Source organism: Salvia hispanica, chromosome 5 (assembly GCF_029641045.1).
Source record: "Salvia hispanica isolate PSC_SH4W2 chromosome 5, Shi_PSC_v1, whole genome shotgun sequence".
Taxonomy (NCBI): Eukaryota; Viridiplantae; Streptophyta; class Magnoliopsida; order Lamiales; family Lamiaceae; genus Salvia; species Salvia hispanica.
Window position 1 is genome coordinate 22,343,083 of NC_142696.1, and position 54,358 is coordinate 22,397,440.

The 54,358-nt window shown below is 37.8% G+C and overlaps 4 protein-coding genes, 1 long non-coding RNA gene and 1 pseudogene across 10 annotated transcripts; 2 read left to right on the forward strand and 4 right to left on the reverse strand.

Annotated features, from left to right (window-relative positions):
- The first annotated feature begins 16,586 nt into the window (after positions 1–16,586).
- On the forward strand, positions 16,587–20,449 carry GAF1 (Polymerase/histidinol phosphatase-like protein). The gene is made up of 6 exons (XM_048087316.2): positions 16,587–17,102; positions 17,187–17,270; positions 17,876–17,956; positions 18,323–18,477; positions 18,582–19,825; positions 19,969–20,449. The coding sequence occupies exons 1-6, from the start codon at positions 16,671–16,673 to the stop codon at positions 20,067–20,069; spliced, it is 2,097 nt and encodes a 698-aa protein (XP_047943273.1). The 5' UTR covers positions 16,587–16,670; the 3' UTR covers positions 20,070–20,449.
- Positions 20,450–21,056: 607 nt separating this feature from the next.
- LOC148926456 (uncharacterized) lies at positions 21,057–21,823 on the forward strand. The gene is made up of 2 exons (XR_016130825.1): positions 21,057–21,329; positions 21,403–21,823. It is a non-coding gene; the product is annotated as an uncharacterized LOC148926456 (long non-coding RNA).
- Positions 21,824–22,794: 971 nt separating this feature from the next.
- Positions 22,795–23,976, reverse strand: LOC125190117 (CCT motif family protein). 2 transcript variants are annotated; one of them, XM_048087320.2, is made up of 3 exons: positions 23,584–23,976; positions 23,246–23,404; positions 22,795–23,163 (listed from the first exon to the last, which is right to left on the reverse strand). In XM_048087320.2, exons 1-3 carry the CDS (start codon positions 23,905–23,907, stop codon positions 22,984–22,986), a joined length of 663 nt encoding a protein of 220 aa, XP_047943277.1. In that variant the 5' UTR covers positions 23,908–23,976; the 3' UTR covers positions 22,795–22,983. The 2 variants fall into 2 exon arrangements, with proteins under 2 accessions (XP_047943277.1, XP_047943276.1); XM_048087319.2 differs by having other exon boundaries at positions 23,246–23,407.
- A 6,599-nt stretch (positions 23,977–30,575) lies between these two features.
- On the reverse strand, positions 30,576–35,828 carry LOC125187183 (nuclear factor kappa-B-binding-like protein). 5 transcript variants are annotated; one of them, XM_089058674.1, is made up of 4 exons: positions 35,603–35,828; positions 35,225–35,275; positions 31,085–35,143; positions 30,576–30,771 (listed from the first exon to the last, which is right to left on the reverse strand). In XM_089058674.1, the coding sequence occupies exon 3, from the start codon at positions 35,122–35,124 to the stop codon at positions 31,123–31,125; it is 4,002 nt and encodes a 1,333-aa protein (XP_088914800.1). In that variant the 5' UTR covers positions 35,125–35,143; positions 35,225–35,275; positions 35,603–35,828; the 3' UTR covers positions 30,576–30,771; positions 31,085–31,122. The 5 variants fall into 5 exon arrangements, 4 of the variants coding, with proteins under 4 accessions (XP_088914800.1, XP_047939677.1, XP_047939674.1 ...); XM_048083720.2 differs by having other exon boundaries at positions 31,085–33,206; positions 33,273–35,275; XR_007170577.2 differs by having other exon boundaries at positions 30,576–30,784; positions 30,865–35,275.
- Positions 35,829–38,493: 2,665 nt separating this feature from the next.
- LOC125189687 (agamous-like MADS-box protein AGL61 pseudogene) lies at positions 38,494–39,081 on the reverse strand (annotated as a pseudogene).
- Positions 39,082–42,295: 3,214 nt separating this feature from the next.
- Positions 42,296–43,886, reverse strand: LOC125186115 (WUSCHEL-related homeobox 5-like). Its single transcript, XM_048082434.2, has 2 exons — positions 43,647–43,886; positions 42,296–42,735 (listed from the first exon to the last, which is right to left on the reverse strand). The coding sequence occupies exons 1-2, from the start codon at positions 43,878–43,880 to the stop codon at positions 42,544–42,546; spliced, it is 426 nt and encodes a 141-aa protein (XP_047938391.1). The 5' UTR covers positions 43,881–43,886; the 3' UTR covers positions 42,296–42,543.
- Between the last annotated feature and the right edge of the window lie 10,472 nt (positions 43,887–54,358).

A 54,358-nucleotide genomic window follows, 5' to 3' on the forward strand; every position in this document is an offset into this window, starting at 1 on the left:
ACTCAAATAACACATATATACATTTCATACTGGCCATTTGCTCCCCCCTCTCACTTCACAAGTGTCTGCCCCAGATACGGGCTATGAAGTGAAAATTGGGAATGGCTAGTATGACAGACACACATTTACAACAAACATATATTATATCTAAAAACTTCTCACACTTAGACTATGCAATAGGCTAAGTGGGAGAGTTTCAGATATATACCTATATTTATAAAACAAAGCAGAATATTTTACAAACATGTTATATAAACATATAAACTCCTCACACTTAGACTACGCAGTAGGCTAAGTGTGAGTTAACATGCTTATGACACAACACAAAAACATAATAAAAAAAACACATGCACCGAAGTAGCAAACCCTTTACTTCTCACACTTAGACTATTAAATAGGCTAAGTGTTATGAATGGGGTTTGCTCACAATTAATACACATAATTCTACCTATTTAACAAAAGTAAGAAAACAGAACTAAAAGAAAAACTTAAAAAAATTAAAAAGAAAACTGACTGGTCAGTTTGGGAGGGTCGATCAGACGTTCCTCCTGCTCCTCCTTGGCGCAGGGGTCTGTGCAAGTGGGTCCTTTGGTTCTTCTTCAGTGGGTTCCGGTTGGTTGTGATCTTCCTCCTGTTGTCCATCACTTCTTCTTCCTCAGGTCCGGTGGGTTCTTCTTCCTGTCCTCCATGTCCGCTTGTTCCAGCTCCAGTGTTTGCCTTTCCTCTTGCCAATTCCTTTAGGATGCTCCCCATTAGGGTTGTCAGCTTCGCCATCTCTGCCCGTGATTGTCTATTCTCCTCTGCCAGCTCAGTTACTGCCCTCTCCATATTTTCTTGCCTCAGCCTTTGCGCTTGGTCGATCTGCCCAGCTTGCCCCTCCTGGCCTTGTTGTGCCCTTCCCCCAGGGGCTTCTCCCATTGGGTAGAACTGGGGTACTCCTTCTCTATAGTATACCAAGTTGGTGCGGACGAAGAAGGGTATATCGAACATGCCAGGAGCGTCGACCATGTATATCGGAGATAGGTCTTCTGCCTCTGTGATGATGATGTTGTTGCGCACGAAAGCTCCTAGTATGTGGCAGAGAGACAAGTTTCTGGCTGGGTAGGTGGCTATCAGGTGGCATTGGTAGGCTCTCCAAAATCCTAAATGCAGTTTTCTTCCACGATTAGTGCACCATACCAAGTACAATTCGGTCATGGACGTTCTGGCAGCTGAATTACTCTGCCCCAGCAGGTTATAGCCTAAGTAGAGTTGCACCAATCTCAGCATGGAATTGTTGAAGTGGGTGGATTTGGATTTAGTGGAGGCGAACTGGCCAGCATCGGGGTGGGTTAGCTCCTCCCAGGCTTCCTGGGGCTCAAATTCTATGTGTCTCCTCGGTACCCCCCTCTCACGGCTTCTCCAGTCTGGTCCTATTGCCTCCTCCAGGCTACACATACCCAGTCGCACAGTCCACTCTATCAGACTCATGGACAGTTCTCCTCCGAATATTCTAAAGGAAATTGACACCTCGTCTAGGTCCGTAGTGACTTGGAACCTAAACGTGGTGAAGAACTCCTTTGCTAATCTCACAGATATCTTTGGGTCCCTATTCTCTAACAGCCATTCAAAACCCAATGCTTCCATACTGGCCAGGAAGGAATCACGAACAGATAACTCATTCAAAGAGGGTATGTGGAGTACCTTTCCGCATTTGACCTGCTTGCTACTGTCTTCCTTGTCGTCCGTCTTGAAGCTTTTTGGTGTCAAAGTGCTTCATGTCCTCCATCAACTCATCAGTGAGCTCTACCCTCCACCGTCGGTACACGATCCTCTCTACCGGAGGGTGGACTAGTTCAAGGTGGTTGCCAGGGAGCTGCTTCTCATGGTATTCTTCTCCCTCTAGAGAGATATCACTCTCCGAGTCAGACTCCTCGCTGGAAGTGTAGTCGCTGTCGCTTACTCTCCCTCTCTCTTCCGGCTCTCTGATCACTATGCTGGCATTGGCAGTGCGCTGTTTCTTTACGGCTTGTTTCTTCTTGACAGGGGCTTTACCCTTTCTTTTTCTTTCCTGGATGTACTTAGCTTCTTCGATTTCCATTGCCTCTGCTTCTTCGTCGGCTTTTGTTGAAACGTCCTCCTGGGTGGTAGGTTCGGTCACCGCACGGGTACTAGTATCACTTCTCGTCGCCTCCTCCCGACCTACTGACTCTGATGCGAGGTCCAGACCCTCAGCCACCTTGTCAGTATTCTCCTTCTGGTCAGTTGGCGTTGATGATACTGCCCCTGTTGCCATTTGGGTGTCCTCCTGGCTAGCTTTCGAGAGCTCCTCCCCAGGTTTTGTAGGAGTAGTCTTCTCGTCTTCGCTCGAAACCTCCACTGCATCTGCTGCTGTGTTTGCTCCTGCCTTGTTGGACTTCCACTTTCCTAAGCATCTCTGTGACACTCTTTGGGGTTTCTGCCTCTCTGCCTTGTGGTCGTTTTTCAACACTAGCCTCCTCTTTACTGGCTTGGGTTTAGTTACCACTGAGGCTTCCTCTTGATGTGTGTCTGGATCTTGCCCCTCCTCCTCAGGTTGTTCTGCCTTTTCTGGTTGTTCGTCTGTCCTCTCCTCCACTGATTGGTGGACTACGCCTTCCGACTCTTCTGCTTCCGTGGTTGTTTCCCCCTTCCCTACTGCCTGGGATGCGAGGTCCAGTACCTCAGCCACCCCTTCATTGTTTACCACGATCCTATCTCCCTTGCCCAAAACCGCTTGGAATTCATCATCCGTCATCAACCCTTGCTTTCTGGTCATTTCGTTCAGGTCTATCTCCTCCCGCTCTGCTTCATCAGTTGTGGCTTCAGTGGCCGTTATCTCATCTGCTTCACCTTTCTCGCTCTCGCTTGCTCTCCCTCCACTCTCATTTTCCTCTATTTCTCCCCAGTTGGGATCTTGATAGGCGGAAAGAGGGCTAACGTCGAGCGATTCTGCTTGTGCAGTTACTGTTGGGGAGGTCTTTTCGGATGTCGGATGTGAGGTTTTTGGGGTGGTGGTGGGTGGGGTTACTGTGGTTGCTGTTGGGGTAGGGTTGGGTATCGTCGGCATTCCTCCGGTCAGGCTAAATCCAGCCAGGGTCGCTGTCCAATCTTTGTTGGGGTCTTGTTGCCTTAGATACGCTGCCAGTGCGTCTAAAGGAACCATTGCCGGGATTTGTGTCGTCGGCGTTGGTTGTGATCGTTGTGGACTTGGCGGCTGCGATTCATCTGCCGTTCGGACTTCTGACGGGACTTCGCCGGTGGTAGATGCTGGGTTGTTGGTTGCCTTTCTCTTTGCCATGGCTGGTTCTCTTTTTCCGGTAGTGGTTCACGGTGGCTTTCGTAGTGGGTGGTAGTTTTCGGAGTGGGATGGTGGTTGTGGGTGAGAGAATGCAGGTAAGGGTTTGTAAAGTGAAGGGGAGTAGGCGGTTGGGTGTTTTATAGAGGGGTGGGTAGCTGAGGGTTTTGACCGATGGTAGGCGGTTGCCAGGTTGCCACGCTTCGTGTGGAAGGCGGTTGGGAGTTCTCGCATCTGATTGGACGTCTCCTGTCACGTCCTTGCTCCACGCGCCCTCCCAGTCTCTGCACTCGCCTGCAAAGCTGCAACACGCACCAAAATTCAAATTTTACTCATCTCCCCCTTCTCAATTAGCTAGAAATAGAAATAAAGCAAATAAATGGCTCTTTAATATAATTCAGAGTTTCACCCAAGTGGTACCCTCGTGGTCAGTAGGAACTCCAAATTAATATTTAAGATCCGAAAAATCTTTTTGGGGTTTTTCTTTCTTAACTTAAGTTAAATTACTAGTTATTCACAATATTTACATCATTACTAAGGGTATTTAAAGTTTTACCTGGTCAATAAGCGCAAATCATATTACGTTGACCAGGTGGAACTCTAAACCCCTTTTCTACTGGTCATTTAGACGCTATTAAAGTGTAGTGGAATTTCTTCCACTACACACATCTCTTCATTTTCCCTATATATTTTTAATCTATGTCCATTAACGACAAAAGGTTCGGAGTTAGTGATACTCCCTGAAATCTCGACCGCTCTATTAGCACGTAGTGCAGTGATAATGTAAGGTCCTGCCCATTTGGACTTGAGCTTCCCAGGCATTAGCTTCAATCTTGACTGGAAGAGTAGTACTTTCTGACCAACTTACAGATCCTTGGTTCTCAGATTTTTGTCGTGCCACATCTTTGTTTTCTCCTTGTACCACATGGCTGAGTCGAACGACTCCAATCTGAGTTCTTCCAGCTCTTGTAGTTGTAGCTTCCTTTCCTCTTCACAGGCCTTAACATCCACGTTAACCTGATGAACTGCCCAGTATGCTCGGTGTTCAATTCCTACTGGCAAGTGACACATCTTCCCAAAGACGATGCGATAGGGGGACATCCCGATAGGAGTTTTGTAGGCTGTGCGATATGCCCACAGAGCATCCTCCAACCTTGTGCTCCAATCTTTTCTGGAGGGGTTGACTGTCTTCTCTAAAATGCTCTTTATTTCCCTATTTGAGATCTCTGCTTGGCCGTTGGCTTGAGGGTGGTAAGGACTGGATAGGCGGTGATGAACTCCGTACTTCTTCATCAATGCTTCGACCGTTCGGTTGCAGAAGTGAGTCCCTTGATCGGAGCTAATTGCCCTTGGTACCCCAAATCGGCTGAATATATGACTCTTGAGGAACTTGGTGACTTCTTTAGATTCACAAGTGCTTGTGACTTTGGCTTCTATCCACTTTGATACGTAGTCAACTGCCACCAGGATGTAGGAGTTTCCATAAGATGAGGGAAAAGGACTCATGAAGTCCATACCCCAGATGTCGAACACCTCACAAACAATTACTGGAACTTGCGGCATTTCGTCCCTAGCGGAGATCCCACCGGTCAGTTGGCAACGATCACAGCCCTTGCAGAACTCGTATGCATCTTTATTCAGGGTTGGCCAGTAAAATCCGCTATCTAGCACCTTCCTGGCAGTCTTCCTTGGCCCGAAATGTCCTCCACATGCCAAGGAGTGGCAGTGTGTTAGTACATCCCATTGCTCCCAATCAGGAACACATCTCCTAATGACCTGGTCGGTTCCTGCCTTCCATAAGTATGGGTCGTCCCAGAAATAATACTTTGCTTCGCTCTTGATCTTCATCCTCTGAGCCTTTGTTCACGTTTGGCACCATCGGTAGCTCTCCTGTTACTAGGTAGTTGGCCAAGTCCGCATATCAGGGTTCCTGTCCTACTTTATCCTTGCCTTTGGTTGTTACGTCCTGCCCAGTAAGTCTCATCACTTCTTCCCAATCGATCTTCCTTGCGGAGAAAATCACTTCACACAAATGTTCTTCCAGGAATCGATCACTCACATCCTCACTGTTCCCTTCTTGTATTATTCTGCTCAAGTGGTCCGCCACTTTGTTTTCAACCCCCTTTTTGTCTTCTACCTCCCAATCGAATTCTTGTAAAAGCAGCACCCATCTGATCAGTCGGGGTTTTGACTCCTTCTTCGCAATGAGATACTTAATCGCCGCATGATCATTATAGACGATGACTCTGGATCCCAGTAGGTACTGCCTGAACTTTTCAAATGAATAGACAACCGCCAACATCTCATTCTCGGTGGTTTCATAATTCCGTTGGGCTTGATTCAAGGTCTTAGATGCATAGAATATCACGTACCTTTTCCCATTGATCTTCTGACCCAGTACGACCCCCACTGTGTAGTCACTAGCATCGCACATCACCTCGAAGGGTTGATCCCAGTTAGGAGCCTAAATAATCGGTGCAGAAATCAATTTTTCCTTAAGGAGGTTGAAAGCAGCCTTGCAATGCTCGTCGAAAACGAACTCCACCTCGTTCTGGAGAAGTCTGGTAAGGGGTTGGGCAATCTTGGCGAAATCCTTGATAAATCTCCGATAAAATCCAGCATGGCCAAGAAAACCTCTTATTCCTTTCTGATCAGTAGGGAAGGGTAGTTTGGATATGACATCCACTTTAGCTTGATCCACCTGGATCCCATTTTCTGACACCACGTGTCCTAAGACAATTCCTTCTGTAACCATAAAGTGATATTTCTCAAAATTTAAAACCAGACTCTTTGTTTGGCCCTTTCTAGTACCACATCCAAATGTTGCAAGCACGAGTCGAAAGAGTCTCCATAGACAGTGAAATCATCCATAAAGATCTCTATACAATCTTCAATCAAATCTGAGAATATGCTCATCATGCACCGTTGGAAAGTACCGGGGGCATTGCATAGGCCAAATGGCATACGCCTATACGCATAGGTTCCAAACGGACAGGTGAACGTGGTCTTATCCTGGTCCTCCGGATTCACGTAAATTGAAAGTAGCCACTGTACCCATCCAAAAAGCAGAAGTACTTCATCCCAGCCAGTCGCTCCAGCATTTGATCGATGAATGGCAGGGGAAAATGGTCCTTCCTGGTTGCAGTGTTCAGCTTTTGGTAATCTATACACATTCGCCACTCAGTAACTAGTCTGGTGGGCACTAGCTCATTCCTCTCATTCTTAACCACCTGGATCCCTGATTTCTTGGGGACCATATGGATTGGGCTGACCCATTCACTATCTGGTACCGAGTATATAATGCCCAGTGAGAGTAACTTCAAGATCTCCTTCAGTATCTCTTCCCGCATGTTTGGGTTCACCTTTCTTTGAGAATCTCTATGCGCCTTGGCTCCATCCTCCAGCCTAATGTGGTGCATGCAGACGTCCGGGCTTATACCTACCAGGTCCGTAAGGCTCCATCCAATAGCCTTCTTGTTTTTGCTCAGCACAGTTAGTAGTCTTGCCTCTTGCTCTTCAGTCAGCCCGCTATTGATGATTACAGGGAACGAGTCTTCCTCCCCAAGGTAGGCATACTTAAGGTTCGCTGGCAACTTTCTCAACTCCACTTGCGGGGGTAGTGTATCTGTGGGTAGAGGGTTCTTCTTTGAATCCTCCTCTTGCTCTTGTTCAGCATCTGATTTTTCCTCCATACTGGCCGGTAGCACAGCCCCTACGGATCCTGCTAGTTCTGACTTCTGACAAAATTTCGTAATTGCTTCTTCGATCTCCTCGTCAGTCAACCCTCGGCTACTGATCAGATCACACCATGCAGCTGCTTCCACATCAGCCTGGGCATACACATCTATTGGTTTTTTCATGGCTTCATTGATGTCATAGACAAATTTCTCACCATTAAAGTCAATGCAGATTGTTCCCTCGGCCATATCCACAATTGTCTTAGCCGTTCTTAAAAATGGTCTTCCTAACAATATCCCGCTAGACTCCCTAGCTTCTGGTTCACTCATTTTTATGACATAAAAATCAGCGGGATAAGTAAAGTTTTGTATCCTGACCAACACATTTTCTAACACACCCTCAGGATTTATACATGACCTATCAGCCAGTTGGATCAACACCCTAGTATTTGACAATTTTGCCCCCCCTAACAGATTATAAATGGATAACGGCATAACATTGATAGATGCTCCTAAATCACACATTGCATGCTCGATTTTCACATCTCCAATTGTTATGGGTAAAGTAAACATACCTGGGTCGGCTCTCTTGGGTGGTAGTTTCTCTTGTACAATGGCTGACGCTATTCCTTCCACCATGATTTTTCCATCCTCCTGGGCCTTTCCGGCTATAAACTCCTTTATAAACTTCCCCAGAGGGGGCAGTCTCACAGCTTGGAGGAATGGTATGGTGACATCCAGCTTTCCAAAGATCGACATGAAATCCACAGGGTTTTCCTTCTTCCTCTTCGTCACAAACCGACATGGAAACGGTTTTTCTCCCTTAGCCTCTCCAGTTAGTCCTTGTGGATTTTCCCTTGGTGCCTCCTAGGTTTGAGGTTCCGATGTGGGCATTGCTCCTTCTGGTTGCTCATTTCCAGGTTGTGTTTCTCCCTCCTTTTCTTCCGCAGTAGGCTTCTCGTTTAGAAAGAACGGATCCTCCATCTGAGGCAGAGGCCTCTTGAGTTCTTCCGCTGAGATGGTGTCGCTCAGCACCCTTCCCTTACTAGATTCCCCAATAGGGTTCTTGAGTTGAGGTCCATTATAGGCTGTTCCGGACCGCAGTGTAATCTTACTCACATTTGCCTTTTCAGGTACATGGACTGTAGATGGGAGTTTCCCTGAGTTCCCTTTCATTTCGCCCACCGAGTTAGCGAGCTGGGCCAACTGCCTGTTCATCATATCCATATTTGCCCTATGCTCCTTCTGGGCACTTTGCATTCCTTGCATTGTTTCATTACTGGACTGCAAGTCGCTTTTAATGCTTTGCTGCGAGGCAAGCATCTCTCCCATCATGTCCTCCATAGACCTCCTCGACCTGTTTGGGTGATGGAATTGGTTTGAGCCCTGGTGCTGGTTATACTGGGGTGGTGGGTTTGACTGGTAGCCCGAGAAATTTTGTTGGTTTTGGTTCTGTGGGTACTGATTATACTGGGCAGGAGGGTTGTACTAGTCGTGGTTGTTCTGGTACTGATTTTGGTTTTGGTTGTGGCTATTATGTTGAGGCACTGGGTTAAATTAGTTCTGGTTTTGGTTCTGGTTGTTTCGCTGATGGGGTGGCACATAGCCAGGGTTCGGGTTCTGGTTTTGAGGGTTTTGGTTCTGAGGATGTTGATTTCTTCCTGCCCAGTTAGACTGGTAGTCAGGGTTTGTTGGGCCACGGTTGGAATTTTGGTTCGGGTGGGGGTTGGGTTGATTTGGAGCCTGATTTTGGTTCCGATTCTGATTTCCATCTCCCCATCGGAATCCAATTGCCGTTGGAATTGTAGTATCCTGCGGCATTTGCTTGCTCCACATCCGGCGAGTTGTCCGGCTGATCATATGGTAGTTCTGGGGCCTCTTTGCCTCCAGTCGGAGAAGGTGGTGGAGTGTTCTGCTTGATTGCAGTCAGCAATTCCTTCTTCAATTCCTCCATCTTCAAATCCATCCGCTCCTCCTGGTCAGTAGCCGAAGCACTTGCTACCCTTTCTCTGCTGTACCCATCCCTTGCGTTGTCGTACGTCTTCTTCGCATTTAACAGCTTGTGTAACACCTTTTTGGCTTCACTGACTCTCAACTGGGTGAAATCGCCTCCAGATGATGAATTCGCCAGATCCTTGGTTTCCTTGTTCATCCCTTCATAGAAAGTGTGGTGCACCTCTATCTCCTTCATGCGATGGTTGGGGCACGACTCCAGAAGACTCATGTACTTCTCCCAGTACTCGCTCAGGGTTTCATCATATTCTTGCCTTATGCACGATATTTTCCTCTTTAATGCACTTGTCTTTGAAGACGGGAAAAACTCGGCTAGGAAAACTGACTTGAAATCGGCCCATGTATTGATAGAGTCGGCCGGCAGGCGCATGAACCAAGTGTTGCCCTCTCCCTTTAGGATAAAAGGTAGGGACTTCAGTCTGTAGTCGTCCTCGCTTGCTCCTGCTGGCCGCCTCTGCGCCTTACAAATTTTGCAGAACTCATTTAAGAATTCGTATGGTCCATCGTAACTCTTCCAACAGTACGTCAGTAGGATTGCAATCACGTGGGGTTTCACATCACAGGCGGTCTGGCCTGGGGTGACCACTATGGCTCGTGGGGGATCTCCGTCGGCGTGTGCAGTAAGTGTTGCGAGCTCGGGATCGTCCTTACCTTGGTTAGCCATTCTCACTAGTGTTCTTACTGGTTGGGGTGGGAGTTCCAGGAGTTGGTACTCTATATCTTCTTTCTACTCGTCGCTGCTCGTGCCTAGGTCGGACAGTGCTGTCGACAGACCGGAACGAGTGGTAACGAGTATTGTTCCTCGGGGAAGTATCCTTGGTCTCCACTGGCCAGGAGCCGAGCCACTTCTCATAAACTGAAAGCAAAAAGAAAAGGAAAATTATAAACAGTATGTACACCAAAAAAGATCACACACAATAACAGGTATGAACGCCATCCATCTCCGGCAACGGCGCCATTTTGAAAGGGGTCTCTTGTTATGGTCTATGAGTCGGTTTTCATATGTAATTTGGAGTGTATCCAACTGATCAGGAAGATATTCCCGACCCAGCTGAGTCGTTGGTACGACAACCGAGACCTGGCTTCAAACAATTTTTCTCAACCCACTTCTACTGATTAGTATAGTGGAGGTAAGGGTCGAATCCCACAAGGATGGACACGTTTAGATAACTGCGGTGACTTTCCTGGGTGTTTTTGGTTAGCTACCATGCTTGGGTTGAGATTTTACCTAGGCAAGAAATAAAGGAGGCACTCTACTGACTAGTGGTTGTGAAAATAACAGGCATGTGGTGGTGTTCGTGGAAATAGGGGACAAGGTGTCTCAGAGTCACATGAAAAGTAGACAGTTACTAAAAGAGGAAATTTAGACTATAAGGCATATCTGGTGGCTGGGTGGCTCTCTGACAGGTCTGGACAGTACAACTGAAAATTGGGGAACAAAAGCAAAAGTAACTTAAAAGTAAAGTGGTCCAAACTAAAGTTGATTTTGACGTTTTCTTCTTCACCAAGCATTAACAAAAATCAGATAAACACAACACATTAACTGAACTTCAGATTCATAACCTCAAACTCAAGATCCATTGATTAAAATGCTCAAATTTAAAATAAACGATGAAACTGCAATTTTACTTCTACTGACTGACATGCAAGGTGGTGATCACGGCGCAGAACAGAAACTCATGCACAAAAATTTGACTAAACATAACTACAACTTCAAATCGACAACTCCAGGTAAGAAAGCACTTAGAAATTAAAAGCAACAACTAGATCTAACTTTCCTATGCAGAATGAAGCAAACTCGAACCAAAGCGACATACGAAATAGAAACTTCATAATTAAAACGTTGGAACTTCACAAAGTACTTCAAAAGGCAACAGCGATGAGTGTTTGCAACAAAACCAACGACGAAAACAAGTAAAGATTAAACTAGAAAGTAAAATAACGATTGTTGGCCACTCCGAGCGATGATACTGCTATACTACTACGGCAACTGGCTGGAACGGTGGATCGATGACTTCTCCGGCAGACTCTTGGACGTCAAGTGACCATAGCTGTGGCGAGGAACGAGAGGTTGGACAATGCTGAAGGAACTGATCTTCTAGAGAGAATTCTACTAAGTGTGTTTTAGAACCGAGAACCAAGGGCCGAACTCTAAAAGCGAACTCCTTTCTCTCTCCAAGTGGCTTCTTTTATAGGGAGGCTTGCCCTTGCTTTTAGGGTAGACTTCCTTCAAGTTTTGACTTTTATGCCATTGTTAATGATCATCCCAGCTATCCTTCTTCTCCATCTTGAACCTTTTCTCTGGCATGCATCCTGGTCAGTATTGCACCCTTCTAGCGCCCTTTTCACTTGCGTCACCTGAATCGTCTCCTACTGACTTGGATCCTTTAATCCTGCACACTTGAGCAACTGTTTTGCAGATAATACATGCATTTCACGACATACTGACCAGTAACCAAGGCTCAGAATACGACTTATCAGGGTCTCACTTGTGTATATTAGTTTTAAATAAAATGTGAGTGGAATGAGTTAGTGGAATATGATAACTTAAACCATTTATAGTAAAAATGAACTGGGACTCTTATTGACGGACGGACTAAAATGAAAAAACGAGACTCTTATTCGCGAATGGGGGAGTATAATGAAATATTTAATGATATGAATTTTCATATATCATACTCCCTCCGTTCCATAGTAATAGAGTCATTTTGGTACATTACATAGTAATAGAGTCATTTCCCATTTTAGTAAAAGTCAACACATTTTTCCACACCTACTTTACTCTCTCTTACTTTTTTCTCTCTTCACCTCTCTACCTTTTTCATTTTCCACTTTATTCTTCTTTTACTTAACTCACATAACACAATCCGTTCTATAGTAATAGAGGCGTTTCTTTTGGACCACCCAAGTTTTGTAGCTTGGCCCGGCCAACTATAGTGGATACTCTTAGGTACTTTGTGTTGACTAGCACGAACAAATTCTCGTGAAACATTTTAAGAAATTGTACAAGAAGAGTTCGCATCAAATATTATTTGACTAAAATATTCGAGATTAGAAACAACTAGTGGAATAAAGAGAGAAACAAGCTTTGTCCACGAAAAAAAAATCTGCAATAAAATATACTTGTATCGGTTACTTATCTAAATGTATTATAGTCTTGAGAATTTCATGAATTAACCATGTAATTTTTGAAAGTCCTCAATCTTCATATCAAATTCTAATGATCAAAAAATTTTCTATGTATCCCAACACATAAATTGTGTAATTCATGTGACAATGTTAGTGTAGTAATTCATGTAACAATGTTAGTGACACGAGTAATGACTGCTAATTTACTAAGTTGGCAAAAATCGGGTAACAACGTTCTTCACATTGATTCATAATAATGTTCCATATTGACTCATAATAATGTTACATATGGTAGATACAAGTTCTAATAAAACGTTAAGGTTGTGTTTGGGACCATGGAATTGGAGCTATGGAATTGGAATTGGAGGCTCCAATTCCAATTTCATTGTTTGGCATTACAAAAATATATAGAATTAGCTTTGAATTATAATTCCAAGGTTTCCAATTCCATAATTTCAATTCTATAATTTAACAAGAGAATTTGAATTCTAAAATTCCAATTTTTGGGTCATAACTTAAAAACACGCGGATCCTGAACCGGGTCAAAATAGAAAAACGGGTCATAATTATTTTCTCCCTCTTTCCGCCTCTTCTCTCCTCTCTCGCGATTCTTTGCAACTTCTCTGCAGATTTACCTTGTTCAAACGTTCAAACGATTCATCTAAATTCAGATTCATCAAGGTAATTATTCCCCATCTAAATTCATATTTACCACCATCTTCTTATGTTAGGGTGTGTATTTTCCTGTTTTTGCATTTGAATTTGCAAAGCAGTTAAATCCCATTTTTTTTTAAATCTAGCAAAAAAAATTAAGATCTCGGTTGTATTTGTTAGCTAGGGTTAATTGTGTTGAATTGGGTTTTGTCTTAATCAACGTTTTTGGCTTTTGGGTTGCTATCTAGGGTTAATTTTTCCTAATCTTGATTGTATTGGTTAGCTAGGGTTAATTGGCAAATTTGATTGGGTATTGCTGTGATGGTGATGAGAGGTTGGTGATTGCTGAGTTCATGCCCAACGACACTCTTGCCAAGCATTTATTCCACTGTATGTATTTGAATTTTGGTGTGTGTCTGTTTAGAAGTTACTTCCCTTTGTTGAAATGATTGGAATGCTGCAATTGATTGTTGGTTTGAGTCTTTTGTTACTTGTATGCTTGCATTTCCTTGGAATCTATCTGGATAAGTTCTTGATTCGTAAAATTGCAGATTAATGTGATCTTTTGTGCCTGCTTGTGTGTTTTATGTTAGACAATAAATGGGGAAAATTGATTCTTCTCTTCTTCAAATTCGACAGGGGAAAGGTAGACCATTGAATTAAATTCTTCTTCTCTCAATGCTCAGATTCCATGTTTCGGGCTGATGAAAAACAGCCGAGATGGGAAGAGTTGTAGCACAAACCTTGCCTACACGCCCCCTGAATATTTGAAAAACGGTAACCTTTTTCAAGCTTGAAAGAATGTTATGTGTGGACAAGGACATAACTTGTTCCACGTGATTAGATGTGAATTTATTGAGCTTTCTGGTTATATGTGCATATGGACACATGCGCTGCTTGTTTTCTTGCTTGCTAATTTTGGGTTGCTTGTTTCCTCAAGACTAAATTGTAAACATTTTTTATTCTCCACCTTCTCTAATTATGTATACATTGCTGATATATGTGAGATTATAGAATTTAACCAACTCGTTTTAGCTGATTCTACTTGATAAATGATAATAAGTATTCTTTGTTTCTGTACTCAAAGAGCTAATTTTGTACGTGCCTAGTCTTTCCACTTGACTCTGCTGATTCCTTCAGAATTGGTTTAATTGGTCTGCACATCTCTCTCTCTATGCCAGCAACCTTGCCAGTCAGTCACACACATATTCTTGTCAAAGTTTTTATCTTTCACAAACATAGGTTGATTTGTCTTGTAAGATTTTCCAAGTTGTTGGGATGAAGTTGTCCTACTGAGAGAGAGAGTTTCATGGCTCTGCTGATCTTGACTTGGTCCTGATGGAGTAAGGTATAGTTTAGTTAATTAATCAGAAATCACAAACAGCTATTTGTGTAGTTTTCACAGTTGAACTAGGAATATTCCTGCATGTTTGGTGCTAATTACACATCCGCTGCCACATACCTCCTATTTCTCATTTTTCCTCAATTTGTTTTGTCATGGTTGTTGTTTATATTATGGTTAGAATGTGATTATTTTATAGCTTATAAATTTTCACTATCTTTTAACTTTAGTACATGGATATTCCTGAGTATAACTCTGGTGATGGAAGTGACGATGAGTCTGAGAGTTCTTCGACTAAGGTGTTCACTATTCTTCAAGTTGTGAAATTTGCTACATTAGTCAGTCAATGGCATGAACAACACATAGTGAAAGAGCCCAGTCTTGACTTTTCCATAGCACGCGAGTTATATGTAAGACGGCTCTATTACGGAAGTGACAGAACTTGTAAGGAACAACTTAGATTGACTAGGCATTGCTTTACTGTGCTATGTTTGAAGCTAAAAGAGATAGGTTTGAAAACCACAAGAAATATCACGGTTGAAGAAGTAGTAGCCATGTTTCTATATGTCATCTCTTTTAATTTAACAAACCGAAAAGTCGGCTTTGATTTCATTAGATCCGGAGAGACTGTTAGTAGTATTAAATAGTATACTAAAAGTAGGAAGTCATTATGTTGTCCAACGAGAAACAGTCATGGATGGCTTCGAGGATGAACAATGGGATTGGTTTGAAGTAAGTATTATTCCATTTGTTTATTTTGTGTAAATCTATCTAAAATTATACTAATCAATTAATACTTTCGTGATGTAGAACTGTCTCGGGGCACTTGATGGAACACATGTTGAAGTAAGTGTTCCATTGAATCATCAAGGAAGATACAGAAATAGAAAGGGTAGGATAACAACCAATGTTTTGGCTGTGTGTTCTGTGATTTGAGCTTTACATACATTTTACCTGGATGGGAAGGATCTGCAGCAGATAGCAGAGTATTACGAGATGCACTTACTAGAAATTATCCATTCATAGTACCTAAAGGTATGTTCTAGTAAACAAGTTTCAATTTTTTCTCTTTGTTATCTTATTTAAGCTTTAAGTAATAATCAGAATTTACTTTTTATCTCGTAGATAAGTATTTTCTAGTAGATGTTGGATATACCAATGGACCTGGCTTTCTAGCTCCTTATAGAGGTATTCGATACCATCTCAATGAGTGGTCCACTAGAGGCAACAATCCACAAAATCCAAAGGAGTTATATAATCTGAGACATGCAACTGCTAGGAATGTGATAGAAAGAGCTTTTGGGTTATTCAAAAAGCGATGGAAAATTCTTAGAGAAATATCTTTTTTTTTATGTCAAAACGCATGTGAAGATTATCAATGCTTGTGCTATTCTTCACAATCTTATTCGAGTAGAATCACCTAATGATCCATTGTTGGAGGAAGTGGATGCTGAGATTCAAACTAGAGTTACTCAACAAGTTGATGATCATAATGAGGGGGAAGAGACTCACCAACTTTGCCGGGTGATTATCATAATGCGGAAGAGGCTTAACACTCGGATCGAATTACAGTTGTTCAAGTTACTAGTGAGTGGACTAGATTTAGGGATAATCTAGCCGAAGCTATGTTTCTTCATTATCAAAATAGGCGTAACTTTTAGTGTCGTGCTTATGAAACTAAATATGTAATAGAATTGGTTTTGTGGTACAATGTTTTCTGGTGCTTATTAGACTAAAAGTTATGTTTTGTGGTGCGTATTAGACTAAAGCTCAACTTGATAAGTAAGTTGTCTTTCAATTTGATTTTTGTTTGGATATAATATGTTATGTACTGTATAAACTAGTAGACTTAGTTTATGAAGAATAATAGTTTTTAATGTATTGTTGAAACCTTAGTACATGCCTTTTATACATAAAGTATCTTCACTTACATAATTAATCATCGTTGCTTATTTTTATATACTATTATATTACGTACTAATTCTATAGTATTTTTTATCTTTGGAATATAAGAAAAAAAGTTTAGATTTACTTAGTTAGTTAACACATATATAGTATCTTGTTCAAAATGAATGCGAAAGTAATTATCAAAAGATAATAAAAAATAATATATAGTATTTTGTTCAAAGTGAATGTTATTTAAAAAAAATCAAACTAATTCCAAATTTATGTTAATTTTTTAAGTTACCAAATAATAGATTTGGAATTATAATATAATTCTATATCAATTATGTAATAATGCCAAACAATGAATTTGGACTTTTAATTCAATTCCATAGAATTTCAATTCCATGTTCCAAATGCACCCTAGGTAGATTTGGTTAGTACGAGGATAGACGCAAATTCTGATAATAGTATAAATACTTATTTGGTTCGCGGTGAAAGTCCCAACACAAAAGAAGAAATTAGGTTAAGTCCTACTACAATCAATCTTAATACAATCAATCTTAATAGAGTAAATTTAATCTATGTTAAACAGATTAACAGAAATATTGGTAAATTCATAAACCCTTCGGCTCTCCGCCACCAAAACAGAGAGTCCCCCGCCGCGACGCCGCATATGGGATTCTTCGACTTGAGCATACCCTACCGGGAATCCGACCGCCATGCCGTCGACAAACCCTCCCTGAGAGGCCGCCGCCTGAAGCTCGCCCTGAAAGCCATGGAACTCGGCTACACCGGCGTCGCCTACAATCGCACCCTCACAGGCGTCATGTCCGAATCCGACCGCTGCTCCATCCTTCTCTTCCCCATCTCCACACTCACCCCCTCCTCCTCTTCGTTCTTTGCCTCCGTCAAGTTCCACCGCGACATTCTACACGTCGCCGGTGCAGCCCCCTTCCGCCAGTACACCCGCCTCACCCTCGTCGTCACTAATTCCGCCCAGGCTTTGGCTCTTAATTCCGGTAACCCTGTGCTGCGAAGCTATGACATCGTCTCCGTTAGGCCTACTAGACAAGATGCATTTGATCAGGCTTGTCAAAATTCGGAGGTTTCTGCATTCTAGCCGATTAACCTTGTTTGGTGCAATTAAATATTTATAATTAGCGTGAGCCTTTTGATGGTGAATGTGTAGGTTGATATGATCTCTATTGATTTCTCGAAGATGGACTCATTCAGCTTCAGGCTAAGGCAGCCGATGATCAAAGCTGCAATTAAGGTTCCTTCTGTGCCATTCTGTATTATGTTGTTTCGTTTTGCATATATTTTCTGTGGTATATTGTTGCAATCTGTGTAGTTTGGGCCTTATTGCTGGTACTTTTATTCAATATTTGTTTATTAAGAGTATATTGATTTAGCCACTATTTGTCAATGCTTTCTTTAGGATGTACATAGAACTTAGTTAAAACTGTAATTCCCTTAAGATGTTAAATCTTGCTGTCAGCTAGCTTCCACACATTCTTAAAGTTTTCTTAAATTAGTTCGGTTCTTGACTGAAGAGATCTGAAGTACCAATTGGAGTTTGCTCCTGAGATAGTCACAACATGGTATCATAAACTGTAGTATTTTCTAACGCTTCGGAAAATAGGGGCTATACCAAATATATCTGAGAATGCCAATTTTGATTCTTATGTAACTGTTGGAGTAGAGATGGCCATTATTTCCTATGTCAGGTGAAAATAGTTGAAGGATAAAATGCTGGACTAAATGCTATGAACAATTTATTTTTTAGTGTTTGGTGAATGCTTTACCTCTCTCTATAGATATTTTCCACCATTCTGTTTGATAATTTTAAGGTAATATTTTTGCATCTTTTGTGTGCAGCGAGGGTTGTACTTTGAGATCACATACTCTGATCTGATTGGTGATCCAGAATCAAAACGAAAAATGATATCCAATTGCAAGGTGAATATACAATATTCTGCATGAGATTGTTTGTGTATGTTTAACCACTGTGATTTGAAACCCAAAGCTTCCAGAGGATACATGCTGTTATATATTGCATCAGAAGATAATCTAACTGTCAAACTAGCCTAGATCTCCATCTGCAGTGCAGCAGTGGTTACTGAGGGTTCACTGTTCCTATATTATGTTCTAGATGTGTTCAGATTCCCTAACTTCCCAAGTTCTGAATTTCCACGCCATACATTGTATGCATAGCTACAATCACTCTTGTGTTTCATGAGGAATTTTCGTCTGCCTGTTAGTTCATTGCTTCTAAAAAGTTCTATTTCATTTTTATTAGACCATTCTAACCGTTTAATCTTCCAGCTTCTTGTTGATTGGACTCGAGGGAAAAATTTAATTATATGTAGTGATGCCTCTTCTGCCTCTGAAATTAGAGGGCCTCAAGATGTAGCAAATTTGTTCTTTTTGCTGGGACTCTCTAGAGAACGTGCTAAAGCAGCTATCTCCTCAAACTGTAGGTGTGTGAGTTGCTTAAGCTATAGACATGTTGTTTGTCAACTTTGTTGCATTTTCTAGTGGAAATATATTAAATGTCCTTAATTAATTTATTGTATGTCTTCAGATCTCTCCTAGCTAATGCAATAAGGAAAAAACATTTTTACAAAGAGGCTGTTAAAGTTGAAGAGATACCATCTGGTGGACAATCCATTACATCAAAATCTGTGTTTGATGATTGGCTCAAATGGGATCCTATTTCTAGTGGCCAGGGTGATGTGCTATTGGAAGACATGGAGAAGTCTTTTTCTATTTCGAAAACTGTAAAAGAAAATGTGAAAACCATCAACTTCACCTCAAATTTGAATGGCCTGCCTGCACATGGTTTCCAGATCAAAGATCTGGTATTTGCGAATAAGGCATCTTTGGAGCCGTGTGATGCGGATAAACGTGCTCTTCTTGTCGTTGAGACTGAGGGGGGTGCTTCAGATGAAAAGCAGGTTGCTAACACTTTGCGCAAACAACACCACAGCCTGCTTAAAAATGAAGACGGTCCTGGTAATTTGAATAATGAACCAGAGGGGGTTGTTGATCTGCCTGAAGGTCAAACGTCACCATCTGGTGCCACTAATATTTATGCTAACTCTGATTGTCAAGATTCAGAAGTTCAATTGGGTTATGTTCCGGATGCAAAACTTGCGCTTCCACCTCTTCTAGGACGTGATCAAGTTTCCTTTGATGTTGCACAGGGAGAATATCAGATTTCAGGTTCGGGAGATTCGTCACAATTGTCTTTGCCCACTTTCAGTGTTAATTCCGCAGATTCTGAAGAAATTATAAAGACTTCAAATGACTTGGAACAAAATACTGTTGCATCTGAAACCCAATTAAAAGATCCCCCATCCCCTGTTCAGCAAGGAAACTTTTTACATGGTGGTGGACAAGTTAGTATCACAAAGAGCAATACGTTAGCTATTGACAACCATGTTACTGTAGAACTTTCCAATCCCTTGAATAAATCTAGTTCCTCTATCTTTCCATTAGATCTTGGTACGGAAAATCTATTAGAAAAGGGTGCATGTGCAAATGAAGGTAACAGAATGGATGAAATTCACAACAAAAATGCCATTGAAAATAGGCAAGAGTATCCCTTGGTATCACCTCACATCTCCTATGAAGATGGTTATGGTGAAGGAGGACAGTGTAGTAAAATTACTGATAGTTCTATTAAGTTTGGTGTTGGGTCGCCTCTAGAGGGGTCTTCAAATATGATAACAAAATTTGATGAGCCAACAAATGATGACGTGATGGTCGAGTTGAAGCAGATAGATTCACTCCCTGATTGTCAAGGCTTTTCTAAATCTCGTTCAGGTACATTTTACTCCATCCGTTTATTATGAGATTTTGTGGGATCTGAGTTTGCATGATAAATTTCTCAACTTAATCCTTTGCGAGAATTCTTAGAAAACTAATAATGAACTGTCATTGTTGATTTTATTTTTCATCTGTTGCAGGAATAAATAAAAGAAAAGGAAAGTCGTCTCATCAACCTTTCTTGTTTCCATTCAAGCGTTATATGAAGTCCAAGCCTTCCAAGAAGAAGCCCCGAAAGTAAAGACCAAGCTAGTATGTAAGATTGTGACATAGATTTACTTATTTTTTTGTATCAGAATTCAGATATAGTAGGGATTGCTCTGCTTCTCAAGGTTTAGTGGAAACAGCTGAGGCATGGAATTATTGTATTTTGTGTTGAGTCATGTTGGGAGATGTTGCTTTCCCTATAGGGAAAAGTGTATATCTTTAATTTTGCAACTTTTCCTATTAATTTGCTAATGCCCCTCCCCCCACCAAACGAAAGCAGTGATTAAGGCTTGTACTGCTACTTCAACCTATTTTTCTGACTTTTATGTAGTAGTGATAGTACCTGTGAGTGGAAGCAATTTTATATGAATGAACAAATGATTACCAATTTCATTCCATTGAGTTTGTTATTAACATGAACTCTCAGATCTGAATAGTTCCTTTTAGCAAGCTGGAAGTGTACATTCCTCTCTATTTTGTCACATGTGATCTGTAGAAGTCTATTTTCCAGAGCAAAAAGATGTAAAACATCTGACTATTTTTGATCTGTAAAAAATCACGAGGGCTCTTATCTGTGCTAATAATATTAAGCGCTTATCCTACATTTCCTTCTCCTATGTGCTTGAATCTCTGATTTATCATTAACAAAGTGAATTGGACTACTGCTTCAGTGAAATGTTACTGTTTCAGTTTATATCGTTTATGGCCCTTCAGACAACCAAAGGATCATTGAGTATATGCCCTGCTTCATCAGGTTGGAATAAACTGAAGAACTATTCATAGCAGCTTATATGATGCTTTGATTTTGAAGGTTTGAGGAATGATGAGGCCACCCTACGACACTAATATTGTTTATTGTCTTAGACTTGCTGATTGGAAGCTAGTAGTGGTTTGCATGTGCTAGGGCAATATCTCACTTTCATATTAAAAACTGTGAGAGTGGCTGCTGTCTGCTACTTTTTTTGCCTTGGACATATCCTTTTCCAACATAACAGGGACTCATTTAGCATCAGGTTAATATTCAAATAAAAATGCTGCTGATTTTATTTATTCCTTGAGTTGGATCCAACTTACTGTCTATTCTTGGAACCCTGTAACATGCCTATTCTACATACTAAATTACCACATGAATATGGAAACTCCTTTTGCATTTGACTTATTATTATCTTTCTGGAAAATCTTCTCTAATAATCTGAAAAGGTCACAGAGAAGATTTCTCCTTGTCGTTGTTGCAGGATCGTTGGGTTTGATCGCGCACAACTCTCTTCGGGTACTTTTACCAATCTCATTGCAGGTGTGTTTAAAAAGTAAGTATAAATGTATTTACATATGTGAGATGGATGAAGATATAAGTAGGTTTGATTTAGGTAAGAAGATTTATAGAGGTAGTGGAAAGGCCACCGCCGGCCGACAATGGCCGGCCTCCCCCACTTCTAGGGACCATTGTGTTGGGTATTAGACTTTATTGAAATAAAGTCCAGATTCAGATTCTGAGTCAAATTGCTTCTCTTCCTCACCTGAGCTGATTTTTGCATTATTGTAATGCTGAAATCAATGATTCAGTAACATGAGAGAGACCAAATGATTAGTGTAAAGAGATTGTGCAATCACCTGCTTTTGCAATATTAAATGTGTATTATGGCTCCTAAAGCCAAACATGCGCTTTCTAATTTACTAATGTAAGTTGGAAAAGTGCATCATGCATTTAGTAGCTTAGCATTATGTATACTACAAACAATTTGTAACTAATGCAAATTGCAGTGGTTATGATGAGATTGTTTTTCCTGTGCTTGTGGCCCCACCAACTCTGACCTGCCCTACAATCAGTAATTTACCCCTCTTGTAGAATTTATTCGAGATTTTGTTTCATTTTGTATTTGTACGAGTATGTACTTTAAATTCTAATACAATAGTAGTAACTCTTTTCTTTTTTAAATAATCATTTTAGGCCCACAATGAAAAATATATAATCTTCAGTTTGTATCGTAAAACCCACAAATTTGAGATGGGATCAATTTAGAGGATTTCCTTTTGAAGCATCTAATCCCACTATATGGCCCTCCAATCTAATTATCTTCATTATTTTCCACCCATGCCTGTTTCTTTAGCGTAGGCTTTAGACCTACATTTCTATAAAATACAATCAATAATTTTATAGCATCTAACTAACAATGTCTTTCAACTGATTCTCCTTGGCCAAGAATTTAATAACCACAATTACTCAATATTCATCTAATAGAGGATAGCTGTAAAGGTCGACTGTTTCATGGTTTTGAAGTTCTTGATTCATACTCTAATTATGTTTGGTTTGAAGTACGGAGATAATTAGATTTGTATTTATGGTCTTTTACATATTTACAGAATGGGGGAATATTACTTAGCTATAAAACCAGAAATGCTTTAGTTGTGTAGTAGGTAAAGTTTATCTTCACGAGCAACTGAGGTGGGTCGTATTTTTGTTGGTTTTCGACTTGTTTTTGTATTTCCATAAGACACGTTTTTCTGTATCTACCCGATTAAAGTTGTGATAATCTAGTTGGTGGTGTCGAAAGAGAATATTGACATACACTTGCAGAGGGAATATTTTTTAGCGGAATGCAAATTCGTCGATAGGAACAGGATAGGAAGGGTAGTGAAACGAGATATATATAGACAAGTTTTCATGTATAATAGTGACTTAAGTGGACTATGATAACGACCATCAGTTTCTGTATCAATTACTATACTGCATTATACAGTAATGTTAGATGGGTCCAGAATTGTTATTCAAATTCAAACTTGTGTCTAAAGAAATATTTGACCCATCATATGGTTTTACACAAGAATCTCTCATGATACATAGACTAAGTATTAATGGTCCATGCATCTATGGAAGAAGAGTCCCTAACAACAAGGCTGAAACACCTGATTAATTAATTATGGGACCAGAAACCATGAAATAAGTTCCCTTAGGGCATGAGATTGGCCGAAAACGAATCAATGAAATTGATCCAGTTTTCATCATCCTCGTCTTGGTTGTGCTCTTCCCATTGAGATTGAGTCTGAGGCGCCTTGTCTGTTTCGTCGTTCCTCGCGAATCTCCCCCTTATTCGCGGCCGGCTGTCTGCTAACGTCTTCCTGCACTCGTACTGAAATAACAAAACAACCACTGTTACATGTACATATATGTAACCTTACCTGGCATATAAAATTGTAAGGAAGAAACCAAACCTTGATCTTCTTGTTGAAGTTCCTAAGATTCCTCTTGCTTCTGTATCTCTCGATTCTCTCTTTCTTCTCCTCGGGGCTGTACGGACTGGCTCTACTCATGCTCTCTATAATACTGCTCTCGTTCATCAACGGACTGTTCATTCTCGGGCTCTGCTGCTGCTGCTGTGATCCCCATTACCAATATAGGTTATAAGCTTGTTTGTTTTTATTGATAAATGAATAGAAATTTAAAGGCAGACTCGAGACTTTTGACCTCAGACATTATTAATCTGCTAATATAACCTTGTTTTGATATCATAGATGGTGGTGTGGTGCATGGGGTGAAGTGGAGGTGGTACCTGCAAATCGCCGGTGCTGAGGACCTTCCGGACGGAGGTGGTGTCGTAGTCGCAGTAGGCGGGGGAGGAGGAGTTGATGGCGGAGAAGGCGTCCATGTTTCCATGAAGAGAGAGGCTGCTGATACTGCGCTGCATCAGGGTGGGGCTGTAGGGGGTGGGGGAGCCGCCGTAGCTGCTGCAGCCGCTGCTGGTGTATCCGATCTCCGACCTCAACGCTGAGAGCGAATCGTGCTCAGCGGCGCCGGGGATGGGTATGAACAATGGCGGTGGTGGGAATTCGGAGGTGTAGTCGTAGGGGAGTTCGCCCCTGCTGCTTCCGTACATGTTTTCAGCTTTCAAGTAGAGGGGTTTAGTGAAGGTTTTTAGTAGTATGAGTATGAGAGAAAGAGAGTGAGATTTGATAGAAAGCAATAGGGCGAAGCACACACTTCTTAAAGAGGCAGGACAAGCTGGAGGGTGACGTGGAAGGTGACGTCATGCGTTTGGAGGTGCGTTGACTTGCAAATGTGGCACTGCACTAGCATGGAGAGAGAGAAAATGACTAACATAAATAAGGGGAAGGGACTCGTTTTTCATGCATCCCTCAAACCTTGACTCCCTATAAAGATGAACGATGTTACATGATGCCCTATAGTGCTTCGGTTACGTTCCGTTCACGTCGATTTTACATCGGTCTTATATGTAGGTGTTTGTTCATTCATCTTCTTCATGGGGGAGCTTGAGCACCCTCCACCCTTTTCAAAACTTACTTTTCCAACATTTGGAAGATTTTTTTTAAAATTTTAGATCCTTGAAATTATCCACATCGTATCTGAAAATAAAAGTACTATTGAATTTAATCGTTAAACCTAAGTACTATTATTAATAATCTCAGGCCTTGGTTCGTTAAGTTAATTTACATTGGTTACGATACAACAGCAAGTCAAAGCCCATTTTCATTTTTGACAGTCTAAATGGTCAAGAGATTAATCTCTTATATTGTGAATTAATTTGTTTGTTAATCACAATTTTACGCCTCCTTTTTTAAATCTAAAGTTGCTCCTCGAGATTTTCATAGAGTTTGGTTTCTATAAAATATAATTTGTGGGATCGACGGCTATTACGTATATTATATTGGGTATATATTAGCTTTTGGTTGCTAAGAATTAAAGCAAAGATCCCATATAAATATTTGAGGCCATGAACACAGGATACTTTTCCAAAACCAAATTTACACACTCACTCAATCACGTTTATTATATATAGGAGCTACTATTCACGGTGCAGTTTGATGAGGCTTGCCACTACAATCAAATCAATTTGATTTAGTAGTACAATTCTAGTATTTACACTTATGAAATCAAACATTCGTAACTGAGTAATTTATAATTTTATTAAATGGCAGTAGTATCTTTTAACAATAAATTAGATCAAATCATGCAAATATCTATGATTGCTCGGATTGATTTATGTTTACATCGCAGTTTAATTATATAAGTACTCCATAAAATATGTACTAGTATAAATTTAATCCTCTAATTTGTGTGTGCTATCAACATTAACGAAGAAGCACTTTTAGTTTTAAATTGTGGTCCTATGATCTCAGTTACTAGTCACAATCTACCATGTGAGACGATTTGACTATACCTATCTCCAACTCGCAACAATATTATAGAATGTCCCCACCACTTAATTATGTTTAAAAAGACATGAGTAAAAATAATTAGATGAAAACGGTTTTTTAATGAAGACCCATGTGCGAGGCATATACATAATTCAATCATTTGTTGTAGGTTTAGGGTAGATTAAGGTCGGTTTAATCATTATTAGAGTCCGATTTTCTCCCATGTTAGTATTATTTAATCAAATGATGTTATATTAAATTCTTTTGATTGACAAGTAGTAAAACCGTTTGTCCGTGTACTTGAAGAGGTGTCAACTAATTTGAATTTCTATATTTTATGTGAATATGGTGTAGAATGATGAATATTTAGAAAGAGGTGTATAGTCAACAAGAATGCTCTCCATACCCTATGTTATGTATGAATTCCAATTCCAAGAGTGATGCATTGCACCCCACTGTGTATGTCTTCTCATTTCAACAATATTCGAAATTATTGCACTTGGTGACTTCTTTTTCTCACTGACAACGGGATGTGGTTTTCCTCTTTTATTTTTTCACTAGACGTTTCGTTCAATGGTTGGCTGCAAATTCATTTACCCAATTTTTAATGTAATATTTATTTCTCATCAAATTGTAATCTGATATTCACTCTCATCCACGGTAGAAGTCACATTTGATGGGTACATGAGTTTTAAGAAATATAAAGAATAGTGGATTGGAAAAGTGAGTAGAATATGAGGTCCACTTTTTATATTGATTTTATAATAAAATGTGAGTAAACTGAGTTAATGGAATATGTGACCTACTTACCATTTATGGTAAAAGTGAAACGTGACTCCTATTGTGGGATAGACCGCAATGGCAAAATGTGACTCTTATTGTAAGACAGAGGGAGTATAAGTTTTATTTTCAATATTGACTCCAACACAACAAAATAAAATATTTTCCTTTTAATATAATTTTAATCTGATATTGCTTTTAGACACGTGATCTAAAGAGCTACTAGTATTTAGTGTTGATGGTGTTGGAATTGGAATTGGAATTGGAACCAGTCAAATATTTATTTATTTATTTTTATTTATTTATTTGTTTATTTTTTTACCGCGTTGTTCATGTAACGAAATATTTAATTTGTTTGTCCGCATGGGCAGCGCAGTTAGTTCCAGAGGGGCAGATTTGTATGATTGGCCAATGATCAAATCCACTACCGTCGTGTAGTTGCAACATCTCTCAGGCACAAGTGTGAAGCCTTGGGAGGTGGGCTTCTGGCAAGCAGTGAGTTAGGCCATCCCCTTAGCGGGTCACTGCATACCCTGATTTAACACCCCTCACAATACTGTTAGACTGAGATCCGTGGGGCCCTTAGGGTTGTGGTTTCAACCTTTTTTGTATGAAATATTTAATTTGTGAAAATCAAATGATATAGGATTGATCTATATTCGGATTAGATGGTGTTGGAATTGGTCATAAAAATAATGGATTAAAGTTGGTCAAAAAAATGAAACTATAAAGGAGTTATGAGAAAAACCCGGGGATTAATTAGCAAGTGTTAATTATTCCATATTGGTATTAAACATGTATTTAATAGGCTAAATTATTACATACTTCCTCCGTCCACCAAATTTTGTCACGGTTTGATTGGACACGTGTTTTAAGAAATGTAACGGAAAGTGGGTTGAAAAAGTTGGTAGGGTGTGGGTCTTACTTTTAAAGTATTAATTTTATAATAAAATGTTAGTGGGAATAAGTTAATGGAATGTTGGGCCTACTACCAAAAATGGTACAAAGTGAAATGTGACAAATTTTGTGGGACAGATAAAAATTGAAAATGTGAGAAAATTTAAGGGATGGAGGGAGTATAATAATTATAGTGGACTAAGATGAGCGGTAGAACCTACACGCGCGAGCCATTACCCCGCTGAGGCTGCGGACTTGGATCTTGACAATTGGTCTTTGGGCTTGGTCGGCTTTATATGAGCGCAGTCTAATTCTTTTAGAACATATCACCTCTAAGTTAGCGAGCCACATTGTCAACATGACGCGATGAAGCAAACATGGCTGACACGTTGGATGTCCACATCTGCGAACAAACCTAGAAATGCAGTGTGCCCAGATACGTCCGTCCAAGTTCAGCCTCTAGCTCCAACTCTGGCACCCATATCGGCTTGTAATCCCGGCGGTTACAGTCAAACCATGATGACATACTGCGTTGACTCCAACCCTCACATGCATTGAACTACACTAATAAATAAGGTATAGCCATCCATGCATTCTAACACAAAGCATTAACCAATCATTCTCTTCATAAGCTATCTCCCTCCCAGCTTTGTCTTTCTGTCAACTTTGTTCTTCGCCATCATCCAATTCACTGAAGCTCTACTGCTAGCGGTGCTGCTACTTCAGAGACGAAACCGTTTTATCTTTAGGGACAACACGCTAATCTTAAAGCACTACCGGAGCGTATTTCATCTTGCGGAATGAGGAATCCTCAACTTGGTTTAAAGTTCTGATTTGTATTATTTGTTTCAGTTTATTTCCGTGCAATTTTCTTCGTTCTTTATTGGGTTGTACTCCCTCTGTCCGCGAATAGGAGTCCCGTTTTTCTATTTTAGTCCGTCCGCGAATAGGAGTCCCGGTTCACTTTTACTATAAATGGTAATAGGGTCCCACCTTCCACTAATTCATTCCACTCACATTTTATTTAAAACTAATATATACAAGTGGGACTCTTATTCCACTAACTTTGTTCCACCCATTTTTCTTAACATTTTTTAAAGCTCGTGCCGCCCACAAATGAGACTCCTAATGGCGGACGGAAGGAGTATTATATTTAACTAGTGTTTTATAACTTTACACAATTTTTCTGACAGATGGTAATAAAATGGACAACTAATTACTTATAATTTGTGATATACTCCCTGTTTTGTAAATAATCAGCGTTAACTAATTTTGGGCATGGATTTCTTAGTGCGTAAAAATAACTAAATGAATTAGGTTTAGTTCTCGTTTATTTTAGTTTATTGAGTTTTGAAAGAAATAGTAAGATTTAAAGGACCAGAAGAAGCAAAAATGGAACCTAATAGATTAGTACAACAAAGTGACACACCGACACGGCCATGTTTTAAACTGTCGTTTTATCTTGTAAGCACAAGAGTTGCACTCTCCCCTCCAACCCCTCCAACATTTACAAGGGTAACTCCTACTAGAAACAAGCCTACAAATAGGAAAACTAAAGGAAAAACAAGAGATACAAGAATTTAACTTTTGTTTAGATTAAACATGAATTATCTTGTAGGTATTGTTTTGCTTTCATTATTTATTGATAACTGATGAGCTTGATATTTACCTACAAGTTTCTATGACAAGCAAGTCTATCGCATCCACGAAGATAAATGAATATCACATTCACATTCTATTGCAAAACGTAAGTGTATAATAAAGAATTATCTATATTCTATTCATTTTTTCTATCTACTTTTCTTTATGTTTATTTATAAAATTTCATGTCAAATCACTTATGGATGAATGAAATATTTGTTATATAAGAAGAAAGCAATATCTAAATAAGTGGCCCATAACAATTCCGTAATATACTGTTTGTTTTCTAACAGACGAAGAAAATTTACAACTAAATAAGTGGCCCATAATAGTATGACACTCATGGGTCCAAACAAGAAATAGGTAACAGTTAATAAAATTTGCCGAAAGAGAAAAGCAACCACTATCGATTATGTCTATCTGATCTGCCTAGCCTCTTTGACTTTGAGCCTTCCTCCAAATCTCTACAAAATTAACTTCAAATAAGTCTTATTTAATGAAATAAAATACTATTATTCCACTAATTTCGATAGTTATGAAGTCCAAATGCACATATTATTCTCGATAAAGGAAAAAGTCATTTTCAGCTTGTTGCTTGCTAGTGCCCCAATGCATTTTGGCTGTAATTTGTGAGTTAGAAGAGAGACAATTTCACACACAACACCTATCAAATCTTGACTTGCCACAGTGGGATTTCAGACATCAATCAGTTTGCCATGTTCTAGAATCTAAATAGAATGATGATCAAGAAGAAACACCACAAAGTCATCTTCATTCTATTTTTCATTTTTCGCCTACAAATTGAAAAAGAAGCCATATTGTTCCTAAATAATAGGCTTTAAATGTTAAATGTCAACAACTGTCCAATCTAAGGCAAGAGGTCAACGCTTTCTTGCACTTTTTATATAATTGTGATTTTTTTTGGGTGCAAAAATGATATGTTTGAACTCAAGTTGTAAGGATCCGATCTTATTCTTAGGTGCTATACTATGTTGCATATCATTTTCATGATTTTACCTAAGTCAATACATCACTGTCTAATGTGTGATTTTATTCATACATCTGTACTGTCGAGATACTTTCCATATATATAGAAGCAAATTATAAGAATTATTCATGATTAATTAGAGCCTAGCCCTAGTTAATAAAAATTCAGATGAGGAACCATTATTTACAAAGTTGTCTATAGCAAGTATTTATAACCTTGATCAATCATCACAAAAATAAATTGAAGCCGAATAATTTTTCAGTACAAAAAAAGCAATAATTTTATGTCCACCTCTTATAATATATAGTACAATGGTGTTCTATTTTACCCTTTACTTTGAATAAATATTTTCAGAAAAAACTAATTACTAGATTTTATTTGGAGATAACTTATGGGCCTTTATGTGAGCCTTTTTCCGCATTATTCCGTCCATGCTCCATTATACAGTACTCCAAATTTTATTTTGGATTCCAGAAACGCAATAAGCCAATAATTGATTCAGAAATTAATATTCATAAGTTAACTTATAAACTAAAAATTAATTTAAATGTGCAAAGAAATAAGAGAAATATGAAATATTTTATCCATGCATGTGAGTATATACAAGATTTTAAAAATCGAACCAATGGCAGACCGCATTAACCATTGGTCGAGCCGGAAAAACTAATTAGCTTTTCAGAGGGACTGTTAGTGTACTACGTGATCTTCGACTACATAAGCAACATGAGGTTCGCATTTCCAAATTCTTTTATTTAAAGGCGAAAAAACTATCATATCTAGGCTCATGCCAACAATGCCAGTGAATACCAAGTCCAATTGATAAAATTGTGGTAGAAGCCATATGTAACAACACCATTTTGCTTAGTGGAATTCAATGCATGTATGAAGGGAACAATGTGTTCTTACATCAAAGGTTACGTTCATAATAGATGGATAGATGTAATATGTAACCGAGTGTTTGAAAAATAAGGTTGATAAAAACTCAAAAATTAATCAATCCATCAACACCAATGATAGATTGCCTATAATCTATCTATTCATCTTTATCATAGTAAAACACCCCCTGTTAAAAATGGACAACTCTTAAAATAAAAATTTTTATACGGCCAAGTAAGAGGGTAATTATGGATATATGTACACGGACTTGAAATCAATATACCAAAATGACATTCATGAATCATGACATCCGCTAGCAGTAGCACCACCACTCTTTCATCGTCTCCAACAAAGAAGAAATTCTGCAACCAGCGTAGGGGGACCTCTGTAATGCAACAATTGGCTGGGAAGCCAAGCTAGAAAGATCAGATATTTCAAATATCTTTATACCAGCATGTACGAAATACATAAGCACATATTCAGATGCCATCTTAACTGGAATAAGGCCCCAGCAGATCTTATCATTGAAGTGAAAAAAGTATTCATGTTCCCTATAAAAAGATATTACAACAGAACCATTTTTAAGCCTGTCATGATCATTATTTTACACAGGATGCTGACATGCTCAAAAAGTCATTTTCTCTAAATCTGAGAGAGCAATAGTAATCAAGAACAAACTAGACACTGCATCAGCACTGTAAGCTGCATTGTAATACCTTTTTTCTGCTAACGATGAAGGTTTTATGTTCAACAATTATGCTGGTGGCTCCCCACCAAATGCTTCCTCATCAAATTCTTCATTAGTCGAATTCTCTTGGCAGATTAACTTAGTTTCTTCAGTAGATTTCTGACCAAGGCCATTCCACATCCCTGGTGCTGGACCAGGATCAGAACCATGGCTAATTTCAGCATTGTCCTCCACCTGATCATTACCATTTTGATATTCCGGATCAGATCTCTTCTCATCATCCAAGCATAATGTGTCAGCATTAAGATCAGATACCGAATCAAACCCTGGTTGCCCCGCAGGTCCAGAGTAAGCAACACTGGCATCTCCAGGTTCAGAAGGTTCAGTAGCTTCTTTCTTCTGTCTTCTCCATTTCTTAGTGGATGAAGTCCCATCATCCTCAAAATCTTCTTCTTCTCTGTCTCTATGCAAGTAAACCCACAATTTTCTCTCTCCGTCAAACTGGACACAAGGATCGCGCTCATAATGCAGTCGATCCAGCGCTCCACTAACTACCTGATTGACCTGTGCATCAGACACATCTTCCACAATATATTGCGAGTCTCTAATTAATGTGCATACATCTGCTCGCGTCCCAATACTTCCAGGCAATCTAGCTGCAGCATCTCTCACCAGACAAAGGATTGTGACATGTGGTGGTCTGTCACGCTTTAACATAAAATGATCCCGGGCCTTTGACGTTGGTTTGCCACCACACCTCCTCAAAGGTGCAACAATTGATTTTTTTCCATCAACAGCTGTGTACGAGAAAGCCCTGTCTGGTATTAGATACCTAAGGACTTCTTCCTTCTGAAAATAAGCTTTTACTTCTTCAGAGCTAGGGCCAATGGTATTCAGACTCTTCTGAGCTCTAAGGTCCTTGAACCTTTCTTTCTCATCCAAATTCATTTGCATCAGTGTCAAAGGAGGGTCAGGGAGACTGCCAATTTGTTGAAGTGTCTCCTGACTATTTTTTAGCCAATTAGCAAATGAGTCAACTACTTTGACAAGCATTTTGTGAGGGAGGCCCCATGCATCTGGAGATGTCACCTCTTCAACTGCCTCAGAATCAGACGAGTTATGAGATACAGGGCCAATCCATGACCAACTTTTTGTGGACTTTTGATACACAACAAGTGGTTTCCACCCTTTTGCTCCTAGAGGAGCAGTCCTGGATGAGAAAATTTTCAGGACGCCTCTAATTAAATCCTGAAGTGGCTCCTGTGTCTCAAGAATACAGGGATCACCAGGATTTGATTTAACACGATTGACAATTTCCTGAACAGTGAGGAAAGGAACATTTGCCAGGGATAATGGCATAGAAGCGTCAACGCCCATGCTTGGATTTGAATTAGCAATAGCATCTTCTTGCTTGCTGCTTTGCTCTTCCTTGACCCCCTGTTCAGCATCAGTCTTATCAGGGTGTTTTCCAGTTTCTGAAGAATCTTCAGGAAACAGTGTAACCATAGCCATACGAACGGCTGAAAGAAGATGAATTATAGAGAATGAGAAGCCATTGTGAACCGTAGGTGTGATCAAGGGAAATGACTTTTTGGGCCGCTTAGTTTCTGCCTCAATATCTTCTACTTCCATTTCCATACCAGGAGGCTGAGGACCTCCATTCTCTAGACTATCAGATGCCTCCTCTAATTTGTGTTTACCCCGTTTCCTTGAAGAACTGACATCATCTAACTGCGGCTCAGCATCAGCATGAAGGAAGTGATTATTTTCTTGCAATTCCAAGTAGGTCAGGTCGTCCTTTACTTTCCGCTTTTTTGAGAGAGCATTGCAGCCTAGCAATGCTATATCTGATCTTTCAGGATGATGACTAGCAGACAAGTCAACCAAGTGGCCTTTCTTCCCCAATTTGAAAGGTAGCCCATTAGATGCTCCTGGTGGTCGAGTCCAGAATAAATCATTTTCAAACTGATGGCCTTGCATATAGTTTGATTGAAGATGGCTGAAATCATGAGGAACTTCACCTTTCCGCCTTCTACCCAGTACGAGAGAGGATTTCAATGGCGCTTGGAAATTATCACCATGGGTCCCTTCTACATGGCCATTTCTTCCCAATGGGTGGATCTGATGCTGTTCTTCAGTGCCAATCCCTCCTGGATAATAGTATTTATTCAAATCTTTGGGCAACATATTAAAGTGGGCAACATCATGCATCTTACCCTTCTGTTCTGATCTCATCATATCTAGGGTGTGGCTATAATCCTGCATCATTCGAGAATGTGATGATCCATCACCCATTGGATACCTTTCTTTCTCATCTCTCTCTGAAAATTGGGACTTCTTTGCATCTGAGCCAAGTCTCAGCTCTGGCACACCACCAGGGTAAGCCCACTTGCTCCTCATCAACGGATTGTCATCATCATCATCATCATCATCATCCTCATCCATAGGTTCTGATGAATCTGATTCTGTGTCTTCAGCTTTGGAAAACAACCCAACTCTGTTTCCAACACCGTCTCTTTTTCCATTCTGGGAACTTCCCTGGAACTTATCCTGCGAAGGCCTGGCTCTATATTCAGTGGGCAAAAATTTATCATTCGCATTAAGATCAATGCCTTCCCTACTCATCTTCCACTTCTTATTTCTGGTGTTCAAATCAGTGGTGGGGAAAATCCCCTCATGTTTAAGCCACGCAGGATCATTTGCATCTAAAAGTTCCATTTGACTTCCTTTTAAAGATGAATGCAACTTCTGACCCTTACCAAGTTTCATCTGATTTTCAGCAGTAAATAGCTGATGATTTTCTGAGTATTTAACCTTTTTTCCACTGTCATACATGTTTCTTGCATTAGATGGCTTTGCAGTTAAGACCTTGATATCAGACAACTTGTTGATAGCCCTATTCCTCCCAAGAGCATGTAAATTGTTCCTCCCTGACATATGACTTTGCATAAAACTATCTTTATCCTCTTCATGTTTCTTCCATTTAGAAGCTATAGACTTATCGTTTACCCCAACTCGATGTAAATTCCGATCTCTACGGACTGCCACTTCAACCATTGTGTCTTCCTCATCATCATACTCTAGAACCTGATCATTCTTCCCAACTGCAGCAGAAGGGTCACGTCCTGAATCTATATTATAATGAGAGTCAGGAAGTCCCAAACCATAGCGTCCAGGGTGAGTTGAAGAAAAAGGTTCTGCCAACTCTCTCCCTGAAGTGGTTTTAGATCCACCCAGCTTCAGAGTTCCTCTAGGAAATCGTTTTTCAAACTTGGCTGATTCCATGTTGCTTTTGGTTTTCCGGGTTTGAGAAGAAATATCTGATGCTGGACCCATGCTGTGTGCTGAATGACGACCTGTCTTCTGAACAAGTTTTGAATCCTTCAGCCTTTTGTCCCACAAACCATCAGCAGACTCTTCCCTATCAGATGAATCGCTTTGAAACTCTTCCATGTTTTCATTCATCAAACTCTTCTGACTCCTCATAATGTTCAATACACGAAGCTTCTCCTCAATACTGTACCCCCTGCAATTCATCCATGCATCTCTAATCTGACAAATATTGTTTACTAAACCGTTATGATGCATCTGCAAGGTATGATAGTGCTGTTTTCTCTGAAAAAAATTCAAACCCTTTTTGTAGAGTGCCACCCTTGGCTCGCATAATCCTCCCTTCAACATCTCAAACAACTTATCAATGGGGCTCCCAAAATGCAAATTATCACCAGAAAATAGTTCTTTGAGCGTACACATAAAGTTTTCTTGGTCCATATCAGGCAGATACTTGGAAAGACCAAATCTTTCTTCTTCGGTTAAAGTCTCATTCCAAACCTCCATGGAGAGCACATCTTTCAACCCTGGGAGATCATACAGTTCATAAGGAATGCTACATGTTTGATCGCCAACCTGGCAAAACTCCTCGCCAGATTCACCCAATTCCAACAAATCAAAGTCATCTGAACCTGCTCCGGAATCACAATCATCAAATTCATCATCATCATCATCATCAGATTCAACAGCAGGAGCACCAGGATTCCGCTGAAAATCTGCATCGTCATCGCTAGACATAGGTGTATGTGTATCCCTACTGTGAGGGGATTGAAACTCCAGGTCAAAACGTGCTACCTTAAAGCTATTCTTTTCAATCGCCATTCAACAGTAACATTACCTCGAACAAATAACCCAGATTCAAGATAAAGCTCCACTTCAATTCAAAACCCTAGATTAATAAAATAACAACCAATCAGTCCGAGAAACGAAAAACCCTCAACCAGTGACGTTGGCCGAGGGGTTGGGGTGTGGAGCAACAGCAGAAACTACAACCACACCAGCTTAAACACTTAATAGACACAATTAGACACTTAATTAGGCACAATTAGACACGACATAGAGCCTCACTCAGCACTCCATCCTTTCCCACCCTATTAAACATCTAGAAAAACAACAATTCCCGTATAAGGGAGTACGGCCAGAATTAGAAAAAAAAATTCAACAGAACAAAACAAATCACAAATCTGAAGAACGAGATTGAAAAGCAAAAACGCACCTGAATTGGTGGATGAGACGGAAACGGAAACGGAAACGGAAACGGAGACGAGAGCGGCAGAAGGGCCGATCGCGAATATCCTCAATCGCGAGGAAACCCTAGCAATAGGTATACGAGAAAAAGTAAGGCAGGCGGTTATATTGTGCGTGTGTGTGAGAGAGAGAGATGGGGAAGGGCGCAGTGCGTGTAGTGTGTGAGAGAGGGTGCGCGTACGATTACACTTGGACTTGGGTGAAAGAAGAAGGAAGAAGAAGACGTGGTGTGTGAGCCGTTGGATCACTGATGTCACGTGCCACACCGGGTCCGACCCGATTCATTAATCACATCGCATTGCTTTAAATTACATATTTTACTACACTACAAAATTATTACCCCCTTACTTTGTTGTATTCCTACATTTCGTTTTACAATCCTTTTGCCAACTACAGCAAGGAGAGCCTGAGAGGATAAGGAATCTGTAATTAAGATTTGAAAGATAGGTCAGTCTAAGAGCATCTCTAATGCCGGCTAGCCGATTCGCGTCGCTAGCCGAACCATTGGAGTAGGCGAGCGGGAAATCGGCTAAATTTTCGGCGTGGGCTAGCCGGTGGCGTGGCGCTGGCCGCCATTGTGACGTGCAGATCGGCCAGCAATCGGCCAGCGCTATTTTTTATTTTTTTTTTAAATTTTTGATGTATTTTTTTAAATGTATTTTTTATGCATTTTTTTTATTTATTGCATTTTTAATGTATTTTTTTATGAATTTTTTTTAATTATATAATTTTTAAATAGGCACACAGACGACAGGCTAGACCCAATACAAAATTAAGACCTAAAACAGAAACATGTCATAGCGTCGGGTCGGGGGCCTCTCCGCGCCCCCGGACCCCCATGGCAAGGGGGCGTCGCCCCCTTGACCCCCTGACTCGCTGACTATAACGGATTCAAGGCATACTAATATTTTTTAATGTATTTTTTTAATAAATTAGTGAGGAGTAGAGTGGGGCGGTGGCTCGTGTGTGGAAGCCCGAATTTTTTTTTATTATGTAATTTTTTTTATTTTGAGTTAATGTACTTTTTTTTATTTAAATAAAATTAACGAATTTTTCCCGTATATGTGTCGTAAATTTAATTCCGTAAATGTAGTATTTTTTGAATTATTTTTATTGCGGCTGGCCTAAATCTGATGTGGCAGGTGGATTTTTAGTGATGCTGACGTGGCAGGGAGAAAGAGTGGTTGGCCTATGACTGGCCTATTTGCATTGGAGATGCTCTAATGCAAACAAAAATTAATCACAATTGTAACAACATGACAAATATTCCCTTCATCCACAATATAGATTTTATTGGACTTTCTAAAAAAAATTAGTCTAATTTATTTTTAATAAATTTATTTTTCTAACAATGTTACTACATACTATCATATTCTCCAATACTTATATTCAACTATTTTTCATATATATGTAGATGCTTCTATTTATACTTGATGTAATTCAGTTTTGAAAAATTGAATAAAAATTTAAAACCTCTTCTATATCCTCTAAAATAAGAGCCATTTCCACGTACCACTTTATTGTGATTGTTTTCTCTTCATTTATTGATGAGTGGGATATCGAGGTTGTTTACTCTTAAACATTTGATATGATTTGTAATGGAAGTGAAATAGTGGGGAATTTGAGAATTTCAATATACTTCCCTTGGGCCTTTTCATGTCCATTTCATTAATTTGTTTAAATCCACCATATCATCCCTTGGGCCTTTATAAATCCACCATATTACACAATATACATCCCTTGCCTTTTACTCATATTAGAGGCATCTCTCGAACTTATACAAGACTATTCCCCCAATTCCAAGATATTTGAGTTATATTCTTTTTTAGGGTGTTTTAAAGTAATTAGTTATTTTTCTTTTTAGCAAAAACTTCATCTTCTCTCTTTTTTTACTTTCTTTTCCTCTTTCTTACTTTATTTTATTCACTTTAACCTTTAACATGCCAATTTTTTAAATGTCATGCCTAAAAGAAGCTTCAATTACTTTGGGATAGAGCGAGTACCTTTTTAAATACAAGAATTTAATATTTTTAATGTGTATTTATACATATATAAAAGACATGTTTTGAAGAAATTAATAGAAGTGCCATTAGAACCGTTACATTTTACTTCCTTCGTCCCATTTTAGGAGTCCTGACTATTTTTTGGTGTCTCACTTTAGGAGTCTCAGTTGGAATATTCAATAAATGGTAATAGGCCACTCATATTATTATATTATAAAACTAATACTCATAAAAGTAGGACTCTTATTCCACTATCTCTTTACACTCACTTTCCTTTACATTTCTTAAAACCCGTACCGAACTTAAATGGGACTCCTAAAGTGGGATGGAGGGAGCATTTTTTTTTTTTTTATATCCATAGTACTATTATTTAAGTATATGACACCTAAATTTCAAAGCTTTCTGCGTTTTGGACAAATTAACATAATTGCCATTAGAAATGTTACATTTAATTTTTAATGCATATGTATTACTCCCTCCGTCCCAGATAATTCGTCCCAGTTCCTTTTTTACACTCATTTTGCAAAAATAATAATAAATAGTTAAAGTGGAAAGAAAGTAAAGTAAAAGAGAGAATAATGTAGAGAATAGTCTTATCTACATTATTGTTTCTCTTATTTTACTTTCTCTCAACTTTACCTATTTATTATTATTTTTGCAAAATGAGTGTGAAAAATGAACTGGGACGAATTATCTGGGATGGAGGGAGTATATAAGAATATGACACTTAGGTTCCAAAAGTTTCTACGTTTAATGTGGAATATGATTTTTTTGTAGTTTTTACATAATAGATATGGGGGAGTGAAAAGGTTTTGAAAGGGACTATCTGAAATAATAAATAATATGATAATACTCCTTAGTAACTAAGACACCTGTAATAATAAAAAAACCGAAAATAATCACAACATAAATCGACAAACAGTAGCAAACAATTTAAGAATATTTAATAATGTAACATTTTGTGCAACTCCGACTGCAAATTCTTCATGAAAGCAATCAACTGCTCAACCTGTTCCTTGTCAAGATCCTCAACACCCATCTCCCACCATCTCTCCCTCGTCGTCGCCGCTTCATCCAACTCCTTCTCTCTCGCCTCCTCATCGTCCAGCCTCTCCCCAATCTTCTCAATCATTTGGTTGAGATGGCGAACCCTACTTCTCGAGAAGGCCTCAGCCAGCCGAGACGCGTCGTCGCCCCTGCCCCCGCCTCCCGATAGGAACCTAGACACAACAGGCTCCATGGAAGGGTGGAAGAAGGAGAAGGGCTTTCCTGTGGGAGAAAAGACGAAGAGGCCGACGTCGGCCTCGCATAAGGTGGAGAGCTCGCTCGCTTTCTTGAACAATCCTTGCCGCCTCTTTGAGAACGTCGCGTAGCAATCGTTTTCTTTCTCTATTTTCTCTATCGCTATTTTTTGACGACCCTTTGTTGTTTTCTTCTGATCCATCGATTTTTCTGTTTTTGTAGAAAATATTAAGGTTTCTTTTGCGATGTTTGTTTGATTTTAGTTTGTACTTATAGTGAAAGTGTGATGAATTGTTTCATGCAAAAGTGTGCTTATTTTGGGGAAAAAAGTTAAATCGCGAATGAGATTTAATGTGCCTAGTTCAATGCAGATTTTTATGTTTGAGTCTAGATTAACTGTTTGAAGAAGAATTGGTAGTTAATTAACTAGAGAAGATCTGCGATTAATTTTCATATATTCATATATGCACTTTCGCAATTATTTTCTATTATTGGCACAATTTATTGTGATTGAATTACCGTTGAATTAATGAGTACTCCTATAATTTATTTTTAAAAGTAATGTTGACGAGATCTGCAGGCGGAAGGGAATTGCATTTGATGGATCAAACAAGACACAATAATATGATCAGAATTAATTTTTAGTTGCATCAAAATATTATTTTAGTACTAATAAAAAGTGCATTATCGACGACGTGGAAAATTTGGGAAAGGATCTTAGCTCATGATATTTATGATCAACTAAAATTTTTAATGAAAATATGAGATTTTGGCTAAGGTTCATGATTTTGCTAATTGCTACCATTACTAGAAAATTGTTATTTGCGGGCTATTTCAGCCTGCAGATAAAACAAGATTACTTTGTCCCAACTCAACATTCCAAAGCCCAATGATTTTGGGTTGGGCTCGACTACAGCCCAAAGATAATCGAGTTAATTGCTTTGATCTAAATGTGATTTTTTTTTTTTGAAACGAAGATATAACTGTTTTGTTCATTGCTTTTAGTGATTTTGTATATATGATGTGCATTTATTATTTATGATTAAAGACAGTCATATTATCATTAATAGCTAGATTATCTGTTAATGCATGGTTTAAAAATTTATATGGCCTCCGGAATGACATCGTGGTTGAAGGTACACCATATAACATTAGCCACGAGATAATCATTCAAAAATTTAGAACTATGATATTTAATACACTACTAAAATCAAACTAGTTAGTTGTAATCGCAGACAGGCTTATTGAATTCTATCACCTGTATTCAATTCCTCCAAGACAAGTAACGGATCACAATTGGATAGAGTCAGTGAAAGTTCAATCAATTTGACGATTGATCGGACTAGAATACTTTAACAAATATATATATATAATTAAATATATATCATACGGTGTACTAAGTAACAATTTAGTGATGGCAATATTACAATCTAATTATTCGATTTTTGATGATGGTAATTTTGCATAATAATTCTCAAAAACCACATGAGATATTGCTGCCTTCAAATAGGAATTGAGAAATTAATTATGTCGATAGAAAAATAGATATTCCATTCATTTGCTAGGTATTTTTCTTCCGTCCATTCCATACGGGAATAGCCATTCTTTCCATTTAGCTAATGAATGACCATTACATTCCATTTTTCTCTTTTCTATTTATTTAGTATTAATTTATATTAAAATTTAATATCCTCAATTTTATAATTTTATAATTTATAATAAAACTAAAACTTTAGAATTTTTAGTTATTAATAAAAATCCACACTATACACATTGCGCTCGCACACACACTACACACACTATGCACACTCCACACATTGCATACATTGCTCACACCACACACACTACACATAATTTACACACACTACTCAATTCCATTCTATTTGTATTCCTTACATTAACCAAGCACAAGAATGGAATGGAATCCCCACTCCATTCCCACCCTCATTCTATTTTCATCTCCATTCCATTCCATCATACCAAGAAGCTAAAGTTTTTTTTTTTTTTTTTTTTTTTAGAGCAAAATGCTCCATATACTAGTTGAATCGGCCAACTGTGGATCAAATCGATATTTTTTTAGTTTGCAGTGGCTAGACTAATAAGCGAGTTTTATATGCGAATCAGACTAGACCAAATGCCAATTAGCAAACCAGCTGGTCCTTTCCAATTTTTAAAACATTAAAAAGAACACATTAATGTAATAGTACATACTTTAAAGATCATATTTCAAAGACATAAATATTTTACACTATATATTAATTAATGCACACGTATGACGTATATGTGCATGTGTAAATATATATGGACAGTATAGATTGAAATAATAATTCATGTTTGGAACATGATTAATTGTCACTAAATAAGAAGATCGACAAAATCATTATGCACGACTGAATATTTGCATACTTTAATTAATCTTAGCGATAAACTGAAGTGGAGTATTAAAAAAAATAAAGTTGATTGAAATAACTTTCAATATTACTACACGTTAGCCGATTGATAACCCTATAGACTAAAAATAATTGGTACTCAAATAAACATTAAAATACTAGTTATAAATATGGTTGGGGTTGGTCATTTGTAGACCATGGATTTGATTAATTTGTTTTTATTACATTTCAAAAGGTTGTCATTATAGTTGGTATTAGAATTGATTCACAAACAAACTTAATTAATGTGTCGCGATAAATATGATATCTATATTTGGCTGTTTGGAGTTTTGTCCTTACTAGAAAGTCAAAGATTGAGTGAGTGATTGATCCATCCCCTAACATCATACATGTAAGATAGACTTTTCAAGACAATGTACATGTCTCGTCCAATCCAAAACTGTCAAAACAAAATAAAAACAATTTATTAATAAATCCCACAATCCACTCAATCACTAGCCATTCAAGTAGACCACTGCTTCCTTGAAAATTGTTCCCCCAACAATATGTGGAGGAGTACTATTTCGTTACGAATCTACGATGCGTTTTAAATTAATGATATGTGATGCATGCATGCATCTTCCTCGACTTGTCTCTCATAGATCTCTTAGAAAAAAAAACTCTGCATCTGCACTGCTTTCGAATTAGAAAAGAGACACAAATATATTCACTATTTCATACTTTTTCAATAATATACTACTACTACTACCACTACCTATAAGCTTTATACCCTGTATCCTTCAAAAATAATGTAGAGATGGTTTAAACTGAAATTTGGCTGAGGGTTGTTGAAGCCCATGATTTGAGTGGTCCAATTATATATTCAATTATTTCATCGGAAGTATAATGGATTAATTGAGTTTGAATATGACATATGTAGCACAATTAAATTGAAATGTAAAATTTGGTAGGAGTACTATAGAATTGAAAAAAATAGGTAAAGGTTGGGATAAAAATTGATACTCCATTTAAGCCTATGTAAGAGAGAGATTCAGCAAATTCTGATAGATTCTGAATTGGGAAAAGTACTAAACAGAAGATGAGACTATAGTGGCCAGCAGTAAAGAGGAGTACTCCTCAATGCAACTGTTGGACATTTCAGCATATTTGGGAAGTCCACAGACACATAACAGAAAAACAACACAAGCACTCAAATCTACTATAGAGAGAGATTTGCATGTGTCTTACCAACTCTTAGATATTCATAAAGCTAATTAGCAATTGCAGTTTGATTTTCATGGATGATTTGCAGCAGCAGGTGAAGTGAGTGGGAAGAGTTGTAGGGTTTGGAGGGGCTGGTTTAGTGTGGGAGTGGGGCCCAGATTGTCCATAACCATCACGGAATCATGGCCGTACGATGATCGCATCATTACCCAATCTTTTGGGGGATCTGGTATTGTCTGCCGCATCATCATCCCACTGTTACCCTACACGTATTATAACACACATCATTAATGCTCATATTTGTTTTCAGCTAACACAACTTATGGTTCATTGCCAAAAATCGACACACTACACAGTGAGAGAGTGAAGACATTATCAAATAAGGAAAGAACTCACTATCAATTCGATTTCATTTTCGTGCGTAATTCTACAAGTGGTCCAAGATCATCATTCATCAATCTAATTGATTCCAACCGCATTTAAATGAGCTGATGTGCCAATAAGTTCCCTATTTATTCTACTCAGACGCCAAATTGAAGACATTAAATTTCTATTTCTGCAGATGATAACCCTAAAATTTGGGTGTGACCACACAAAATGAAAATATGAAATTAGATGCGAATATTTCCAACTAATTCAGAAATAGGGAATAACACTACATCTTAGTGGAGTACAATAAATTTAAGCTTTCCTAAGGTAAAAGTAAAACAAAACTTTTCTCCTTGACGAATTGAAAAGACGATGGAGAACGTTAACCCTAGAGATCCGTTTGTTAATAGAATTTCATCCCTAGATGAGTTATCTATACTACTAAACAGGGGCGGAGCCGGTATGTATGGAGCAGGGTCAAATGACCCCCCTCATGCCTTCAACACTATTGTATGTTATATATAAATTTCAATTATATTAACAAACTACACTAAATGCCCCTCTCAAATGCATAAAATTTTTCTACATAATATTTTTGGCCCTCCTTAAGTGAAATCCTAGCTCCATTCCTGCTACCAAACATGCTTTAAGTACATTCCTTAGGTAAAAGTAAAGCAAACCTTTCCTCGACGGATTGAAAAGACGGTGGAGAATGTTAACCTTACAGATCTGTTTGTTGATTAAGATGTTCTAAGTTGGTGCATGCTAACTTAACTTGTTAAGCTTATATGTTGTGTTGTTCTACCTGGAAATGGAGGGTTTGGTAGAAGAGGAGTTTGTTGCGGAGTTTCTGGCGGTCGCGGGCCTTGTGGTTCTGGAACCAGTAAAAGACGCTTTTGCCCTGGATGTTGCCGTAGAGAGAGAGATGAGCGGTGATCTTCTGAATCTGGTGGGCGGTGGGGGTGCGGAGGCCTCTTCTGTACAGCTCCTCAAGCACCATCACTTGCTCCGGAGTTGGGCACCATCTTCTGTTGCTCATTTTCACTTCTCCTTCAGTATATGCATGAAATGAATCCTCTATATCCTGTATATATAAATACTCCTACTAGACAGCTAGGTATATAGTGAGTGAGTGATGAGAGAGATTAATTCGTACCAAACACTCTGTCATGCTGATGTCTATTCACCTTTCAGTTCACACACCCATGCAAAGACAAACCCTATTTATGGAGAGATAATAAAGCTCTACCAAACAATTTACTCACGCTGACGTCTTCCGCAAATCATGTTCTCATTATCAATCCAATTATCAGGGACACCTCAATTTTTTCAGTTTTACTATTTTGTGATATGTAAGATCCAGATTTGTATTCACACTTCCTTCATTTGTTATGCTGAATAATTTTAGTTTCTCAAGTTATTGGTGTGTGAATTTTTTTTAATTATTTATACAGAAATTAAATAATACTACTATTTTGTAGTATTTGCAAGATGTATATAGATAGGGATGACAATCAACCTGAAATCCATGGATCAGCCCGAATAGACCGACAAAATTAGCAATTTAGGGCTGTAATTTCGCAATCCAAACACAAAAACGGGCTAGCCCATTAGGGTTGGTGCTGGGGTTTGGTGCCCTTGCACAGCGGAAGACTTGTACAAAACAAATAAATCAGACGCGGATCTATTTAACCTATTATGCGATTAATCAATTCACATGTTCAACAGATAATTGCATGCTAGAACGTAAATAATTCATGCTTAGAAAATATAAATCCTAAACATGATTTCTACGGTTTAGGGTTACCGATTTGATTCTCTAAAGAATCGACGATTGCTCGCGCCTTCTCTCCACGTGATGATCTTCAATACTAGACCACGGATTTTCTCTCTGGTTCCCGAACTGTATTCTGATATCAGTGTGGGATGATCTTATCAAAATAAGAGGACTCGAATAAAGAAGACAGAAAATTCCTCACGGAGGAGAAAAAATAGAAAAAAAAATCGTTCCCCTCTCTAATTTTTTGGGACTGGCGTGGTTTTCACATAAAATTAAGTGTTTCCTGTCTCCTTTATTCTCCTATTTATATTAAGTTCCTTTTGGGCCCAGACAGAGATCTATGGAAGGTTTTGGATATGGGCTCCCCCAATTAGCTTTTTACTAATTAAATTGAACCCACAATTTAATACAAGCTTATATTGAAATATTATGAGCAGCCACTACAGAAGTAATATTAAACTCTCCCCATCCAAATCCGAAATTATAAGTAATCCGAGTTTCCATTTTGTTTGTTGTTTATTTCCCGCGCTTAAGATATAAATGTCCATTAATTAATTAATGCCTGCTATGGACTTAATTAATTAATATCTTATTAATTCCAAGAGTGGACTTAGCAAGAAACACTTATTTATTATTCATAGAGTAATAAAACTCCAACTAATAATAAAACCTTGTTCGAGTTCCTCTTAAGGACATTATCAAACGAAACTCACCTCGCGCACGTTTCAACATAATAGCAATCCTAGCACCGCTAGATATTAATCACCACTACCCAATATATCAGGATTATTGGGTTGCGAAAAACCCGCATCATTTGATAAGTCAAAGTAGTGTATAATCAATACCGTATGCTCAATGCTAACATATGTAGATTAAGAAATAGTATTTTATCAAGACCTAGTCTTTGAGTAGATAGCATAAATACGCGTCTTGCTGTTAGATCCGTTCAGTGCTATACCTGTAACGCCCCACTTTTCGAACCCTAATTTTCGAGTCATAAAATTTTTGCATTAAATGTTTTCAATGCTATGAAGTATGTGGATTAAATGATGAGTGAATTAAATGCATGATTTCTTTGTGACCTAATTGCGACTTGGAGTTGAGATTTATGTGAATAGTCAAATATGTTGAGTATATGACGTGGCTGTTGAATAGTCAAAGATGTGGAGTATATGACGTGGTCATTGAAAGGTCAATGTGTTGAGAATATGAGGTGAAAGTGAAAATGGTTGAAATTTGTGACGTGACTGTGTGAATATTTGATGCAGGGTGAAATATATTGTGGCGAATTATTTCCTAAGGAATGAGTGAGATTAAATAGGAGCATCAGTATTTAATTGGAATTTTCGACCCCTATTATTGTTGGAGAAATAAAACCTTTTTTTCTTGGATTTAATTAATTGCTTGGGATAATTATCCAAATTAAAAACAAAGTCCGATTATTCCTTATTTTCCTCCATGAAATTTTTGACCCCATTGCTTACACATGGAGATTTTGAAAATCTCCTATTTATGGGAGAAGGAATTATTTTGTTATATTATTTGATCCCTTATTTATTCTCTTCCATGAATAAATATAAATATTCTAGCATATCTTACCATATTTAAAGAGATCTTGCCATATCCTATTTTAATTAGGAATTTAATTAAATTTCTTGTGGGAGGAGCTAAAAATCACCTATCCCATATTTTATTTGGGAGAATTATTATTTTTATTCTGCTCTGTGATATTTTATTATACTCCATAAAATACCAAATTAAATCATAGGCTAATTAAATAGCGTATATTTCGACATCTTTGGACATCTTGATTAAGTAGTCTTCTTTAATTCGTCATTTACAAGGACAACATTTTGACTTTATGAGCTTCCGTCATTGAACTTCATACCTAAAGATTGTTTGCAGTTATGACCTTCAGTATGATCACATCTCCAGATCTGTTTTCTTCAAATGATGGAATATTCTTGTTGAAATTTTGTTCACCTCTTCATTTCGCCTGTTCTTTCTTGTAGAAGTGAAATTCTTTTTAGCTCAGTAATTTTTCTTTCTTCAACACCAAGTTAAGGCTATCATGTTCTCTTCTTCCTTAACGGGTTGATTGTATTAAATTTCTGAAAAGTTCCATTCACTTTGAGTTGCCTTTAACAAACCGCGAATCCATTGATGTGATTCCATTTTTCAATAACATGATGTCGTTGAACCATTTTAGTGTTACTTCATGACATTATGTCTATGTTTCTAAATCCTGCCGCGACTGATTATTTTAGGCCTCGACATGTTTGAACGATATCTTTCATTGTTGTCTGGAATTTTTTTCAAATTTTGATCAGGCAGTCTGCTATGGAATTTGAGATTTATTGCAGTTTCATCCTGTTTTCATGACCTATCCCATGTTCTTTCGAGCCCTCGTCAGAAGTAAATTCTCAATCTCTATGGGTTTTACTTGATACCTCTAAACCATTTAATTCTCAGGATGGACGGGTTAAGTTTAATGGAACTTAGTCCTTGCTTAGTTTCAAACCAATTGTCAATGATGAGATTTGAAAGTGTCGATCTAGGAATTTTATTCTTGTTTCCTTGATTAAGTTTGGAGCCTTTCCGATGAAAGATATTTTGTGGTGCTTCTTCGAGTTGAAATCAGTTTCTATCCAAGTAAGACTGTTTGATCAATTTTCGAATTATTAATACTAGACTCAAGGAAATGTTAGAGCTGTGCTTTTCGGATACACACGAGGAATAAGTTCATATGGCCAAACACGCGTGGAAATTTATACACCAACTAAGCATCGACATAACCAATAAACGAGACGTTAGATATTCTGCAACAACGAACTACCTGCCACAAGCTGCTAGAAGATCGAACTTAAGCAATAAACTCTTGAGAAAGGAAATATGCTTACGAGTAGCTGATGATCAATGCATGAATAACGAAACGGAGAATTTAGATATTTGTTATAATCGGATGCTTGGAGAAAAGATGATGCAATAGTTTCTTGTTAGCACTAGACTCGAGATCAAAATCGTTATAAGAGGCAATATGGAAACTTTGAGGAAAAAGTGTGAGTTTGAAGAAAATGGTTGAAAGTAGATGTGAAATGTTATTTGGTTACTTGTTTATTCTGAAGTATGCATGACTTTTAATGTGATAATTGTTGATCGATAAGATGTTAGTGTCTTCATCAGTGGGTGGGACAATAGAAATCTCTCGAACATGCCCGAACGTAGAAATTCTATTAGGAGATCTTAAATTAGTCGCTCACGACCTACAAGTTATGGCGATGAGAGATATCGATGTAATCCTAAGAATGGATATCGTTGTAAGGAGAGACAAATATCCCTACAAGCTCCGGGAAGGGAACCCACCGTATACCATGGAATCTCGAGAACCGGCGAACCGCCATAATCTCCGCGCTCCAAGCTACCACAATGATGAGAAAAGGGCGTCCTGCCTATCTCATCTACTAAGCAAAAGACTTAAACTATGTTTGCTTCTTATACATTTAAATGTTTATAAAACATCTTATAAATGCACAAGCAAACACAATGTAATAATATACTGATTCTATTCGTACGAAACTACTCGAATAATACTGAATTGGGTTAAAAATGGATTGTAGAGTTTTTGCATACAAAAGCAAGATTCTATTCTCGCGAACTTGCTCGAAACATGCTTTCCAGTATACCGACCCTAACAGTTGGTGCGAGGAGGTGCTATTTTTAATTAAAAAGTGCAGGTTTTAGGTTTTTTCTTGTGCTTTTGGATTTCATGCGCTGCAATTCACTAGTTTTTTCAATCTTCATTCCACGTCTTTCCACTCGTGATAACACCATCAACTTTCAAGTTCCACCTCGACCCATTCTTCCATCATCCTGTCATCTGTCACCATTGACTCACCACCGCCAATTCAATCAAGACAAAATTGAGAATTAGACAACAAATCCCAATATATTTATCGTTTTAACAGTAATTCATGTAAGATATGATTTCTAGTTGACCAGGATGAAAGACTAATCTCCTACTATTAATGAGGAAAGTCATGAAAATTGGAAGATATTATGTGATTCTAAAACTAAAAATAGAAAAATATCTAAAATTTAGAATCATTTTACATAGGAAAATTTTGATTACACGAGTTTGTTTTTGAAAAAATTTTGGTCCGAATAGCCTGATGGGTCAACCCGAAACCCGGCGGACAAGGAGTAGGGTTAAAAATTCATAACCCAAAAAATTCATAATTTGAATAGCCACATGCAAATAGCTCGCCAACCCGAGTAGGTTAGTCTGGACCCGAACAGATTAGCCAATTGACAACCCGTAGATATATATGAACTTTAAGGTGTGTAATAAGATTAAAAATAGTTACAAACAATTACTTCTATTGTTCGGAAGCTAGTAGGATGTCTTGAAAGTTGATTGCGATATATTCTTACTCTCTCCGCCCCAACATAGTTGGTTGGTTTTTCTATTTTGGGAAGTTTCTTCATAGTTGAGTCATTTCCCTATATGAAAATAATTAACTCACTTCCCTTTCCTACTACATTCTCTCTAGTTTTATTCACTTTTCTACTTTATTCTCTCTTCTCTATCCCCTCTGTTACTTTTCTCTTCCTCCATTTAACACAATAAACATATTTTTATTAATCTTCGTGCCGAAAAGAAACGCTCAACAATTAATGGCGGGACAAAGAGAGTACTTCTTACATAGTAGACTAAACTAGGAAATATATAGTATTATATTTGTCTTATTAAAATGAAACGTTTTTTCTTTTTAAGTTGTCATATTAAAAATGAAATTTTTCCTAAAATAGAAACAACACGATCTCTACTTTTTCTTCTTTTTTACTTTATTCTCTTTTTATTAATTTATAAAACAATACTATATAAAATCATGTACCGAAAACCAAATAGTTCATATTTATTGGTACAGAATGAGTATTTGTTAGTATATTTGTTAGTTATAACAATGTGTGAATATTAATAGAATTGCTCATTTAAATAGTTGAAATTAATAGTTAGCTATAAACATTTAAATACTAGAGTAATTGAATTTGACTAGAGTAAACTAAAATGTCTTTCTCACTATTTCTCTATCTACTCTCTTTTAGCCATTTCCGGAGTCACCGATAATTGCAGCCGTCATATCAGAGTTCGTCATGTTAATTATAGTTTAATCTAGATTTGGATTGGTTTAATACATACCATGCACCTATAGGACTTTTGGTATGTGCTATGTTTGAACTTACATTTATAACATACTCCATGAATTAACTGAATGCATGATCATATGATGTAGTACTATAGTACTAGTATTAAACTTGCGAGGCTATTGATTGCTTGCGTTGAAAAAGGCATGAAATGATAATGGTATAGATTTGTTAAAAAAGCAGTGTGATTAGGATAATTAGAAAAGTGATTGGTTGATTTTGTGAGTTTAAGTTCGTAATAATTAGCGCTATTCAATTTCAAGATACTCACAAGTTCCTAATTAGTAGCACACCAGTTCCTTTGGAGACATTAGATAAAATTGGAACGATACACAGAGATTAGACACCAAACTTAACCGTTATTTATTTATTTTTTAAATGTATAAATCATTTTAGGACAATTATTACGGACACTCCAATTAATTTCAAGCTAATTAATTACTTGAATTTAAATAACGCTAACCGTTGGAATCTGACACCGTGGGCATTACAGCGATTAATACTACCGCTGGATCAATAATTTCTTTGAAATAGTATATTGGGATACTTTAAATTGTATTCTTTGTATTTTGCTCTGTTCAAAAAAATTAATTTTGCAAAAATAATGTAACGAAAGTACAGACCATATAGTTTAAGTCTTTACTATTACGAGGAAAATAATAAATTTTGATTTGGACCATTCGTATCAGTTGGATTTAATTTCATTTCGTTTTTTCACACGCTATCTAAGGTTCGTACGTAATAATTTCTCTATCTACCTGTGTCGCTAGATTTCAAATTTATTAAGTTTGGACCTGATCATCAAAACTGTTGCAGAATGTATTTTATTTGATTGAGTTAGTATATGTAAATAAAAGGAATAATTAATACTAGTTCTGAAAATGAGGAAACCCTCGAATAATGGTGCGCGCGTGTGATTCAATCAAGGAATTGAAAACTCAAACCGCCCCGTTATCTATTTTTTTATTGGCATTTGCATAAAAGCAATTACCCCTTAATCTTCAGCTTAAGTCATCCATTCTTTACCAAAAAATTATTTTCCATAATGTTTCTTAGCTTATAATTATAATAGTTCTCTTGTATCATAATACATTTATATAAATCTAGAGAAAAGAAGACTATGATCTAAGATTAAAGGACTTTCCAAGATATTAATATAACCCTCTAGAAAATTGTGATATTAATATAACCCTCTAGGAAAAGTAAAAGGGTATTAATATTGCTAGGAAAGTGATATTAACATGTTGATACAATAATGTATAAAAAGAGTTTATAGTAGTCTGTGATCCAAACTCTGAAAAGAATTTTAAATATGACATGCATTTTTAAAAGTACAAAAGGCATTTTTATGAAAAAATGTAAATATAAACCGATATTTACGAACAATTAAAGTTGTTTTTTTTCGAATAAGATTGGATTGTTTTATTGCATTTTAAAATTTTGGGCCAATAAAATTTTATTGATATTCACGCTATATTTTGCACTACTACTATTTTTGAAAGTTGGGGCCATATATTTTCTGCAATAATTATTTAAGTTCACGCTATTTTTTTTAAACTCCGCTATGTCTATAAAAAATAATCTCATTTATAGACAACATAGGTTTTAATGAGAAATTGATAAAGTAAAAGAGAAGGATAATTAAGTAAAGTAAGAGAGACATGGAGAAAAAATAAGTAAATGTATAGAAGAGAGAGAAAAAAAATGAGTAAAGTATGAGATATATATAAACTTTTCATTTTTAGAAATAAGACTATTTTTTGTGGACATATCAAAATGACAAAATGAAACTATTTTTCGTGGACGGTGGAATATTATTTTAAGTCAAGCAATTTGTTTAAATGACTCCAAAATTTGGACCACTAATAACAATTAATCGAAAAAATAAAATAAAATACATATGTTAACAGGTAGTATTAGCATGTTACTAGTACTACGCACCCAAAAGAAAAGTGAAATCGAGGATCATTTGATAAATTCAATTTAATCCTGATAATTAAGGCCTTTAGCATATATGTTAATTACCAAGTAGAATGATTAACTAAAGGTTGTTGTCACTTATATACACACCTTATTAATAAATTGTGAAGCTTGCAAACTTTTTTAATAATTTGAAAATTGTTGTAACCAATAACTCTAAAAAGGTTAAAAAATTCACATATATAATTATTGACAAACATATAATATTGATTAAAAATTAAAATTTAGATATATTTTAATTAGATATATACAAGCAATTATTAATCCAAGTCAAACTATATAATTACCATATACATTTTAAGATGCAGGATACATAGATGCATTGGCGGACACAGGTACAAAGAGGGAGGGGCTTAAGCCCTTCCCAAAAGTTTCTTTTTTATTGAATTTCTACTTTAATTTTTGTTCGAAATTTTCAGAAATTAACTTCAGCCCCTACCAAATTATTGTCTTTGGAGACTAAATCTTCGAAAGTTGAGTGACAGGAGGGGCTGATATATAGAATTGCTGAGAAAATAGCAAAGTAACAACACGTTTCTTTTTCTAATTCTAAAGTGTTACTCACGATTTTAATTAAAGACTTGTAAAGATTAATGTTTTCTAGGGAAGGCAACCAATTAATTAGTGAGTTCAATTTTTTTTCTTAATTTTCTTTTAAATTCAGCTATGCAAAATTTAAATTTATTGTTTCGTTGGGGTTGGAGATTATTCAAGAAAACCTATTATTGAAAGAGTAAAAAATTAATCCCAAATTAAAATAAGCACAACTATAAAATGTTAATTGTTATAATGGTTAGTTAAGTGTTGTTATTTATGAATTTGCATTGTTGTATTATGATTTTTTAATAAGGGATGTCAAATGATAACTAATTCTTAATCCAAAATTCAGAACTTCAATGTCATGTATTAAAATTATCAATACTAATGTTTAATGTAAATTTTAATATCAACACAAAACATAAATATATTAATAATAATGTTGATATTCTTATATCCTTGTGTTAATATTTTTTACATACAAAATTGAAGTTCTGAAATGAAATTAGTTAGCATTTTAACGCGACCCTTTTTAATAATATATTATCTTCACTCTTTTTAATTTGTTTATATATTTTTTGGGACGTCACAAAGGTAGGTGAATAATTTTTTTTTGGCAATATTAACACTATCCTTTATTTTTTTTCTACTTTGTTCTTAATTCTCCTACCATAAATCAATGTCACAGTTAAAAAAAGACAGAAAATATTATTTTTCACACCACACAGTATAAAGTATTAGATAGAAAAATATGGAGTATAGTGAAGCTCCTAGCCCCTACCACCGTTTATTTCTGCGTCCGCCACTGCATAGATGACCTCTCTTTCGTGAGAGATTTCATCACTACCCATATTTTTTTCCCATTAGTATCGTATTCGACTATTTAGGGTTTTCCCCTTTGGTTAGGTTAAGACGGCGGACCAAAATAATTAATATATATAAATAATCAGGAATAGCATTGAACCTTTTAATTAATATTTATCTGTTCAGCTTTTAATAATAATGAAATTGTTAGATAGAAGTTCATTGAGCATTATAATCCTCATGAATTTAAAATTAAAGAGACAAAGTATTGTGGTCCAAAACTTTATCTGAAGATTAATTAGAATGTGTAAGAGTTGGTATGTGACTTAAATAATAGTACTCCATAATGCATCATACTTTCAACAAAGTCTGCGTCCTCCCAATATAAAACAAAAAAGCTTGAAGCAAAATACTGCGTGGGAAATTTGTAGCTCGAAATTTATTTTTAAAAAGTCCGATTCACCTAGAGAGGTGGCATGATTAACCGAAATTTTTGGTATTAAGTTATTTTAAAATAGACTAAACTCCATTTTTGTTCTTGATATACTGTGATTTTTTTATTTTGGTCAAGAATATTATCTTTTGAATTATTTGGTCCTTCACAAATAAAAATGGGTCACATTTGGTCCGAGTTTAACTGAACTGTTAAAATTTAACGGTCAACGAGTTTTAATTCGATGTTGACCGGATTAAGTTAATAATTATGTTTAATTAATGTCTAATATCTAATTAGAATTTAAATTATTTTTTTTAAAAAAGGAAAAAATTCATCCAAATCTGCAAATCCATAACTCAATTCCTCTCCAAATCCACCAATTCTTCACCAAATCCACCAATTCCTCCAGTTACTCTTGTGTTGTAAGAAATCTCAATCACTTTCCACAAATGGGATACACTAATCAAACCAAAATCAAAATCACGACGACCTCACATCTCTCCCCTCACCGCCAGAGAAAAATCACGATTCAGCAAGCACGACTTCTTCCCGGAGCCTTCCTTCCAGAGCTTCTCCGCCCTCTCCGCCACCCCACCGCTGCCTCCGCGACCGCCTCCTCGGCTGCGCCTCCGAATCCGACGAGCTCATCGAGGCGAAGAAGCAATCCGAGCACGAGATGAAGAAGTGCCTCGCCTGGTAGGACCTGATCTGGCTCCGTCTTCGGCTCCGGCATCTTTAGCATTACCGAATTGGAGACGCGCGACACTGCCTGCCC

Coding starts and splice junctions, on each gene's coding strand:
- GAF1 (XM_048087316.2), top strand. CDS start 16,671: ATGGGATTCTTCGACTTGAGCATACCCTACCGGGAATCCGACCGCCAT. Junction 17,103..17,186: donor AGGCTTGTCAAAATTCGGAG/GTTTCTGCATTC, acceptor GTGAATGTGTAG/GTTGATATGATCTCTATTGA. Junction 17,957..18,322: donor AAATGATATCCAATTGCAAG/GTGAATATACAA, acceptor TTAATCTTCCAG/CTTCTTGTTGATTGGACTCG.
- LOC125190117 (XM_048087319.2), bottom strand. CDS start 23,907: ATGTACGGAAGCAGCAGGGGCGAACTCCCCTACGACTACACCTCCGAA. Junction 23,408..23,583: donor TCAGCACCGGCGATTTGCAG/GTACCACCTCCA, acceptor TGGGGATCACAG/CAGCAGCAGCAGAGCCCGAG. Junction 23,164..23,245: donor ACTTCAACAAGAAGATCAAG/GTTTGGTTTCTT, acceptor TTGTTATTTCAG/TACGAGTGCAGGAAGACGTT.
- LOC125187183 (XM_048083717.2), bottom strand. CDS start 35,208: ATGGCGATTGAAAAGAATAGCTTTAAGGTAGCACGTTTTGACCTGGAG.
- LOC125186115 (XM_048082434.2), bottom strand. CDS start 43,880: ATGAGCAACAGAAGATGGTGCCCAACTCCGGAGCAAGTGATGGTGCTT. Junction 42,736..43,646: donor ACCAAACCCTCCATTTCCAG/GTAGAACAACAC, acceptor TAATACGTGTAG/GGTAACAGTGGGATGATGAT.